Consider the following 72,089-nt stretch of genomic DNA (forward strand, 5'->3'; position numbering starts at 1 on the left):
TTTTTCTGTATGCTGTGCTGAAATATATAACCTTCCTTAGACATATCCGCCGCCATTTTCACAAGGCAGCTGCTCATAAACTGGAGGCTGTGAACAATTTGTAAAAGCTCAGTGAGAACGCCAAGTTCAATTCTATGTTGTTTTGAATGGCTGATGTATTCCATCGAGGCGTTTCCAATGGCCTCCTTGACAGTGTGATTAACTGTGAGTCACTAGCTTTCTGGTCTAAGGATTATGGATTGCTTGATTTTCAAGCCGATTACTTTAATGCGACAGAATATACATTTTTCCAATATAACGTTTCACGACGGTAAGTCAAATGAAAGTTATCGTAAAATACCACGCAATTAATCACAACTGCCACCTACATTTTATTCTAGGTAGATGTGCAGCTTTAGGCTATATGCATTGTGGGCGGCACCGTGGTAGCTGCCAGCAGTGGGATACCATGTCGTTGACTAGCTCTTCTTCTCAAATGTGGCAGTCTGCTGCTTCCGGAAATTCTTTATGATCACCTCAGCCTGATTTCGAAATACCTCTCGGATATCCTCAAGCTCACCTTCAAAGTATCTAAGAAAAATAGTATCCGCGTCCTCGCCACAGTACGACGCTGGCTTCTTGGTTATTCACAACTTATGAATATGTAGCAGAAGCTATATGATTCGTGGATTCTTCATCCATACATAGTGACTCCTTTCGCTGTCTGTTACAAACAATAAATTACACATTGTGTGTTTTACTTCTAGCTGATGCATCAAGGACAGAGCCAATTTTCACAGTTACAGTTTAATTGTGGCTTTCGGAACTTGCCAACATCGTTAAACTTGACGCTGAAATCCATGCCTGTCCAGTTAAGCTCGTCGAGGCTCTTTTGTTACTTGCCCACCCAATTAACATTGTCGGTTATAGCCACAGAATGACCCACTCAAAGATATGGTCATCTTTGGTTCTCACAAAGATAACAGACGGTGATGGTATGCACTTTGGTATGTGTCTGTTGCAAGAAGTGGGCATGGTACAGGAATATGACTCAACCCTAAAACATGGGATTGAAACTAGTTGTGGTGCAGAAAAGGTAGTGCCGTAACTATGTCCAGGGGCCAAAACTAGTGGTATGTCTGCTTGAAGAAACCCCATTTACATATGGAGCGACCAACACGTCAGATTTACTCTGGGTTATCTGCCTTTTCTGAGCAACACGCTTAAATGCATGATAGTAGACATAGTACCATACTTATTTCAAGCATAATACGATCTTTGAAATTTCCAAAGTAGTGCACAAAAACGTGATATGTCCGACATTAATGAATGGAAGTACGAACAACCTAACAATTACAGAGTAATTTCTCTAATAAAATTCACTAAATAAACTATTCAATCTGTTTTATTCAACATTTGTATAGATAGGCAGAAGCAATAATCTAATAGACGAGTCTCCGTAGGTACTTGTGATTATGTACTCAGTTTGCATACAATGGTTCAGAAGTATGTATGTAAATCCGGTGTTAGGGTTTATTGCTTATTTATTGATTTTGCAAAACGTTCCAATCGTGTGGAAGATAATAAACTATGTATTTTCTTGTCCAGAAACGTTTAGATGGAAATATTTTAAAACTTAGAAAAATGTGCTTGAACATCATTTTTTGTGTCTTTTCCCACTGATGATTTATTTCAAAATTTAAGAACGGAGTGAGATAGGGATAGTTTCATCACAGAGAACATATAAATCATTGTGCCTATTGTATGCAGATGATGTGGCTAATTGTGCTGAAGCTGTGCTGGTATTATAACAACACATTAATGCCATGCATGAGTTTTGTATTCCAAGAGGATTGTAAATTAATCTTGCAAAAACAAAAATAATTTCCTTTCGAAATGGTGGTTTTCTGAACAATTATGAGAGCTGGTATAATAGGGGTAAACCTTTTGAAACTGTGTCATTTTATAAATATATTGGGTTGCTTATCACGTTGAGGTTGACCTGGTCTAAGGCTTAAAATATTGGCATCGCAAGCGTTGTAAGTAATATTTAGAATTATTAGGTATCAACAAATATTTGGAGGATTACATGTACGGGATATATTTAAGACATTTGCTATGGTGAAATCAAGCTAATGGTACGGTTCAGCAATATCAGTGTATGCATATTTCAAAAGAAACGGAAGCAAGTCGGAAAAGATTTTGCAAAAGAGTACATATTATATATTCAGTTGTGTAAATCGTTTGTACTTAACTAAAATATTACACATGCGGACAAGTAGATGTCCTTGTCAATAATATTTTATTTTAAAGAAACAGCATGATGCCGGCAAAGGTACATGGGCCAGCAAAGTAACAAATATAAATGGCTAACGGAATAAATGGGTGACATATATACTTTTCTGTCTTATGTTACAACTATGTGGTCTTAAAATAATTAATAAGTCTTTTGTTGGATCTCAGAAAAAAAATATTCTAGTTTTTGAATTCGGTATAATTTCGAAGGAATGTCTTTGTCCACAAATTATCAGAGGACTTACGTATTCCCAGATAAATGAATCTCATGTATTTCAAGAATCTGAAGAAAATATGAAATTTCATCCTAAACTGGTTACGGCATAAAACAACTTGACGTACCAAGTGTTAAGGCACAACTGCTAGAATTCTTATCATAACATCACCTATGAAACTAACTGCAACGCAAAATAGATTCCCGAATGGGGGTCAAGAGTTCAACCTTCTGGAAGAAAAGGAAGTCTGTTACATGATAAATATCATGTTGACCAGCTGTGACTTTGACTTAACTTAATAATTCTTACTCTGAGAATAATAAAAATAAAAAAGTTGTTTACCGAAACTGTCACTAATTGTGAAACAAGGTCAGTAAAAAAATACAATGTATGATTTATTAGTTGTTTACGTTGAAAATGAAAAATAAAAAAAATCAGCCAGCACTTAACTCTATTCTGGATAATATCAAATCGAGTAAACACAATTACATTACAGTAGTATGGAATAAAATTTGTTTAAACTAACAGGCCAACAATTAAATTGAGTATACATAACACAGCATTGAAACAAAATCCATGCTCATTCATTCATTTCACAATGCGACTAGAAATTTATATTTTAAGTAGACCAAAACAACGATTCTTTTTTAAAGTGATATAGAGCTCGAGACTAAGTTTTGTGAGCTGTTTGCACATAAATATAGTTATTGGGTATTGACGAATCGATGGTTTTTTATTTTGAAATAAAACCTAATTCAGTTGCATTATTTTTTTAATGTCTTTTATTATTAAGGTACAGATAAATTAGGACTATTCAAATGTCTAGGCGATTCGTCCCTCGTACAGCTGAAATATTATGAAAGGATGACCGGACATTACCTTAGGACATTCCTTAATAGCAACATTACCTTAGGACATTTCGATAATATCCCCACCTTACTTGAAATTATCAATTATATCTCCTCTCTAATATCCAAATAGTGTAAGGCTATGCCCAAAATAATATTTAAAGTTTATTTTGCATTTCCTAAACAGCCACCTTTCTTACACATCCAAAGTTTTCCCACCCACCACCCCATGTATATACGAAAGACAAGTTGTACTGTAGAATGAGAATCCTTGAATCTGAATGATCCCTTTCTTTGTAAATCCTATAATCAATTGTCCTACGCACGAGTCCATCTTCTGTATTTATCAAGACATTGATTAATTCTATCAACGTGTGTAGAAGGTTATCTTATCGTGCCACGGTGGTTGACTCCGATGCGCATCATTCTGCTTGAGAGCTTGGCACGCTAACCACCCAGCCAACGCGGTTAATAGTCGATTCGTCCATCCATCAATCTATATATGTATTAAGGGAATAGCCGTGACCCAGAATTAAACATGCCCGACTCGCGGCCGTAATGTTATAGGTTAGCATCGTTATAAAACCAGGCTGGGTCGGTTCTATGATGTGTCTCAAGGCAAAGTATATGTACTATACTCCATTTCTCCATTTGGCTCTGCAGGCTATAATCTTTCATATGTTGATTTGCCGTTTAACACAGATCAATCAATCAAGCAATCAATGAATCTCTCTCTCTCTCTCTCTCTCTCTCTCTCTCCGTCCGTCCGTCCGTCCAAAATGCAACAATCCATCTGTCTAACTTTCTGCGTATCAAACAATTGTAATCTATGTATCTAATTGTATGTCCACTCACCCAGTACAAGATTTAAACACCCAAACAACGTCATAAGACCGGAAACATGACATTTTAGTACCGCGACATAAAATTATGATTAGCATCTATTTAATGGAGAAAAAAAAAGAAAGGAAACATCGTCGTTAAATAACAAGTCATCAAATGTCTGATTTAATATTAAAAAGGAAAATATCGGCACTTGTTTCAAATTATAAACACGTTTTTTAAATGTACCTAACGTAGCACATGAAACGTACACTGCAATGGAGTGTTATTGGCTTATAAAACGTCCTTAGCTCTCTCAATACACAGTTAGTATTAAATTGCAAATTTCGTCTTAAATATCTAAACAAGCTAAGTCTGATTCATTGTGTGATTCTCTGTTTATGAAACTTTCAGGTCAATGGCATCATAAATGCTGAAGACCCAGTAGGTTTACCAATTAAATCAAGCATATCTCTATTTAAGCACGAAGATTAAAAATGCTACGAATATTATACGATGTGATCACCACTTTTCTCTTGAGATCCCTGAAAACAATTTGATAAAGGTGAAGATTTTGGTGCTACCTTTTTCTGCCAAATAAAGTTATATCTGATAGAATATAAATTTACATCGCATCTTTTTCATAACATAACCAATTGTGACAAGAAATACCAGCATCGAAATATTAATTTCTTCAAAATTATAGGTGGCTTATAAAGTTTGGTCTACGGAAAGGGGCTAAGGCATTTAAACTCAGTTGTGTTGAGGAGATAAAACAAATTTAACCAAGAGAGGTATATTCATGAATGAAATATTTAGAACGATGCTCTTTTTAACAAAGTTAAGAAAACTTGTTAAGTCATTTAGAATTTTAACACACCATGACTTGCTACATATCACAAATAATAAACTCATTAAATGAATTTAATGTAAAATGGCACCATGCATAAGACCTCTTTGATTATGACTGTTTCCTTCAGTTATAAGTTCGACAATATAATATTTGTTTTTATAATTATATCTATACAGAGAAAACAAAATTCAGTAAATGTTACATTATTACATGTTTTAACATTTCCATGAAGTAGAACAAAAAAAAAAAAACAACTCAAACCTCAAATAGTTTTTGAAATAATATTTATAGCCCGAGGAAAAACCACATACGCTATGACTTACTACAAAAAGTAAACTAGTTCAATAAATTAGATTTAAAACAGTGCTCGTTTAAAGATCTTTTCTTTTTCATTGCTTTTGTTTGCTTCACTTATATAGTTACGTACAAAAGTAAAAGATAAAAATTGAACATTTTGCCATGACTAGAGAGATAGATAGACAGAGTATTAGTTTTATAGACCAAAGGTACCTTAAAAATGATCTTAATTTATACAAAACTAACATTCTCATTATTAATTGCACAAGAATGCTAGTATACAGCGTTTCATTAATTTTCAGTAAATCGGTAAATATTAAGACTTGGCAAATTAATGTCTTAAGCACTCCAAAGGATTCAAACCCCAATCGCCTTTATAAAAGTCTGATCGCACTCGAAATGTTTTGTACCTTACATAGTTGTGAGAATTAAGGGGAGAAAATACTATTTAAAAAAACAACCACATAAATATTATTTTTATTTTTTCTTTATTAACGGTAACTTTGATTTAAAGTATAAGTGCAATACAGACTTAAATTTGTTTGATACTTCGTGCTAGCCAAGTACAGGTCCTTCAAATCGAGTTTCACAGTTGTTACCGGTAAACCCTAAAAAAAGGAGAAATATTTTAATTGTACATATAATCAAATTTTTATTCTTAAGTTGTTTCCAGTAACGCTTTGATAGGAAATATTTATTTATTCAAATTATTAATTAAACTTACAAAGTGCTTATTAACCTTTTGGCGTTACAACACTACTTTGGGATTATTAAAAAACTCATTCAAAAACATTCCTCATTACATCATTCTTGAACAGCAGCACATTCAAAACTGTTGGTAAATCGTGTCATTCAAGACTACTGGTAAGCAGGACGATCAAGACATTTGGAGCATCAGCACATTCAAGACCATTTTCTAGATCAGCACAATCAAGACTATTGGAATTCTTTCGGAACATTCTATACTTTTGTATTTGTGACAAAACATTTAGGATTATTTTGACAATAATTCACAATAATGTAAGTCCTGTTTCAACTGAAATCTTAGATTGTAGAGAAAAAAAAATTATTTTTTTGATTTCACTTAAGTTGTCGGGCTTACATCTTTCTGTTACATAGTTTAAGACCAAAGATTCGTTTTTGTGTGCGTTTATAGATCTTCAAACATATATTGGGCATTTACATATAGGTCATCAGTGAGTTGTGCGTTGGGTGGGAGTAGGAGACCAAATGCTATTTTTATTTATTGACATCACGTGTTTTCACTGGGATTACTTGCCATTTGTATTTAGTGCCATCTTCTTCGGGAGTACATTACAAGTCCACATACATTTTTAAAATTAATATCATCTCATGTTCAGGAGTACGCAAACACTGGAAACGAATTCTGAATGTCTCAATCACCACATTTTTATGAAGTGTACTTAAAACACATTGAAACCATTTAAGTACATCGAGAAATTTCCAGACATTCAAATTATCGCATTATCATGGATATGACTAGGCTCAATATACTTTTGAGAGTTCGAGGCCACTGATATATTATATTATATTATATTATATTATATTATATATATATATATATATATATATATATATATATATATATATATATATATATATATATATATATATATTACAGATGATTTTTTAGACCAACTATGAATTTTTCAGTGTGCATTAAATATATGAATAGTACTGAAGAACCAGACAAACACAAAGCTTTTGCAGAAAGACAAAAAAGACTAGCTATGGAATTTAGACTTAGTATTTCACGTTACACATATATAAATGCTAGCCGCTCAGAGTAAATTCATATATAGGTGTTTTTAAGGAGATTAAAAACATACAAATTAATGAGAAGGTAGATCGTATGTCACTTGTTTAGGCTCGAATAAACAGTAACACAAGAAAGAGTGAAAACAACAGGCTTTGACAAAATACAATAATTTATTATAATGGAAATATTCTGTAAACATGAAAAATATGAACTTACGGTTTTAAGAATCAAATTCAAAAAATCCAAGATCAATCCAAGAATAAAATTTTAGTAGTCCTAATAACAAAATGTTCAACTGATTTCAAGTTTGAATCATGACGAAGAATCCAAGATGGAAGACGATAACGTATGCTGAAATCAGTAGTGTTGATGTCTACAGTTCCTTGTAGAAACAAGAATTATCACTCCGGTTTTGGAAATCAAAATAAATTTCTTATAAGAACTGTCTTTGAGTAAGAATCACACATGAGCACACGTATTTTCCAGAAAAATAACATAATTAATCCTTTTGAATCCAAGTAATTTGAAATAACTCCAAACAGTACAACATACAACTTCCAGTTTAACAGCACAGATTCTACTGAGAATAATTCTCCAGCATATAAGTTATATGTCTTCTAGACGTAACAGGGAGTCATGTGATCATGTCCTGGAAGCTTATAGAAAGTAGGTACTTGTTAAAGATGACGTAATTTTACATAAAACGTGTTAGAATGTTTAACTAACTGAGACAAATAAAGCCAGACAAGATGGATATATTGATCATATACTGTTGCTACCTTGATGAATATATTATTGCGTTTTAATTAGACAATCATCTAGAAACCAGACAAATTTTATCAGGGTTCACAAAACAATATTATAGCGTAGAGAGCTCGATATATTTGATGTCCGAAAAATGACCAATTGTAAAATTTAAACCTATCATCATCAGTTAAAAGTTCCTACAGTAGTGATTATTTATGAATTACTACTTATAAATTTTAAAAAAAAATGTTTTTCATATAGTTAATCTATGATGTATTTGATACAAAACAAAGAATCAAAATTTGATACAAAACAGATCAATTAAATATGTTCAGCCAAATATCGATCTTGAAATGATAGAAAGATACATCACTCTCCAGGAGAACAATTATTGAGGTGGACGTAATTCTAGTCAGTATGAAAAGTAAGAATATTAAATTAAAAACCCGGTTGTTATTAAAGAAGCTGATATGTGGCAGATAGCGGTTGTTGTACTGCAGTTATACAAAAGTAGTGAATGGGGCCACCATAGGGACAATGGGAATTAGCATTACAGACCCCCCTCCCGCGGCCCACTATAGGGACTATGTAAATTTAACATGGAGAAAAACCCTGGGCCACTATAGGGACAATGGAATTTAACATGGGAATAGAGTCTGGGCTTGTTTAGGGACAAGGGGAATTTAACATGGGGAATAGAGTTTGGGCTTGTCTAGGGACAAGGGGAATTGAACATGGGAATAGAGTTTGGGCTTGTCTAGGGACAAGGAGAATTGAACATGTGGAATAGAGTTTGGGCTTGTCTAGGGACAAGGGGAATTTAACATGGGAATAGAGTTTGGGTTTGTCTAGGGACAAGGGGAATGGAACAGGGGACTATAGTGTGGGTCTGTCTAGGGACAAAGGGAATTTAACATGGGGAATATATCGTGGGACTGTCTAGGGACAATGGGAAATTTAACATGGGAATAGATCTTGGGACTGTCTAGGGACAATGGGAAATTTAACATTACGGAAACCCCTGGGGGGATATAGCCTCAAGGGAATTTAACATATGGAAATTGAACATGGTGGATCTGTATAGCGTCAAGGGGAATTGAACATGGTGGGACTGCCTAGGGACAATAATGGTAGAGGGTCAAACACAACAGAGACAGAAACATACATACACTAGTACAAGCGTGAGATTTATATATAAAGCATTACCAAGACCTGAAATCTTGCTGGGGTGTTCAAAAATTTGCATACTTGTAATGATGCTATAAATAGCTATAATCAAGGAAATACTCAACGACAAAATGGATGTGACTAAAAGTAACGTTAAAATGACGAAATTGTCCCAAAATTTAAAGGAAAATAAACATATCCCCGAAAATTAAGTTACAATGGTTTAGACTAAAATGCATACAATTAGTAACTACTTACAATATCAACTTGTGCGACGATCGCGGATAAACACCCATGTATCTATTTATAGCTATAATCAGCTGAAATTCATATGAAATCCCACTATCTATTTATAGCTCCAACTTGTGGGTTATTCCTTTGGAAAATCCCACTGTCTTTTTATAGCCACAGCTTGAGTGACGTTCCAGTTTGCGAACTCTAGTACATATGTATAGCTACAACCTGTGGAAATACCCAAGTCCATATTTATAGTCTTAAAATTTCCAGCGTCACTGACGTCATTGTACTGAACACCAGGGGATAAATGGCAACAGTGTTGTAAGTGGCTGACCTGAATACGCGCTACTGGAGGTAGGTAGGTAGAGTGTATTTGATAGGGATAAAGTGAGTTTTATAGGAACAAACAGAGACCAATACACACACACACACACACACACACACAACGTACGCGCGCAGACATACGCGCGCGCGCGCGCACACACACACACACTATAAAATGGATACAAATAGTAACTACTTACAATATCAACTTGTGTGACGATCGTGGATAGATACCTATGTATCTATAATCAGCTGAAATTCATATGAAATCCCACTATCTTTTTATACCTCCAACTTGTGGGTTATTCCTTTGGAAAATCCCACTATCTTTTTATAGCCTCAGCTTGAGTGACGTTCCTGTTTATGAACTCTAGTACATATGTATAGCTACAACCTACTGAAATCCCCAAGTCCATATTTATAGTCTTGAAATTTCCAGCGTCAGTGACGTCATTGTACTGAACACTAGGGGATAAATGGCAACAGTGTTGCAAGTGGCTGACCTGAATACACGCTACTGTAGGTAGGTAGGTAGAGTGTATCTGATAGGGATAAAGTGAGTTTTATAGGGACAAACAGAGACCAATACACACACACACACACAACGTACGCGCGCAGACATACTCACTCACACACACACACACACACACACACACAGAGGGAAGAGGAAAAATCAAACCCCAAATATACTATCAACACAGAAGGGAGATAATACAAACCCCAAATAAACTATCCACACAAACGTACGCGAACGCATACAAACCCCAAATATACTATCCACACAAACGTACGCAAACTCATACAAACCCCAAAATCTACTATCCATACAAACGTACGCGAACGCATACAAACCCCAAATATACTATCCACACAAACGTACGCGAACGCATACAAATCCCAAATATACTATCCACACAAACGTACGCAAACTCATACAAACCCCAAAATCTACTATCCATACAAACGTACGCGAACGCATACAACCCCCAAATATACTATCCACACAAACGTACGCGAACGCATACAAACCAAAATATACTTTCCATACAAACGTACCCGAACGCATACAATTCCCAAATATACTATCCACACAACGTCGCTAACGCGGACAAACTCCAAATATACGATCTACACTCGGGATGAAGAAGAAAAAAACAACCAATTATACGATCTACACAACGTACGCGAATGCACAAACACACACACAGAGACACACACACACACATACACACACACACACACACACAGGGAAGAGGAAAAAAACAAACCCCAAATATACTATCCACACAGATGGGAGATAATACAAACCCCAAATATACTATCTACACATGGAAGAGGAAGAATACAAATCCCATACCTACTATCCACACGGAGGTGTGATGTAAATAAAATAAACCCCATATCTACAATCTACGCAGAGGGAAGAAATAAATAACCCAATATACACTATCCTCAAAGAGGGAAGAGGAAAAAGCCATAATATACTAACCACACAGAGGGAAGAAGAAAACCATTATACACTATCCACACGGAGTGAAGAAATAACCCTTTATATATACTATCAACATAGAATGAAGAAAATAGCCCATTATATTCCATCAACACAGTGAAGAAGAAAAAGTTTTTTGAAAGCACCTAAGCCCTCACCTGCAATGACCAATTCTGCCAAGCACCTACACCCCACCCCACCCCAACACTACAAAACCCATTTAACCAGTTATTTTATGGCATTAGTGTGTGATTTAGGAAACATCAAGACACAAAATGATCGATGAATAGACTGACTATTGTTTACCGACTTGCATGCCTAAAGAGCATGCGTGAAGGAAAACATTCTTTCATTTCAATTCTAACTAAAATATGTTCCAGAGGGATAGAGATAGGTGAAAGAGCACAATTTCATAAAGTGTGAGTAAAAAACAAATCACGCCATCCTTATTATAGAATGTCAAGACTAAGAGACACTTACGTTTTCTTTCTGGTCTATTCTCTTTTAGAAGGTAGTATGAAATTTCACATCAGGGCCAACGCATCGGCTCACATTGTCAATTTTTCCATTTCCATGTCTTTACTGGCACAAGTTCTTCATCATCTTCAATTTCTTCTTCTTCTGAATCCCTCTTCTCTGTTTCGTTTTGTTTCTGTTTCTTCTCTTTTCTCGTAGGGCACTCTGAATCCCAGTGTCCTTTCTCCCGAAAACGATATTAGGTATCTTGACTTTTGTCTCTCTTTCTTAGACGAAGCAGGTATTCTGGAGACAAATACCCATTTACCTTTGCAGATATAGCAAACTTCATTAGCACTTACACACTTTCGTATGACTCTCATCAAATCAACGACCAAAAGAGTAAGTTTTGTTGCCACTTTCGCATGTGAATTATGCTTTCGTATGACTTTTAGCAAATATTTGACCAGCAGGTCGATCTGTGCTGACTCTTCCATCTTCTTGATCGTTTGAGAGTGGAATGAATACTCTGACGCTAAGACACTCTCCCTATATACAGGGACCTGCTGCGTATGAAACCTAGTCAAATGTAATTTTGCAATAAGATGAAACGATTTCATTGAGAAAGTAAAAGGCAATGATGTACCGTATCGCCTCACACAAAACCTGAAGTGTTAGCTCATATCCGTGTCAGCGATTTCGAAGACGACATAACTGAGCTTTAATCAATGCTCTCCATTTGTGCCACAAAACCACGAGTCCTGATTCAAGCCAAAAGAAATTTCGTTCGGTCCGTAAAAAATAGTATCACATCTGAGAAACGCAAAAACGAACTTCCAGAAAACTGAGAACGACGGCTTACACCTACAACGTGAAACGTATGAGTTCAAGTAGTGCGTAAAACTTAGTCAAATTAAATTTTTATAGTCAAGATGAAACGATTTCTTTTCGAACAAGAAAGAAGACACCAAGCGACAATGGCGATTCGTGTCACACAACACTTTTCAAAATGTATATTATCAGAGGTTTGTTCTAGCGATCTGCACGGTTAAATTAAATGTTGATGTATTTTGCAATAAGACGGACACAATTTCCATGGGATCGCCCATGGTACGATTGTTCGTGCATTAGTTTAATTTTTTAAAATATTTTTTTATATAAATCGCCTATAGGATAGACCCAGTAAAGCATGACCATTCTCGTCACTGTGTGAATAGCTACTCAAGTCAATTCGAAGTGAACGCGGTAAGAAAATAAGTATAGCCAATGAAATGGCTTAGGACTGTGTGGCATAATAATCCCTATGTTCTTGCGTTGTTACCATTACAGTGCAGACAGACTGAAATGTGAACTTACAAGCCCTCTTTGTGTGTGTTGTACCATTTCTTCTTACGACATCAAAATACTGAGCGTCACAGTATTGGTTCGCGTTTTCAAGCTGACCATTTTTTTATATCTCACTTAAACATTTTAACATAAACACTCACACTCACATCGGTAGAGTCAGAACAGACGTGTTACAGTATTGAGGGGCATGTTATCTTTTTTTTTTTTCTTCAAACTAATAAATTTGGGGTTTGTATGAAGTAAAGAACCGAAAGTACAGTGAACCTCAAGGATGATGACCCAATCTGTCGGTCTATTGATCCGTGTATTTACTTAAGAAGAAATATGACCTCTAAAACACAAAGAGATACGGCAAGCATGATTAGAATGAACACAACGATGTTTTCCTTCACGCCCGTGTAATTTAGAGTTTCAATCCTCTTTGAAGACAAAATTGGTTTCCTTTTGTAGGGCTTGAAATAATAAAAAATCTGAAAAATCTTAAGCACTTTGCTATAGATAATTTCATCAAAAGACTAAACAACATAAATACCGTTACAACAACAGAAAATCCTTAAATCTTCTATCAAAAAGAAATGCATAAAAAAAAATAAAGATTAACGATAACTAACCAATGAAACCGAATTTAACAAAGGCAATGACATGTGAAGAAATGCCTCTCACTTTGGAAAGGTAGGCGAATGTACTCTGTCATGCACCATCAACTTGAAAAAAATTATAAACAGAGAGAAACCTGAATTCAAAATTCAGTTGTTTTTTTTCTTCAAAATTGTTTCGTTTCTTTTTTCTTTTTTTTTTGGAACAAATCTAAGCACTAATATAGAGTGGAAAAGGGAAAATGCACATACAAGCTTTGATATTTCTGAAAAAATGAGAGGGATATTCCTAACGTTCATAACCACCCATATATGCTTGGACCTGTCTGTGACTTATCCACAAAACAAGATGTACATATTTCTGGTTAAGCTGCAAGTGTGTGCGTGTTTTTGAAAATGGTAAAAATTGGATATACAATTTTCTCGTGACACTTATAAAGTGAAGAGTCTGTGCAAGTGTCAAAAGCCAAAGTCATATAAGTTTTGTATTTTGTACGGCTTGTAAAGATTTCCACTTTAGAAAATGTGAAGTATCACAAGTTATTATCACAAACAGAAGTGGTATATAGAGGCTTGCAAGAAAGAAAATAACCCAGACAGTTGGTGTCATCAAGAGTGCTAGAGACGGTACCCGAACTTGCTTGCTTGCTTACTTGAATTAAAGTGATTTTCGCTCCAATGGAGCATGTATCACTGGTTTAATAACGCACCACGTGATTTTTAATTACTCTTGGGGAAGGAAAGAGAGCCTCATCCCCCAGGCTTTTATGTACTCACAGACTATTTTTAAATTTAGCCACTGAGGTGTAGGACTAACTAGTCCTTAACAACCTGACTTAAAGGCTTTAAACATGAGTGGGAATTGTCTCACCACACACTCATTTTTCTGTCCGAGCGTGGTAAAGGAGGGAAAAGGTGCTCAGCAAGACAGCCATGGATGTTAAGTACTCACCAAAACGTTAGCCCGTTCTTATTTCAAATCAAGTCCCGTTTTTGCTAATCGACAATAAAAAGTACCAATAATGTGTTAACCACCTGTGCAGTTAGTTCAGATCTAACGATTCTGTTAAATTTCCTACTCCCTAACGTATCTATTTAATATTAGTACTTAGTGTACATAAAAATAGCCATACTGGTCTTATTTAAATTAATATGTCTTAGCGACATATACAAGTTTTGTCACTGTTAGGTTTAAAAAGTTAAATTTTATTGCGGTGTTCTAATGAGTCAAGTTTGTTTCGGGAATAGTTTAGTCAAGGAGGGATACCAAGCCAAATATGGTTCCCTATTTAATAAAAGGCAATCTTTTGGAGCCCTATAAAGGCTGTTTTTTCTGTTAGAAGGTCACACGTCTCTCTTTTATCCTCACGATCTTTCCCGCACTCCTAGTCTCATGATTCTTGATATCAGGAAATGCGTAGCCATGATGGACGGCAATGTAAGCAATGGCTTCTACCAGTTGACTGAGGGGGTATCCAGTGTCGGACTGTCTGTATAATTGGAGGGGGGGGGAGAACTCTGACCCCAAATCCCCATTGAGAAGGTCTTGGTTTAAAGGTGTCTAGAGATTCGTAGGCAACGTATTGTATGGCTCTTATAAACTGCCCTGCTTTTTTGACGTCATACAATGCTTGATCTAGCCCCATTTTGGTGTACTTCTCAACGAGGGTCAGTGTCCCCCTCCTCCTCCTCAACCGCCTCTATTTCCTCTTCTGGTTCTGATACTTATTCTTCAGTTGAGGTAGATAGTTTCAAATCCGCTGCTATGGCGTCTGTCGCTGCTATTGTTGTTGTGGTTGTTCTTTCAGCTGGGATTGCCTGTATTATCGGAGTGAGAAAAGAACGTAGTGCCTCCGATAATTGCATTTGAGTTTGCCATACCGTTTGTCTAACATAATTGACCCTTTTTTCTCCCACCACTCTTTCCGGGGCGGGTTGTTTGTTAGGTATAGTCGGCTGTTGACAAGATGTTATTTGTGTTCTCGAGGTGGGTGGAGTGCTAACTGGCTGGGTCTGCATTTCTTGCTCCCGCTGCTGCTGCGTATATTTCTTCTCTCCACACCGACTTCTGGGCCTAATTCTTTTAATTTCGTTGTACCCGAACTTACATTATCCATATTATCACCAACAACAAAAAACGCACAGACCTAAAAGAAGCACTCACTCACTTTTTACAGAACATCACTATTTTAAAAATTTTGATAAGCGACGGAAACGAAGGACTTAGAGTCACACTTTCTAAGCAAGATAAAGAAATCGTGTGCTTATAGACTCACTTCTGTTTTTTTTCTTCTAAATGATATCATATCATAGACAATGGAATGTTATATCTTTTCGAGAGTATGGGGTAACCTTGAAATTTTTTATTTTTTATTTTTTGGGGAACTTGAAGCTATGGCGATCTCTTAGGTCATAAGATGGCGGCCTCCTCTGACGACAGGCTTTCTCACAGAATAAGGTCTGCTTCTTCGGAATGAGAAGAAGAGCTCTTTGGTGTCGATACGACAGTCGACAAAGCCTCTGTCGGGTTCATACTGCTGATGATGTTGCTGCTCTCTCTGCTGTTTATGAAGTATGTACTTCTCCGTCTATTCTTCTTTCTCCTTCTTGATTTCCTCCTTGAAGAGAACTTCTTTCAGGTCTTCAGTGACTTTCCACATTATAATATTGTCTATCTCTTCAGGTCTCGGTATCAGACTTGTCATGACCCTAAGCAAATTCACATAGGCTTCGTTCAACTTGGCTAATCATGAGCACATCTTCGTAGGAAGATGAGTCGACGATTGATGGGCAGATTGGAGACTACCCCGGTTCTTAAAGTCAAAGAGCGAACGTGAAGATCCCTTCACGGTTTTCGAGTCGGAACGTTTAATGAGTGTCATGAGAGAGATAGTAACAAGTCAAAGAGCATGAATCAGGATACCTATAGTTAAACAAACCACAAAGGCATTTTTTTTCTTCAAAACACAACATTTTTTATTCAAAATCACTTAACACTAACAAACAACAACTCTAACATTTTTTAACAATAATCTAACAATATAACATCAAACACTTTTTTCAAATACCAAACATTTTTTTTTAACTAACACATTATTTTGGACAGGGCTGACAACATTGTGAATGAAATTGTGATTTCCACTGTTGGAAGTCATTAGGCCATTGATGGACACTACGTATCCTTGTTAGAGACAAAAGATAAGCATAATGGTCACAAAAACATCGATCTACTTTCTCATCGTTTCTAAAAGAATGACGATCAAAATAAGTCACTAAATGTTCTAAAGAATAGCCCCGACTACGATGATGCAGAAAATACACACAATATTGTTCACACACCAAGGATTCTGTGCTTTGTAATTTCACATTATTGAATCGGGTGGTCTGAGCATTTCTTCTGATAAAGTCAACGATATCGTCTTCCAAAGGGGGCAATCCATACGAATCGAAATATTCCACACATCCTTCTTGAGGAAAGTAGACGGCTACCCAGTGGGTTCCTGGGAGATGACTGTCGTCCGTGTTGATGACATAAGCTTGATGATTTTGAGGTGTGCGATGAGGGAGTTCATCTTTAGCACAAACGACAGGATTCCAAGAAGCCGTGTACGAACTGTGGTTCGAAAGGTAATAAAGTTCCCAGGTATCCATTGATTTGTGTGTTTTTTTTCTTCTTCTTCTTTACAGGTAATAATAAGTGATCAATTCGATCCTGACTTTCTGCTTGAAAATGTCTGACAAATAACCGTTTCTTCGCTTCGTTTCCCCAGTCTGATTCAGGAGAGCTTCGATACGATGGACCTCTTGAGTGGTTAATGGAGGACAAGAAAATTCACGCAAGCCTTTATACCACTGTTGCAACACGCCTCCAAGCTTCGTCCAGATATTCGTACAATTTTTCTTCTTGACTCAGCATCAGACATGTATCGTGTTGAATTTGACTGGGATGATCGTTATGACATCCATAGCAATCTTTCTTGATCTATTCTTTAATTTGTGTCTGTCAAGACTATAGCATAACAGGAAACTAAACGTGCTTCTTGTTCTGACCATCTAGACTTCATCATGATGACATCTTCGTCTTTGTCTTGGGTTTCTCCTTCCTCCGGATCTTCACATTCCATGTCCAAAGAATCCCTACTATATAAACATTGATAAAAGTCTTCCATGACTTCTAATAGTCTAGAATGACTTCTCTCAAACTGATGCTTTATATCGTATTGTCAAATTCAGCATACAAGATGACGTTCACCGTATTATCTGCGCGTAGATTTTCTGCAAACTGAAGTTCCACACGCATCTGGTCGGATTTTATAGGGAGAAAATGTCCCTCGTCGCTGTCTTGACTTACAATTCGTTAGAGAACCGTTTTCGAAAATGGAGTTTCACTGTAACTTTCCCTTTGGTGAATGGAATATTTTGTCCCAGATCACCTTTTATAGCAATGCTGACAGTGTCTAAATACGACTTACTGACGGGCAAATAGTGAGGATGTACAAATTCACGGTGTACGTGATAGGTGTTTGCACCTTCCTGGTCATTGTTTGTGGTACTATCCACTTTGAAAGGAATAACACGCAGTAACGGCACAGAGGTGTGTCCCACTACGTTGTACTCCACCATATCGGAATACACAAAGATCAAATTAAGTCCTTGGTTCAGTTCTACCGGGTTTCCAAAAGCTCTGTAAAAATCCATATTACTGTTGATCTTGGGGCTCATATTGTTTGCGACCATTTCTGCATGTCCACCCAAAATTTCAAACAAACTACCATTGAACCTGAGGGACAATGTGTCCGTATCTTGAAATTTGATCACAAGACGATGAGCCACTTTATGGTACTCAATCTTTACACTTTTCTTGGCTCTGTTCAGTGCTTTGCCAAAGGCTAAGTTGAACCTGTCCGCAATAGTGTCCACCAAATGTTCACCACTAAAATAATAACCTGAAGGAATTTTTAAGGTGTAGATAATGAAGGCTGGATTGCTGGCTGGTCTTGTGTCCCCTAAAAACCCGATTTTATTGATTTCTTCCTCCAATCGGGCATTCATGATTTCCACCTCGAAAGTGTTTTGCTTTTCGGTGATGTTTTTGATTTGTGTTGGGTGAATGATTTCCACTAAAGCCACTTCCCAATGGGCTTCGTGATCTAACTTGATGGTCTGAGGTAATTTGACCGTGTAACAGCACAAAGTGTTCTTGGGAAACACCTCCATGGAACTGTCACTGGGTAAGGTTAAGTAACATTGGTTGTTATTGCTCATAATTCCAGAGTTTTGTGGCTGTCCGAGGTGTTACTGGAAGTCAGAGGAGTGTCTCCGCCCAAAATGGGGTTGTTGTTGGAGTGGTGACTGGCACTGACACTGGACACAAGGTTCCCGGGGTTCCCGTTCGAGGAGAATTTCAGGGAGGATTAGGAAGCAGGTAACCGATGCAACTGCTCAATACAATGGTCCACAATTGTTTGTCTCCTTGTTGCAAACTCAGATTGGTAATGGCTGCACCGATGACACAATACACCACGAAGGTTTTGGCAGAAAAAGACGATTTGCGTTTTAGGCACACGTTCTCCATACCACACCCACAAGGGTTGTTTTTGAAAATCTTGCAGAGAAGAATTGGGTGAAGGAGTGATCGCAGTAGCTGAATCTGTGTGAAAGGGAATGATGGTCACTTCTATTGTATAGTCGATGACGTGTGAAGCGTCGATCGAAGAATGAAAACTGGGCGGATATCCTTTTCAACGTACTTTGACTTCTTTGACACGTCGTTTGCCCACTTTACGGTTTCTGCGTTTGACAATGCCTTTGATGTCGTACACGGCGTCTTTTTTGGTGACAGGACTTGATTTGAAATAAGTACGGGCTAGCGTTTTGGTGAGTACTTAACATCCATGGCTGTCTTGCTGAGCACCTTTTTCCTCCTTTACCACGCTCGGACAGAAAAATGAGTGTGTGGTGAGACAATTCCCACTCATGTTTAAAGCCTTTCAGTCAGTTTGTTAAGGATTAGTTAGTCCTACACCTCAGTGGCTAAATTTAAAAATAGTCTGTGAGTACATAAAAGCCTGGGGGATGAGGCTCTCTTTCCTTCCCCAAGAGTAATTAAAAATCACGCGGTGCGTGATTAAACCAGTGATACATGCTCCATTGGAGCGAAAATCACTTTAATTCAAGTAAGCAAGCAAGCAAGTTCGGGTACCGTCTCTAGCACTCTTGATGACACCAACTGTCTGGGTTATTTTCTTTCTTGCAAGCCTCTATATACCACTTCTGTTTGTGATAATAACTTGTGATACTTCACATTTTCTAAAGTGGAAATCTTTACAAGCCGTACAAAATACAAAACTTATATGACTTTGGCTTTTGACACTTGCACAGACTCTTCACTTTATAAGTGTCACGAGAAAATTGTATATCCAATTTTTACCATTTTCAAAAACACGCACACACTTGCAGCTTGACCAGAAATATGTACATCTTGTTTTGTGGATAAGTCACAGACAAGTGAAAGCATATATAGGTGTTTATGAACGTTAGGAATATCCCCTCATTTTTTCAGAAATATCAAAGCTTGTATGTGCATTTTCCCTTTTCCACTCTATATTAGTGCTTAGATTTGTTCCAAAAAAAGAAAAAAGAAACGAAACAATTTTGAAGAAAAAAAACAACTGAATTTTGAATTCAGGTTTCTCTCTGTTTATAATTTTTTTCAAGTTGATGGTGCATGACAGAGTACATTCGCCTACCTTTCCAAAGTGAGAGGCATTTCTTCACATGTCATTGCCTTTGTTAAATTCGGTTTCATTGGTTAGTTATCGTTAATCTTTATTTTTTTTGATGCATTTCTTTTTGATAGAAGATTTAAGGATTTCTGTTGTTGTAACGGTATTTATGTTGTTTAGTCTGTTGATGAAATTATCTATAGCAAAGTGCTTAAGATTTTTCAGTTTTTTTATTATTTCAAGCCCTACAAAAGGAAACCAAGTTTGTCTTCAAAGAGGATTGAAACTCTAAATTACACGGGCGTGAAGGAAAACATCGTTGTGTTCATTCTAATCATGCTTGCCGTATCTCTTTGTGTTTTAGAGGTCATATTTCTTCTTAAGTAAATACACGGATCAATAGACCGACAGATTGGGTCATCATCCTTGAGGTTCACTGTACTTTCGGTTCTTTACTTCATACAAACCCCAAATTTATTAGTTTGAAGAAAAAAAAAAAAGATAACATGCCCCTCAATACTGTAACACGTCTGTTCTGACTCTACCGATGTGAGTGTGAGTGTTTATGTTAAAATGTTTAAGTGAGATATAAAAAAATGGTCAGCTTGAAAACGCGAACCAATACTGTGACGCTCAGTATTTTGATGTCGTAAGAAGAAATGGTACAACACACACAAAGAGGGCTTGTAAGTTCACATTTCAGTCTGTCTGCACTGTAATGGTAACAACGCAAGAACATAGGGATTATTATGCCACACAGTCCTAGAACAAAACAATGCATCACCCGTCGTAAGCCATTTCATTGGCTATACTTATTTTCTTACCGCGTTCACTTCGAATTGACTTGAGTAGCTATTCACACAGTGACGAGAATGGTCATGCTTTACTGGGTCTATCCTATAGGCGATTTATATAAAAAAATATTTTAAAAAATTAAACTAATGCACGAACAATCGTACCATGGGCGATCCCATGGAAATTGTGTCCGTCTTATTGCAAAATACATCAACATTTAATTTAACCGTGCAGATCGCTAGAACAAACCTCTGATAATATACATTTTGAAAAGTGTTGTGTGACACGAATCGCCATTGTCGCTTGGTGTCTTCTTTCTTGTTCGAAAAGAAATCGTTTCATCTTGACTATAAAAATTTAATTTGACTAAGTTTTACGCACTACTTGAACTCATACGTTTCACGTTGTAGGTGTAAGCCGTCGTTCTCAGTTTTCTGGAAGTTCGTTTTTGCGTTTCTCAGATGTGATACTATTTTTTACGGACCGAACGAAATTTCTTTTGGCTTGAATCAGGACTCGTGGTTTTGTGGCACAAATGGAGAGCATTGATTAAAGCTCAGTTATGTCGTCTTCGAAATCGCTGACACGGATATGAGCTAACACTTCAGGTTTTGTGTGAGGCGATACGGTACATCATTGCCTTTTACTTTCTCAATGAAATCGTTTCATCTTATTGCAAAATTACATTTGACTAGGTTTCATACGCAGCAGGTCCCTGTATATAGGGAGAGTGTCTTAGCGTCAGAGTATTCATTCCACTCTCAAACGATCAAGAAGATGGAAGAGTCAGCACAGATCGACCTGCTGGTCAAATATTTGCTAAAAGTCATACGAAAGCATAATTCACATGCGAAAGTGGCAACAAAACTTACTCTTTTGGTCGTTGATTTGATGAGAGTCATACGAAAGTGTGTAAGTGCTAATGAAGTTTGCTATATCTGCAAAGGTAAATGGGTATTTGTCTCCAGAATACCTGCTTCGTCTAAGAAAGAGAGACAAAAGTCAAGATCCCTAATATCGTTTTCGGGAGAAAGGACACTGGGATTCAGAGTGCCCTACGAGAAAAGAGAAGAAACAGAAACAAAACGAAACAGAGAAGAGGGATTCAGAAGAAGAAGAAATTGAAGATGATGAAGAACTTGTGCCAGTAAAGACATGGAAATGGAAAAATTGACAATGTGAGCCGATGCGTTGGCCCTGATGTGAAATTTCATACTACCTTCTAAAAGAGAATAGACCAGAAAGAAAACGTAAGTGTCTCTTAGTCTTGACATTCTATAATAAGGATGGCGTGATTTGTTTTTTACTCACACTTTATGAAATTGTGCTCTTTCACCTATCTCTATCCCTCTGGAACATATTTTAGTTAGAATTGAAATGAAAGAATGTTTTCCTTCACGCATGCTCTTTAGGCATGCAAGTCGGTAAACAATAGTCAGTCTATTCATCGATCATTTTGTGTCTTGATGTTTCCTAAATCACATACTGATGCCATAAAATAACTGGTTAAATGGGTTTTGTAGTGTTGGGGGTGGGGTGGGGTGTAGGTGCTTGGCAGAATTGGTCATTGCAGGTGAGGGCTTAGGTGCTTTCAAAAAACGTTTTCTTCTTCACTGTGTTGATGGAATATAATGGGCTATTTTCTTCATTTTATGTTGATAGTATATATAAAGGGTTATTTCTTCACTCCGTGTGGATAGTGTATAATGGTTTTCTTCTTCCCTCTGTGTGGTTAGTATATTATGGCTTTTTCCTCTTCCCTCTTTGAGGATAGTGTATACTGGGTTATTTATTTCTTCCCTCTGCGTAGGTTGTAGATATGGGGTTTATTTTATTTACATCTCACCTCCGTGTGGATAGTAGGTATGGGATTTGTATTCTTCCTCTTCCATGTGTAGATAGTATATTTGGGGTTTGTATTATCTCCCTTCTGTGTGGATAGTATATTTGTGGTTTGTTTTTTTTCTCTTCCCTGTGTGTGTGTGTATGTGTGTGTGTGTGTGTCTCTGTGTGTGTGTGTGTGCATTCGCGTACGTTGTGTAGATCGTATATTTGGTTGTTTTTTTCTTCTTCATCCCGAGTGTAGATCGTATATTTGGGGTTTGTCCGCGTTAGCGACGTTGTGTGGATAGTATATTTCGGAATTGTATGCGTTCGGGTACGTTCGTATGGAAAGTATATTTGGGGTTTGTATGCGTTCGCGTACGTTTGTATGGATTGTATTTTTGGGGTTTGTATGCGTTCGCGTACGTTTGTGTGGATAGTATATTTGGGGTTTGTATGCGTTCGCGTACGTTTGTGTGGATAGTTTATTTGGGGTTTGTATTATCTCCTTTCTGTGTTGATAGTATATTTGGGGTTTGATTTTTCCTCTTCCCTCTGTGTGTGTGTGTGTGTGTGTGTCTGAGTGAGTATGTCTGCGCGCGTACGTTGTGTGTGTGTGTGTGTGTATTGGTCTCTGTTTGTCCCTATAAAACTCACTTTATCCCTATCAGATACACTATACCTACCTACCTACAGTAGCGTGTATTCAGGTCAGCCACTTGCAACACTGTTGACATTTATCCCCTAAAGTTCAGTATAATGACGTCACTGACGCTGGAAATTTCAAGACTATAAATATGGACTTGGGGATTTCAATAGGTTGTAGCTATACATATGTACTAGAGTTCATAAACAGGAACGTCACTCAAGCTGAGGCTATAAAAAGATAGTGGGATTTTGCAAAGGAATAACCCACAAGTTGGAGCTATAAATAGATGGTGGGATTTCATATGAATTTCAGCTGATTATAGATACATAGGTATTTATCCACGATCGTCACACAAGTTGATATTGTAAGTAGTTACTAATTGTATAAATTTTATAGTGTGTGTGTGTGTGCGTGTGTGTGTGTGTATTGTTCTCTGTTTGTTCCTATAAAACTCACTTTATCCCTATCAAATACACTCTACCTACCTACCTCCAGTAGCGCGTATTCAGGTCAGTCACTTGCAACACTGATGCCATTTATCACTAGTGTTCAGTACAATGGCGTCACTGACGCTGGAAATTTTAAGACTATAAATATGGACTTGGGGATTTCCACAGGTTGTAGCTATACATATGTACTAGAGTTCATAAACAGGAACGTCACTCAAGCTGAGGCTATAAAAAGACAGTGAGATTTTCCAAAGGAATAACCCACAAGTTGGAGCTATAAATAGATAGTGGGATTTCATATGAATTTCAGCTGATTATAGCTATAAATAGATACATGGGTGTTTATCCGCGATCGTCGCACAAGTTGATATTGTAAGTAGTTACTAATTGTATCCATTTTAGTCTAAACCATTGTAACTTAATTTTCGGGGATATGTTTATTTTTCTTTAAATTTTGGAACAATTTCGTCATTTTAACGTTATTTTTAGTCACATCCATTTTGTCGTTGAGCATTTCCTTGATTATAGCTATTATAGCATCATTACAATTATGCAAATTTTTGAACACCCCAGCAAGATTTCAGGTCTTGGTAATGCTTTATATATAAATCTCACGCTTGTACTAGTGTATGTATGTTTCTGTCTCTGTTGTGTTTGACCCTCTACCATCATTGTCCCTAGGCAGTCCCACCATGTTCAATTCCCTTTGACGCTATACAGATCCACCATGTTCAATTTCCATATGTTAAATTCCCCTGAGGCTATATCCCCCCAGGGGTTTCCGTAATGTTAAATTTCCCATTGTCCCTAGACAGTCCCAAGATCTATTCCCATGTTAAATTTCCCACTGTCCCTAGACAGTCCCACGATATGTTCCTCATGTTAAATTCCCATTGTCCCTAGACAGACCCACACTATAGTCCCCTGTTCCATTCCCCTTGTCCCTAGACAAACCCAAACTCTATTCCCATGTTAAATTCCCCTTGTCCCTAGACAAGCCCAAACTCTATTCCACATGTTCAATTCTCCTTGTCCCTAGACAAGCCCAAACTCTATTCCCATGTTCAATTCCCCTTGTCCCTAGACAAGCCCAAACTCTATTCCCCATGTTAAATTCCCCTTGTCCCTAAACAAGCCCAGACTCTATTCCCATGTTAAATTCCATTGTCCCTATAGTGGCCCAGGGTTTTTCTCCATGTTAAATTTACATAGTCCCTATAGTGGCCCGGGGGGGGGGGGTCTGTAATGCTAATTCCCATTGTCCCTATGGTGGCCACATTCGCTATTTAAAAAGCAGTTCATTTACAACAACTTTTTTAATTCCGGATTTAACGCAAAAGATCAAATTGGGAATGACCGATACGGACTTTCTGTGCATCGATATAGAAACACAAAGCTTTAACTAAATGAAAGAGGACATACAATTTTGTAATACTGGTAACTGTCTAAGACCACCATGTTTGACAAACCAGAGGGGAATAAGAACGTTCCCGGTCTTTTCAATTATGAGTGAATTGACATGCCTATCAGAACGTAGTTTGAAGCAAACAAAGATTTAAAATAAAATTGCAAAGGCTTAAGTAAATGCGTCACTAAAATGAATTTAGCATTCAACATTAAAAAAGATTGTTTATTCAATAGCAATTACAATTACCAGAAATTGAATCTACAAAGGTCCAACAGTCGTGATATTACACTATCAAAATGGTCATAGCAGGACTAAGGTTTGCTTTGATAAATATTATTTCGTCCATAGCATAAATTATTTATCTTAAGGAAGAGTGAAGTGCATGTCCGTTGCTGCTATGTTCTTGATATCGAAAAAACACAAAAACGTGTGTTATCCCTAACATCTTTAAATACAGAGCCATACTTAATGCACGATGACTCATAATGTTGTTCAAAATATCTACCACCAAAAGCTAGTCTTCAACTGAATTAAGTTTAAATTTAATCATGATTCCCCCAGACATCAGTTAGACACAAAGTATTTTTACTTTTACATTCAACCATTTACCTCTACGGACTCATCTAATGATGTTTCTCTACATATCATGATTACCTATTCATCTTTAAGTAAAACCGTTTGCTGACAAATATTCCATTATAAAATCGAAAATGAAAACGATGCAACAGAAAATATTCGTTGTTTTCAGCCTGTCAGATTCAGAGCAAACAATATTTTCCCATATTGGGCCACTTTACCAATTATCATGTTTTGAGGTTATTGTAGAAATAAATTTCTAAAAGCCTGAAACATAACTGTATTGATCTAATTATTTCGAATATTTACCGTAACGTCAGGCACGGCATATATTTACATTTTTCGGCATCATCATGTATACGTTTCGATGCTGCAAATATTAAGCACATGTTCTTTTTCTGTATCTAATCACTAAGCAAAGCGTTGGAAATGTACCGTTAACGCAATGCAGAAATCAATATCATTAGTTATCATTAGTATAAAAAACATTTCTTAAGTAAGTTATATTCAAGTTGATAACGTCAGAATACTTTCTTCTGTAGCGGGCACTTTTTGCGTGACTTTTTCATTCTTTTCAAGATTTTAATAATCAACAGGAATTGAAACAGTCTTGTTTCATTGTAGTCTTCAACTTAAGTTAATATGTTTTTCTTTCTTCTAACTCGTCATAAATCTTGCATTACCCAGCAACCAAATTTATTTTTCTGCAATGTAATAGATAGGTTGCCATTTTTATTATCGGTTATATTAGTGCTGCCGTCAGTGATTTATACTGACGTCAGTGATTTTCCTTTTAATTTGGCTTTTCTGTAAGTTTGTGCATTATCTTGACACTGTATTTATTTTGCTCCTGTCTGTGTTTTTAACTTTTTTAATCTGTTGTACTCATGGTTGATCAAAGTAAACTCTTCACGGTAAATTGTATTGGTGTCATGTAATCAGTACTGTTCAACTTGGAGGTAAAACTATTTCACTGAGTTATTTTATTGTTGTCACTATTACTGTTCAGCTTGGAGGTATTATTATTTCATCGTGTTATTGTATTGTTACCATGTCATCAATATTGTTCACATTGGAGGTATAGCTATTTCATCTTGTTTTAAATCTTTTTACAAGTGATCTTATGATTCACAGATTTTGAAACAATTGATATCACTGCTGTACTAAATTTGACAAAGGCTTGCAGAACAGGATACAAAATAGTTACTCCCAATGCTCTTTGTCCATGTGCAGAAGGACTCACATGATGAAAATATGCCTATACTTGGATTTAACCAATTAAAAACTTTTCAAGTGACTTGAATAAATAATGATTTTCAAATAGCTAAAGTAAACTGGAATGATCAGTGTCGGTTGTTAATGTTGGTCCGATCGTAAACCTCAATAGTTTTTACAAAATCGTGCTGCTTGTCGCAATAATAGCATAGCTTAATTTTCAACTGTGTTAATGTTTTATTTTTTCCACTGGACATTTTATGATTATTTGACTGAAAAAAGTTAAAAAATTTTGTGTTTCGTTGTATATTTGTTTGTATTAACAATGTTTTCTCGTACAAGTCATTGTGCTCTCAAATAGCTGAATGCATACTGACTATATGAAAATGAATCGAACATATCGTTTTTAAAATCCATTATTGATCATTCATCATATTCATCAGTTTCTTTAAAAAACATGATGTGTATAACTGTGAAGAGCAGATATGACCGTGAGAGCAGATATAACTGTGAGAGCATATATAACTGTGAGAGCATATATAACTGTGAGAGCATGTGAGAGCATATATAACTGTGATAGCATATATAACTGTGATAGCATATATAACTGTGAGAGCATATATAACTGTGATAGCATATATAAGTGCTGCATGGTAAAGAAGTTCCATACGTCATTTGACACGTTTATATTAATTACCGGAAAACGTTAGCCAATGGGTGAGCACAGTTGTGCACTGCATTCATGTCACCTTTCAGTTCATTTCGTACAATTTGCAAATCACTGAAATTACAGTGTAGTTGCAAACTCTAACACTGATATGCGTATTTGAGTAGCTATGGCATTTCAAAGGGTTTTACTTTGTTAATCATTTCTTTTTCTAAATTCATTTCAGTCATGTTTGACAGTTATTTCTTGGCATGATCTTTTTGCAATTGCTATGTTAATTTCACGTTAGAAATATTCCAATTATGAAAAGAATTTGTTATTTTTGCTTTTGTATTCTATAAATCACAATTCCTTTTTACTTGTAATTTACAGATTTCTTCTCTATCTAAATAACTGAAACAAGTGTTTGAGAGTAATGAAGATTTCTGAAGTTAATGAATGGTACAGCCCTAAAAGTTAAGCTAGATATAACTATAAGTATACTCAATCGTTCGAAAATATTGAGATACATTCCAATAAACCCTTTTTACAACATTACTTTTTACAGATCCTCAACAATGTACACTTATCACGGAAAAAAAAATCTTGCCGTTTCTTGCAACTACATCGGTAGTGATGAATCGAGTGACGTTTTATTCTGGCTACCAACAGTTAAGCGATTCTTTTATCCTTTCTATTTCACAAGGTCATACATTTACATTTGAGTTTTTGGTCTGCAGCACGTTTTCAACTTTGTATATATCATCTTGTATGTCCTATATAGACAGCTCTTCTTCGTAACACATGACATTTGTATCCCCTACCTTTAAGTATCCAAGTTTGTAAACAAACGGATCACCTAATGTTATTTACGTGATTTTTAATATTTCTTTAAGAAGATAGGGGATATAGACCTTGGCAAATGTTGTTTAATCCTTTAAAATTCTGTTTCGACAATTTTGAATATAGGAGATTCAAATGCATTGTTGTCAAAATACTGAAAAATTGATTTATATTTTGAAAGTATTTTCTTCTTTCTTTGCCTCGCCGGGAGATATTTGTATTGAAATGTGATGATAATCCTGCATTCCTAGCAGTGAAGTGAAAAAAAATAAAAGGGTGGGAATATAAACACACTATATATGCAAATATACTTATAAAATATCGTCCATAGAGTGAAAGAATAAAAGAAAAAAATAGGAGTACTTACACACATAATCAAAATTAACTTTCTATAGACATTACAAATGATGACGAGAGGAAGAAAAAACACTTAAAGGTCATTGTCCACCTATATTGTACAAACGTATGAAATTATTATAGTCATAAAAACGCATTTGTTATGCATGCACACCATAAAAATGTTTAATTAGACTTTAAAATCCGCTTGCCAAAAACGGATATGACGAACATTTAACCGTTCTATTTAACCTAGCCATTAAAGTGTTTAATTTCCCCACGTAAATATCTATGTGATATATCTTACGATCGTGCTTCTGTACTGCAAATATGGTGCACTGTGCTCCATATGGATGTAACCAAATGAGTCTAAGCGCAACAAAAAAGTGGATTGAAGCTGTGGGATCGAATAGGGTGAGGGATGGGAAATTTGTACCATTTATGCCGGATTATAGTCAATTTGGCCGAAAGACAATTTGTCCCAAGACAATCTGGCCGTAATTCAGCCGAAATTAAGACAATTCGACTAGTCTTGAAAGACAATTCGGCTGTAACAAGATAACCGGGTGGGATTTCGGATTCGCAACAGAACACTTTTGATGGTGATACAAATACAATGTTTAATGCCGAATGACTTGAATGAGAAAAGAATTAATGATATGTGCGTATAATATCCAAATATTAGATCAATTATCATAATCCGCACGAACTAAAAAAATGAAAATACACATAAATGACCGTACACAGTACAAGGACAAGTAGTAAATGATTCAGTGATTTCACAACGAAAGAAAGATGTGTGTTTTACTCATATAGTAAATATGTATTCACTCACGTAGTGAAAATGATGAAAACAAAGGAACGGATGTACAAAATATCTTTACAGTCCCAAAAACAAAGTGTGTTACAAACCTCAAAGATTAGTCCAAGGCTAAATGATTACATGTATGGAGTTACATACTCTGTCACCAGCACACTTGGCTACCAGTCACACTGGTCAATCAAGCAGTCAGTATTCAAGGTTGGTCAATCAAACAGTCAGTGTAAAGCTTTTGACATACGGTGAGGTATTTATACACAGACGATGCCGCAATACATCGTCTGTGCGCTGGAAGTATTTGGTTCTTCCCACCGAAAGCACTTCGAACGTGCGGCATAGGATGAACCGAACTCACTATTTCGAAATCTTTGTACAATATACAGAACAAGTTCTTTTTATTCAAACATGAAGTAAATACTATGCAAGATATATATATATATATATATATATATATATATATATATATATATATATATATATATATATATATATATAATAGTGATAAAAAAACAACACAAACGCCGAAAATTCTGTGCAACTGGTTTCGCATTTAATTTATGCTTCTTCAGACACGAAATGTTTTGAAAGTAACGGATGACGTCTTTTATTTTTTAATACTCCTATAGCACCTCCCAAAATTTCAGTAACCCAAAGAGTCAAAATAAGTAGGAATTTTGTAAATTCAAACAAGAACCAACATGATGAACAACAGCGAAAAAACTTGACTCCCCAGGGCACAACAAAGATTACATACGCAGAAGCCGTAAAACGGGGGAACCAGACACAGTGACCATGAGAAAGACACTGACAAACCTGGTAAAGATTTTACAAGGTCTAATAGAGACGACATCACAAGACAAAATAATAGGAGGTTCCACAGATTCAAAAGTAGAAGAGAGTGGAAAAAAGAAACAAAGCGAAGAAAACAAATTAAGAGAGGTAAAGAAACAGTCTTAAACATCTCATGTATAATATTAATGGATAACTACTATATACTGTTAGGCAAAGGGCTAAAATTTTGTCCCAAACCAAAATGTCACAATAAAATTAAATTAGCTGAAGAAATTTTTAATTTCTCTAGACGCTTAAAATTAAAAGAATTTTTTTTTATGATAAAGCATACAAAAATTCAGAAAGTAAATCAATTTCTTTTCATTCTAAAAAATTGGGTTATTTTAACACAATCAGATCATCTTTTACACCAGCTAGTGGACGTGATTCATATTTAGATTTTATATTGACGCGATCACAAAAGAGATATTAACTGATAATCATAAAAAGCAATATCATAGTAATATTTCTAAGGACGAAATTAAGTCTTTATATAATCTAATGAATGACGACAGTATAGTTATTAAAAAAGGCTGATAAATCAAACACTATTATTATTATGAATCAAGATGATTATGTTAACGAAGTTGAACGTCAAATAAATGATGAAAAATACTACAAACATATTGACAAAAACCCGTCAATAGAAATTAAATAAAATATTTCAACATGCATTAATGAGATTGCTAAAAATAATAATTCCGTATGTGAGGAATTTGATACTTTCCGTCTTAACATACGTACACATCAATTCTACATATTACCCAAAACTCATAAAAATCCTGACCATGATTTACCTTTAAATTATCCAGGACGACCAATTATATCAGGTTATAATTCATATACTGAAAACCTATCCAAATTTATTGATAGTGTTTTACAACCTTTAATGAAATCACTTCCTTCATACATTAAAGATACCACTGATTTCCTTAAAAAGGTGAAGTCTATTCCACAGCTATCTGATAACTCAATCCTTGTATCATTAGATGTAACATCACCATATACCAACATTCCGCATGCAGATTTTATTGAAGCATGTAAATATTTTATTGATAACAATCTTAATAATAGCACACTATCTAGTGAAGATATTGTAAAATAATAAAACTAATCTTGGAAAACAATTATTTTCAATTTAATAATATGATTTACATGCAAATAATGGGTACAGAAATGGTTAGTCCTATGGCTCCTTCACACGCTTCCCTTTTCATTGGTAAATTAGAAAAAGATTTTCTTCAAAACGAAAAGTTTAATCCATCTGTTTGGTTCAGATTTTTAGATGACATATTTATGATCTGGAACCATTCAAATAAAGAACTGAAAAAATTTATTGATCGCCTGAACCATTTTCATCCGACAATTAAATTTACTTATACTGCATCAAGTACGAATGTTTCATTTTTAGATGTAAATGTAATAAAAAATATTGATAACACTACCTCTACAAATATTCATATCAAGGAAATTAATATCCACCAATATGTAGAATATTCTTCATGTCATCCCATGTCATGTAAAAACGGTACACCATATAGCCAGGCCAAAAGATACCGACGCATTATTTCAGATGACTGTCAATTACAAAATTCTTTGAATAAATTACGAACTTATTTCCAAAATAGAAATTATCCTACATATATAATTGATTCTGCACTGAAAAAAGCCCGTAATCTTACTCAACATGAGGCTTTAAACACAGCAGAATGTAAAATAGAGAGAGATGTAATTCCTTTCACAATACAATATAATCCTTCATTACCTAATATAGGTCGTATAATTAATAAATATTTTAGTCTCCTAAATTTATCCAATAAAACTAGCGTCAAATCACTTTTCAAAATTAAACCAATTCTCGCTTATAGAAGACCCAAGAATTTGCAAGATTTTTTAATCAGAAATAAACAGACAGAAAATAAAAAAGACACTTTTCGTCATCTACATGTAACAGACACCGGTGCTCTCAATGTGCAAACATAAGAGAAAGTATTTCTTTCAGTAGTGCTAATACAAGAAAGGTATTTTCTCTACGCGATAACACTAACTGCATATCAACTGATGTGATTTATTTAATAACCTGTAAAAATTGTAGCATGCAATATGTTGGACAAACACTACGACAAGTTTCTAAGAGAATGAATAATCATCGCTTTCATATAAAATTTTATAGAGATCCTCAGTTTTCCTCTAATGTTTCAACACACTTTAACACCAATAATCACACTCTACTTGGTTTTTCTTTCATGCCAATTGATATTGTGCATGGTAACATGAATAGACTCATAAAAGAAACTTATTGGATTCACAAGTTAGATCCTCTGTATCCTAATGGACTTAATGCTAATGCACTATATAAAATTGTATAATTTAAATTGATATATTGTATATACTTTATAACAATATAATTATATGTATGACTGTTTGTCTCTATTTTATTATATATATATATATATATATATATATATATATATATATATATATATATATATATATATAATTTATGAAGAACATAATGTGTTTGACAATTTTTATAAGTAATATAATAAATATAATAGTTTTTAGGGGAAAAAATTGAACAAAGTCAAACAAATTAAACTATCTTGATATTCTTTTTAAAAGAAAATAATCATACTTTGTAATGTACGTATATATGAGAGAAAACACAAGCCGACATATCTTGCTCATTCTAATTTACATATTTATATATATTTATTTTACGCTCAAAAAATACATGGAACTGCACAACCACATTCTCATTTTAAGTCTTTCGGTCAATTTATCAATATTGATTTATAGATCAATAATACTTAACAAATAATATTCTACAGAATAAGTATTCATTTTTCTAAGAATAGCGTACCTGATACATTATTACAAATATATTTAATCTTCAGTTTTTAACACTGCAGCATATAATACACAATCGATTACACATGAGAGAGAGAGAGAGAGAGAGAGAGAGAGAGAATAATGCTGAGCATTTTGTCAGTGTTTCGTTGCTGGAGTGTGAAGTTCTTACTTGTTAAGCTTTATTGTTTGTTTTTATATTTCAAGTAATGTCAGATAACAAAGTGCCAATGAGACGAGAATATCACCCGATTGCTCGAAAGCACCTGCCATTCACGCATGTCAAGTTATAGCGTGCAAAATGAGTAAGATTATATTATATCCAGGTTAACTATACGACGGTATCTCGCAAATAAATAAAATTATTTTAAAATACATTTACGGTGAGTTCAATTGATAATCTTTTCGCTACCATGGGTTACAAACTTATTATTTAATAAAGTTATTGATGTGTATACTATTTATCCTGAAATCATGAATTATAATTACACATGGCGAACAAATAGAAGCCAGAGTGATGAATAAACACAAATTGACAGCGAGCAATAAACTCCTTGCTTAAACTTACCGACAGGATATCAAATACAAAGGTTATTTTATTACAAAGAAAGCCAACCCCAGAAACAGACTTTGGATTCTTTTAAGTGTGCCGATATTTTGTAAGAAGCCGGCCGACATAAGGAAGCCAACACTGGCTCCTTTGGATTCTTTTGAGAGTCCCGATTTCTTGATTTTCTTTTACAAAGTCGGCCGACATAGGGAATTCATCATTGATTCCTTTTTACCTGTATTAACGCACATCGATATAAGTCTGAACAGTAAATTAAGTTTCAATACTTTCATCTAAATGTTCCCTATCCATAGCTTAAAGTGATTTATCTTTCAACAAGAAGCATGTACTTCCTCTTGTGGGGATAAATGTACGTCATTTCTGGTTGGCGTCCTCTATAGGTGGGAAATCGTAGCTAAGGGGAAGTAACAGCGTTGTATACTTATATTTCGAGTAATTAGATTATTTCTTCTTTACACTTGATAATTTGTTTGTTCTTTTAGCGAGAATATAATTAGTTTTAATCATGTAATGCAAATCTGATGTATAAAAAAAGAAAAATTTTGGAGTATGGCCTGACCGTTAAAGGACGTGCATTGGATTACATTTACAGTCCGAGAAGTGTGTTAAAACTTCTAACATTTTCATTAATGTTGTATGGAGTCAAGCGGTGTTTACATTTAGCAATACAGTTTCGCTTTTGTTGTCCTAGATGCAATTCTCTCGCGAAACGGCTAGCTATTGTCGCTTACCCAAGATGCGCCGAAAGCTTCGTTGTAAAATATCCTGTGTAAAACTTCAAGCTAGAAGGACAGATATGCATTGAAATTTTGTTGTGATCCTAATTCAAGAGAACATACCATCATGTTTTCTTCAGCATTGATAAGATACTCATAGACACTTTCATGGACAAAAAGATATTTTCTTAAAAAGTACATATACTTCATGTATGACACACAAAAACAAGTGAACCAAACATGAATATTTTGCAACACACTCTCTACCAATGTCTGTCAAGCGACAATAGGCCAGTGAATATTAAATCTAGAGTAGAAAACAACCATTACATTTATAACAAACTGAAGATCTTGACTTCTTCACTTGACATTGGATATTTTGCAACGAAACTTTCTGCTCAGAGATCCACGCTGAGCCGATGTCTAGTATAGTTCTTCATAATTAATTTTTACCGATAGGTGTCGCTTGTGTTTTCTTTTCACAATTGCCTGGGTTGCAAACCATTGGTATATTTACAGGTTATATGAACGGAATCGAAAATAAAATACAAGCATAACTCAAGTACATTCGACATGAGTGACTATGACGTTTGACCTTTCAGCGAGATATTAATTGGCCGTTGTTCACTCAAATGCATGCCGGTTAAACGAGCTTCATATCAGCCATGCACGGTACCTTAATGCTTCTAAACCTTTATTTGAAGTAACCCATGCCCTCAGGAATATCAAAATAAAAGTAAACTGCTATTACGACAATTACTACTGCTGCTGCTCTTCTACAACTACTACTACGACTAACACTACTACGACGACGAAGACTAACACGACGAGAACAGGAAGAAAAACACATGTTGCTAAAACACAAAATAGAAAGAAAATAATCTACTACAATAAATACGAGTACATTTTAAAAGTAGAATAGACCTCGTCGTCTAACTTACCGTGATCACAACAACTGTAACTACAATCCAATTCACCTTCATAATATGGCTACCAAAGAAGCTGTTCTTGAAGGGAAATACTTCAGGCTTAACATGCATCAAAACATCTTTTTAACTTTAAAATTATAATAACAGATTACGCAAGGCCAAAAGAGCACAAACGATAAGAAGCAGAAATAGCTACTTGCATTGATACAGAACTATCCTCGTATGAGGAACAATATTAAAATGCATGCCGACAGACAAAACCTTTGCCATGATAGATAGCAATCCAGGACAATAGGGATAGCTAAATCGTGCAGTTGAGCCTATGTAAGGATTCGGAGAGTGCAATCATATGAAATATATGATACCGAGGATCTCAAATGGGTAACGATTTAATATTGAATTCATGAAACGAGTTGAATAATGTCCAGCTTTTGCGAGCTTTGGCGAGCAAAAGCTGCATATTATTTAACTCGTTTCACAAATTTAATACTAAATCATTACCCATTTAAAATTCTTTTTATCACATAGTTTATTTCAGTAGCAATTATTGAGATAGTAAGAAGAACGGATAATTTCGTTCATTCTGACAAACGCTGTACCTTTCATTTGTTGTGAGTAAAAAAGAATCCCAAACAAAGTTGAAATAGTAAAAGTATATTATACATTTTTAATAACTATAAATCAAAGAATAAGCATCCATCCAAATAAACAGAACATTTTACTAAAGACAGAACATTAGTCAACACAAAATGTCCAGTGCGTGTGATGTCATTTTATTTGGTACGGTACACAGTATTGGTCTGAGTTGTTCTACTCAACACAGTGACAGAGTTTGAAATTCCACATATAACTTAACATTACATTGTTGCGATATTTTTGTGAAAGGAAGAATACTAGATGCAAAAGTACACATATTTACTGTAATGTATTTTTGACCGGATATTTGCAGTTATTGATTTGGAACATTAGAGTGTACAGAAGACGCAAACAAGTCTCTTTTTGAGTCATACTTGCATCACATATTTACAGCATAAATATGCTATGGTTGGATAAATTTCTGTTAGTTGGGGAGACCAGTTTATGTCTACATTCTTCTGTGAACAAAGGTGAGCTTATTTACTTCTGTAATTTTACATTTAAACCAAGCTTGTATATAGGGTGGGTTCCATGCTACATATATACCGTCCATCCATCACCACCCCCACTCTCATTATCATCTAAGCAATACGTATAGTTTTACTCGTTATTGTTCCTGTCTTAGGGTTTTGCCATTTTTCATGTTATGATTACATGACAAGACAAACCCCTGTAAAATGGCAATGTTGAAACAGACAAGACCATTATTTTCCAATTACCTTTCGCAAGTCGAATAAAAGAAATGGCGGCCAAAAATGTTCAATGACAAATAATTTCAGAAGGCAGGGTTAAAAGAACTTTTCCAAGATCGCAGCCAATCAGTAAAGATAGGACTGCAACATAATTTCATGTGCTTATTTGGACCAATCAGAATCAAATAAAGTGATATTTTCATCTGTATAATATCAAATATATAAAACTGCACACACTGTAGGCAAAGTTTACCAACTGTGTGATAAATAAAAGATCTCAATTTATGTTCATTCCTTTGGACATCAGTGTATACAGTTACGTTTAAGTATCATTATAAATTTGTAGCATTTGTATCTTAAAGTAAGCAGCCATTGATAGGTCAAACAATGGCTGCTTACTTTGTCAAATATTCCAAGTTGTTGAGCAAACTGCATTTTGAATGCGCGACACATAACTTATTAAGGGAGCATTTTTATCCTAAGTTTAATCGTTATACCTTCTCTAGTTTTTAAAATAGAATAAATTCATTCACACTGGTTTAAGATATCCGCGATGGCTGAGGCGTCGATGAGTATCGAGCTCTTATCTCTATGGTGTAAGTTCAAGTTCTATTCCTTAACATTTACACCTTGAAGTAATAATGAAACCAGTTGCAACGTAAATTAAAATCCATACCCATTAAGTAACATTGTTTGTCAAGATATGCCATTAAGAAACTCAAGCAAGCCAGACCTAATGGTTCTTTTGTTTGAAGCTCTTATATCCATACAAGTTTGATCCAACTACTACATCTATAAGCTACCTCTAAAATTGAAACTGCTTCTCTGTATTTTACAGTCATACATAGGAAAACGTTTTTCCACATACTTTAACGATATCACTATCGTCTCAGTATGTGTGCTTTCACTTATGCATTTTCTTGTTTTGTTTGATTTTAGGATAATGACCGAATGCCTAAATATTCGAAACCAGCTTTTTCATTGAATGTTATCTTAATATAATTTTACGTATTTAGTACTAACGACATTCTAATATTATTACGACAGTTTGAAAATTATGAGACAAAGAATGATTGAGACTCCCTAAATTAAATGTGACGATTTAATCTAATAACTATTGAGCATTGGAACGTTTCTCCAAGATGGTGCGGAAAATAAGAGAGACAACCAGCTCAAGCAGCTCATGGTTTTTCTATACTAAAAGTGTGAAGTTCTATGTACCCTCTTTTTCTCCTAAAGCAAAACTTTACCTCACTTTATTCATTTCTTTAATGCATTTTTTTTTACCGAGTTTGTGTCATATATATCTTTGGTGGAAAGAATGAATTTCTTCACGTTGTTGAGTTTCATTTTCTGTATGTGATTTGCTAGTGTTTTATCACTTCAGAACGCAGAGGGGGCGTATACAAAAGTCACCCAGTATCGGATGCTGCTGAAATCTAGACATCTCAGAACGATCAAGCAAATCTGTACGATGAAATGCGCATCTAACTCTGATTTAACAGCAAACTGGAGCATTTTCTGATGGCCCAAAGAACAACAGGATACGGAAATTCCAAGTTTATACCTTGTGAATAGAATATCTTTCTCGGTTGCAGTTCACACGACGCGTTTATGTAAACAAATCATTATTTTAAAATGCTGCAAGACAATTCCGGATGTATCATATGATGACTGAGTAGTGAAATAAATGTTTCTGAATTCACGGCTGATAAATTTTCTCAAGACAAGTATGCGTCCGGTAAGATGATTACTGTTGACTAAGAATTTCTATCAGCAAGATACGATAAAGACTGTATTTAGGTCTGTCTTTGCTGTCAGTGGGTCTGGTACCATATTTCTCGCTCAGCATTGCTGTTGCCATTTTTGTGGAGCTGGCGATAGTCACTTCATTTGCTAGTCCATTAGATAGCGTCGTTGATTTTGTTGTGGACAGTTGCGTTGGTTTGGTAGTTACTTCGGAGGAACTATTCGCCAGGAACTTGGGAGCAAGCGTGTGATTGTTGCTTGGTTGGGTTGTCGTAAACTTTGAAGAAGATTTGACTATTGAATGGATTGCAGAAGTTCCCGTGGTATAAGAAAGATTCGTCGGATTGTGGTATGTCATTGTTGTAGACGTGAGCGAATTTTGTGTTGTTGTAAATGTACTTGGCGATGATCTTGAGGTTGGTGTTGACGGAAATGTAGTGGAAGATAGTGTAGTACCTTTTGATGAAATATTTGTAGATATTGTGGATGTTATTGAGTCTCCAATGGAAGCAATTGTCTTTGTGGTTTGAGCATTAGTTGGTGTTTGTGTAGTAGTTATTGCATCTGTAGTTCTTGCAATAACCATTGTGGACTCAGTCGACGAGCGACTTGCTGTTTTCGTTGAGTCAGAAACATATACTGTTGATTCGATTGTAGATATTGTTGTAGTTGTTGCTTTCAAACTTGTTGACTCAATTGGTGTTGAGGTTGAATTTGTTACAGCTGCAGGAGCAGCAGATGCTAATGTTGACAAAGAAGTTCGAGGAAGACGTGATGTAGTTGACGATGTTAGTGGCACTGTTTGATATGATGTCGATGACTGAGTCGTCGTTGTAACTATCGACGATCTAGAAGACATGATAGAAGATGAAACCGACTTTGATGTTGAAGGGTAAGCTTTTGGAGGTGTTTTCAGGTTCGGTATGGAGGAAGGTCTGGTTGCGCTTTGAGGTTCTGGAGAAGGAGGAGAAGAAGAACTGTAAGATAAAAGTCCTATAGGCTTTCTAACAAACAATTAATTTGACAAAATAGTATATTTACTATAGACTGTTCAAGCAAATGATATCAGGCATTGCCATCATAAAACTTTACTCAATTCCAAAGCATATTCAAACATATTCTGTCCATTTAAAACGTTGTATATTTATATACTTTGATTAAAAGTTTCAATGTCTGGGGTATCATTTATTAATCGAAAAACTGATTAATGTCTGCTGCCGGAGAGGCGCGATTTCTGCAAGTGGATAAATAATGTGAAACTGCATACGTGAATTTTAAAATTGAACCGAACAGAATATAACATGCAGAAATTGTTGTCATAAAATAGTGTACTCGATTTAGAACAATAGTTAATAAAATGATTATTTTAAAAGTGGTAAAAGATAACCATTGTGCGAAAGAAAATGTTTGAGTTTCTACAGCAGCTTGTTAAATATTTTTTCCTTAGACTAACACTATGGTGATTTCAATCTAACATGTTCATGGAAACCAATGTCGAATAATTATGACAGCTGTTCATTGCCAATTATGTTTCATATGAACGTAAACGAGTTCGAATATTAAATGTAAACTCACCATAGCTCACTGCACAATTTACTAATTGTTATTAAAAAAATGTTGTCGTCTAAATCTCTTTCACCTTCCCTCTTCTTTAAACATTTGCTCCATTTTTCAGTGCAGGGATTTATCTTGTGGGTTTTTAAAAAATCAAAACATACTATTTTTATAAGTTTGTGTCCTTATCTTAAATAAAAATATGTTGTTGACAAAAGATGTAAGAAACAGAGGCAAAGTACCCTGCATTCATGTTGTGATATATTCATTTACTGATGTTTCGCAGTTGGTTCCGCTGTATCCTGAAATAACCGAATATCAGTTATGTATCGTACTTTAAACTGAAGCAATAACCGTTGTCATACATCCATTAAATCTAAAAGATGTTCTTATTGAATGAATGTAGTAACCAGCTGGATTATATACACGGAAACAGAACATATTTATCATAATTTATATTCTCCTCCTTGTGATGTGATGAGAGTTAGTATATTTGATATTTTGAAACAAACTGTCAGATAAAAGCATTAAAATATTCCACTAATACACAAAATCAACAAAACTTCCCACACATGGACCGGCAGTCTTCTCATATGTTGGGGTAAAAGTCGTAGGGTTTTAAGTCCCATTCGTTTCAAAAAGTCATAAATTTCGGCACTCTTTTTGTGTACATGTTACATCTAGCTTGATCAAGATCCAATATTACAGCTATTAGTCATGTCTCGTATAGTCTTTAATTTGTACCGGATGTGCAGCCTAGAGAACAACAATAGATAGAGGTCATAAACAAATAAATAAAAACTACATACATACATACATACATACATACATACATACAAGGCTGAATTAATAACTAAATGAATGCTTCGTACCATGATCTCTTGTGATGAATCGAAAGAGAAGGATTGAAGTTTTAAGCCAAATAATAATTTTATCTCCCCTTATTTGACTTAATTTATCTTCACATTGAATACATAAGAAGATAAATATCAAATAAAATGTTTCTACATTCACCTTTGTCTCTTAAAAAATTGCAGATAAATTTTAGCTAACCTTCCTTGCAGCAGCAATAATGCTGTTCCTTATTTTGGCCTAATCTTATACAAGTTCCGCGGAAATTACAGCCTCCAAAGAAGACTAAAAAAGAATTAGAGGCTTGAAAAAAAATTAAATTAAAACACATTAATATCTGTTAACAGTAACAAAAACCAACGTAAAAAAGAAATCGAATGATTTAGTAACACCTTATATTAGGAATTCATTCATAAAAACATTTTTCACGTGATTTATGTAAAATTCTTGCATCACACAGCTGAATACGTGCGAAATGTATCTTTAAATAAATTCACTTGCACTGTACGGTATGAAGTCGGGATTTCCCTTCCACCCTACAAAAATGATAATTAAGCAAATTACTCGATTCTTTATTTCAACTCAAATGAAAGTCGCAATATCAATATTTGGGAATACTTCAAAAATTCAGAAACAATTGATTCAACGCATTTTAAAAGATCCTAGCTTTTCTCAGACAAATTTTGTAGTTTCACAAACCGGCCACTTTTTAGAGGAATCACGTTTGAGTTCAGTATACCTCTACTAAACTGGTCTAAACTTTCAAGGTATTGAATATTACCAATATATTTTGCGACAAAGTTAATAAACGAAGGTATGCGATGCAGCTTGTGATCTCATATCCAATCTGATGATCGAAAATTTTTGTCCAATTAATAGATGGACATACTGATGATCCGTTTATCAAAGGCACTGCTCAACTGACCTATCGCTAAATCCGGCTTATCCATTTATAGAAAATTATGTTCTAACTAAATCTCTGTTGTATGCCACAAACTCCATGTTGCGACATAAGCAGCGGAAAACAAATGTCCTATTCTTAAAAAGTAACTTGTTAATTATTGTTGATCTACTTTTATTTAACGACCTAAATACATTTTTGCACTTTCTGCATTTTTAAAAAATCTATTCGTTTTTTATTTAGATATCTTTTGTTATTTAATTTTTTATTTTAAAAAGCAGAAATTCGAAGTTTTTTTATTTATCGAATAGATTTCTCTGGCAAATTACTCTAAAATAAGTAACAATCAAATAAAGGTAAGCTAAACGGTTTTTGCCTCGAACAAACATCCTATCCGTCAAACCATCCTTTGAAAATAAGATCCTAAGACGTGAAGTCGACTTACCTTGGGTACGTGTGAGCGTTATCTCACATGTATGAGTTGTCTCCCCTGTGACAATCATAGATCCTTTCATCAGCACGTGTTTGTGCACCGTTAGGTCGAGCTCGATTCTGGAAAGGTTACCGATGAAATCCTGCCAAGAGGTCTGAACTGTCAGAAAATGCACAGTGCTGGCGTAGGTTCCTTTCATAGGATACGTGGTTCCATTAAAAAAAAAATCACCTACAACTTCAATTCTCGTTTCCGATTTTGTGACATTCAGCACGGTTGAAGAACTCGGTTGTGATGGGCAGTGGTAGGTTCCGACCCATTTACTTGGAACGAACTCATTTTGACCTTTGATATAAAATTCTATATATTTTATTTTTGTCGCATGAAACAATTATTTAACAAAGAGAGTTCTGAAAGATTTTTGCATTAATGCTTGACTCAGAAGTCATATTACTTTCCGCCTACCTTCTCATCCAGTTCTCCACCATGTAAAAGGTATGACTCATTTGAGACAAAACTGGCATAAAAGTTTTTTTAATTAAAAAGTGGTTTTCTTTTTCTTTTTCTTTCTTACATTAATTGATATTTGTGATAGCAAATATCAAGCCCAAAACTACCTTGATTTATATGCAAATAAGAACTTCTACAAATTCATTTTTAGGCGTGTTGCACCTCAAAATGTATATATGGAGGGAAAGTTTTTAAAAAGAATATAATTATTGATAGTTTAATCTAGTGTGCCACGCATCTTTCCAGGAGATAAGCCTACAGAAACACTAGTACCATGACACTGTAGACAGGATATGAGTCAGACACAACATATGAGAGAGAGAGAGAGAGAGAGAGAGAGAGAGAGAGAGAGAGAGAGAGAGAGAGAGGCTACATTTTCGTACCGTGATAGACACTGCAGTCCGCCTCAGCCCCGGGAATCTGTTCTGTGCAGTTTTCACCCGTCCATCCGAAGCTACATGACTTGTAACCGTTCTGGTCACACGTGTAATGCCCCTCACATCCGCTCTGCCCGATACATTTCATATAACAGTCCTTGCCATAATAATGTTGGTCGCATTATACCGAGATCCCCATGTACAATCTGATAGTTCAGAATGATCTACGATTAACATTGAAACGAATTTATTAAACATTATACAAAAATGTCAATTGATACGACTTCATGTCGAAACAGCCACACTAGTTGTAATTAAGGTGGATTTGTGCGTGTTGAAAGAGATGTGACCATGTTCATGATTGTTTTACATTCATGATCAACATCATTATTTTGAAGTAACATTTCTGAAAAGAACAAATAAACTTAGCTGAAGATTGCAAAGTTATACATTCTTCACTAATTGTTTATTATAGATAGATGTGCCCAGAATTTGTATATATATATATATATATATATATATATATATATATATATATATATATATATATATATATATATATATATATATATATATATATATATGAGAGAGAGAGAGAGAGATATGCAGCGAGTAGCAGCAATTGGTCTGTTTCCAGAGATTTCTAGTTTTCCAATCGTTGTTTCCCTTCCGTTATTTCCCACATTTGTGGTGCTATAGTTGTAAGCGAATGTGTCCACCAACTGATAACCGTGACTGTCAACATCTGTCACGTTGATAAGAAGCTGCATATTGCCCTATAAGTTAAATTCATAACTAAAATTAATACATTAGAAAAGAAGAACTGAAGGATGGAAACACGAAACAGAAGATAAGAACAGAGCATCCAAGAAGAGCCTAATAATAATATTCAAAGCATGCTTGTGTTTTTGGACGTATGCTTTTTTCCCCACTCGGGAAATTTCAAGCCAGCACATCGGGGGACTACACAGAAATGAGGTGGGGATTCTTTTTAATGGGATAATCGTGCAAATTACGAATGTTCAACATGCATTACTGCATAGTGAACAAGTACAGTTCGCGCTTTAACGTTACATTTGTTTTCTGTGGTAAACATGAAAGAAATTGAAGTTTATCGTAAATCAAGGTGTGCTTAAGACAAGTCGGATTTTACTTACAGGCCACGTAATAAACTTGAACAAAGTCCGGACCTCGGCTCCCTCAAAGGTTGCTGTGTTCTGGTTATCCTTGGCCGTGATGCCATTTAAATCACGTGTACAGTTATACTTTCTGAAGAAACGAATATATATATATATATATATATATATATATATATATATATATATATATATATATATATATATATATATATATATATATATATATATATATATATTTATATATATACATATACATATCTATATATACACACACACACACATACATATATATATATATATATATATATATATATTAATAAATAGAGATAAACAGTTTTAGTAACATTTATATTATGTATAATGCACACTTATTAGAGGTATAGAAAATAAATAAATAGAAAAGAGAAAGTAAAGAAGAAGAAAATAAAGAAAAAACATTAATAAATAAAAATAAAATTAGATAAATACATAAAATATATGTACTAATATAATTTGTTCAGCTATTAAGTCGGTTATTAGAACCCTATTTATATAATAAAAAATATGTATAAAAAATATGGTGTTCACAACGCTTGCTATGAAGTATTTTATAAATAATTAATTTTATTTTATGCTAAGCAGTGAATTACTTGATTTTCTAGTTAAAATATTATTGATATTTCACTGCAGTGAAAAAATAACAATATTTTTTGAGGTCAGAACATACTTACCTCCCTTTGATTTTGCACCTTAGCAAATTAATAGTTAATAATTAGCAGATTAATAATCCCTGTCTGTTATCCTTGAAACTTGTAGTTTGTTATTCTGGAAATATCAGTTAATTTTCATCAATCTGATGTGGAACTAATTTTGTGCGCATGTACACATAGCACAGCAGAACATGTACGGTAAACAGCTGACATTACCGTAAGAAATTTTCTCATTCACTGTGTCACAAACTTTAGGTAGCCAACGTATGTGAGCATAAAATAAAAAGAATATTTGCTTGAAACGAGTAAATAACGGATACATTTCATCTCGTGGGTGAAAACTCTAGCATTTTCACTCGTGGCTACGCCACTCGTGAAAATACTGAGTTTTTCACCCGCTCGATGAAATATATCCGTTATTCACTCGTTTCAAGCAAATATCCTCTATTTATTTTATGCCAAGCAGTGAATTACTTGATTTTCTCATTAAAATAATATTGATATTTCACTGCAGTGAAAAAATAACAATATTTTTTCACTACAGGAACTACTTTTTGAGGTCAGAACATACTTACCTCCCTTTGATTTTGCACCGTAGCAAATTAATAATTATTAATTAGCAGATTAATAATAAAAGGCTGTTATCCTTGAAACTTGTAGTTTGTTTTTCTGGAAATATCAGTTAATTTTTATCAAACTTTTTTTTAAACTTTCTCTTTTCTATTTATTTATTTTCTATGCCTCTAATAAGTATGCATTATACATAATATAAATGTTACTAAAACTGTTTATCTCTATTTATTAATAAATTTTTATATAGTTATCAGCAGAGATATGTGTATCTTTAAGATCCAGTTTTATATATTTTTATGTATTAAGATATCATTAATCTTTGCTGTATATGCACATCTCCATGTAAATTATTCGTTAAAGTATAAGATGATTACGTTAAAAATGTAAGCTATGACGTCATCTTGTTTATGTCATATTGTTTATTTCATTCATCACTTAGAAACAACATATTCAATGACGTAAGCAAGATATTGAATTCAGTTTGAATTCAGTCTTTTGAAGCATTAAAGCGAAACCGGTCACACATTCTACGTGTTGGTGTTGTTTATTTTATAATTTATATATATATTTTATAATTTATATATATATATATATATATATATATATATATATATATATATATATATATATATATATATATATACATACATATATATACATATATACATACATATAATTTATAATTTATATATATATTTTATAATTTATATATATATATACACATATATATATACATATATACATACATATATATATATATATATATATATATATATATATATATATATATATATATATATATACATATACATACATATATGTATATACATAATATATATATATATATATATATATATATATATATATATATATATATATATATATATATATATATATATATATCTGCGCTGTATGTGTGTGAGACAGGAAGATAGACAGAGTCAATATTCCGATCAAATTTAGTTCGGTTCCGTTTGGTTACTATTCATACCTGACCGGAAATAGGTTGTACGTGAAATGACGTGTTTGAGCCGTCGTTTGAAGTATAAAAAAAATCCTATTAAAATGAGTCTAATGCATCAGAGAGACTGGCGATATCTTTTGCATAGTAGGTTCCTTTTTCCTCTATGTTACAATAACTGTATCCTTGTCAGTTGTAGACATCAATTGTCACAAAGTGTACCAAACACTTTCAACGTCTTGGTTATTTGCGAGAAGTGCTCTTCTTCAGTGAAGGGAATGGGAAATCTCTGAGGAAACCATCAACTTTGGTTTGGGTCTTGTACATGCGAACACCTAAGATCGAATCCGGACCAGAGGTGGAGCAAAGCTAACGCATCACCGCGTGGCTTTTTTGTATATGCAAGAGAAATGTTGCAAATCTACATATTTTATGCCGTGTGATGAAATGTGCAATTGTAGAGAATTCGTCTATATATTTCGACGTAGTGTCTACTTCGGAGGCAATGCTCTCTTGTGGCCTGAGTGTGTGTATGTATGTAGTACTGAGGGTGTGAAAAAATAACTTCTTATTTTAAAAAGATCCATACCTTTTTTGTCTACAGACTTTGATGCAATGTATCGAATACGTATGTACTGCAAATGAAACGCCACTGACACTCTTGTATGAGTGATGAGAAGTGGGTTTCGAGTAACACTTGGAGAAACTGAATATGCGATGTTTTTTGGCACAGTTGTTTGCAACTAAAATGGACAACACTGATAGTAGTTCCTAAAAAGGCACGAAGGCCTGTATTGGCCATGAACAGCAGTTTATGAAGAAGACACAGTTATCCGTGTATTTTGGTATTAATAATAATAATGACATAACTTTAATTCAAAACATTGTATTTCCCAAAATAAAGATATATATATATATATATATATATATATATATATATATATATATATATATATATATATATATATACATATATATATATTCTGCTCACATGTCCTTATGTATATGCTAAACCATCTATTGTACCACACCTAGTATGTCAGTTTTCTAAAATTCTTTAATTAACGCATCTCGAGTTTAAATCTCTGACTTCTATGTATCATAATAATGGGTTCGAGGAAAGCTGAACACAACCTAAGACTTTGGTCTAATATTGTAGCTTTATATGGACCACCAGTTACAATGATCGGCCCCCTTGTGTCCTGTATTCAAATGCCCCAATAACTTTGTAAATAACTACACTGTACAACAATAAAAACTAATTTATCCAATCTTCAAATGTCTTACACAAAACAAAATAAAATAGCTAAATATCACAAATATAGAAACGTGTCACTAAATCACCATAAACATGTACATAACTAACTGTATACATAAGTATAAACTCTTTCGTTTTACTGGCCTATACGACACACCGTACAATCCAAAGTTGGAACTCGCATGGATTTATTAATGGATATATAAATGAATACAGGCATAATGACCGCAATTGAACACACACGATTAATGACAGTCATGACATCCGCTAGAACGACGAAGTACCATCTTGTAAAATGTGCAACTGCTCATATATCTTACCTGATCGGTTTCTAATTTTGTTAAAAATTGTATTGTTATTGATTTGATTCACACTCATTTTGGCGGGAAGTACCTTTTCACACACTAGCCGAAGCGCATACCACAAAAAGAATAGTTCTTATACGTGCAATCAAATTCACTATACATCCCATTTACGCATACATATAAGGTATATTTAGGATAAGTAGCTAATAACATGTACTTTTAATTATCTTAAGAACGAAAGACTAATGAAGCCTGAAGATATACGAGGTGACAGCGTAGACGAAAGGAAGTAACATGTAAGCAAGTAAATAAGATATTTCACAGTATGTGGTTCAGGAATATTCTGTAATTCTCTTAGATATAGTCAGTACCGACCATAACTGTACATTCAGTATGGAAAGTCTGACAGCCATCGGGTTACATGTATGCGTCTAATATGACCGTGAGTCAAGCGACAAGGTTTCCTGGTAGAAGACCAATATGGCATTACCTGTCATCCACGTGCATTTTATCCACGTGCATTTTACGCAAGACCCAATCTATATGAAAAATTAACACTCGTTACAAAAATGTAACACTCTTATAAAAATGTAATACTCGTTGCTTAGACCTCAATGCAATAGTTCAATACTATCTCAATACTGTTCAATACTATCTCAATACTTTTTCAACTCTTGATCTATTTCGAATAAAATTCAATATTAAATTGCATGTTGTAGCTCATATAAATACATTTTCCTTAAAAAAAGATTGACCCCGAGCATTTAGATGACATTTTTGTAAGTTAATCAGATATAACTTTGAATTCTTTATCTGCTATATATAATATTTGATTCTACCGCACCCATCCACCCGTTAAGCCAGTTCGTAGTACCAATATTCCTTAAGCCATATTCTTAGTATCAACATTTAACGGGACAATTCTCTGAAGAATCTCTGATACTGATGTGACTCAATGACAATTTAGAAATGGTGATCGTGCATCTTGTGAACATTTAACAGGTCATTTGGTCAGTTGTACAATTCTCTTTGGGGCCCATTCGGCAGGCTTCCTCGGACTAGGATGCGGGTTTGAAACTTGGTCGAGTCATACCAAAGATTTATAAAAACGGTATTGCAGTTACCTCGCTTTGCGCTCAGCATTAAGAATTTAGTGCTAGGACTGGTCGGTTCGGTGTCAGGATGATGTGACTGAGTGGGTCGTGATGCTACGCGTCTGTGGCATGACGCCCTAGTGCTAGACATCACTATAAACTTCCACACTGTAGACATCGTAGCGATATGACTCAACAATTGTTAAAGCTACGTTGAAAATACAAATCACACACACACACACACACACACACACACACGCACACACACACACACACACACACATCGTTGTAAAACCTTCAAAACGGGGACATATGATTTTTACCATCAAAACGGGGACATTTTTATTTTAACAAATTATGGGCGATAAAGATATATTTATATCTATTTACTTGATATATGCATGTCATTTGTAATTGATTTGTGGTTGATGTCCAAGAAACACTGTTTCTCAATCTTTACCATCAGAACGGGGACACACATATATACAGTGTTAGAGATTATGCAATCAAATTGGGAACATTCAATAAGTTTGAATTTTGATTCTAAATAAAAATCAATTTAATCTAAATACTGCAGTAATCTCACCTCATGCACATAGCTCCCATCCATATTAACAAACTAAATTAAAATTGAATTTTGTATTATGTTTGTTGCATATGTAAGCAAAAATGTACGTCCAGGAGTTAAAGAACTCTAATCGTTGTTGTTGTTGTTGGGTTTAACGCCATTTTACAGCAAAACGATAGCCTATGTATGACGGCCAGTATTAATGGTGGAGGAAGAACCCGGGAAAAACCCTGGAAGAACCACCGACCCACGAGAAGCTACTGGCAAGCTTTCTCACATGCCCTCATCGGCCGAATCCTAGACTCGAACCCACGCAGACAGAGGTGAGATGGCAGTGATCCGTAACGGAGAGCGCTTTAGACCACTCGGCCACTCGGGGCCCGAACGTCGAATTGTCAGAGGTATGTGAAAATACAGAGAATGTGTCCCTTTCTCAAAAATGAAATAATCCAAGATCTGCATGACAATCTTCAGTTAAAATAATTTTATTGGCAAGATTGCGGTTTAAAATTTAAAATGACACCCGCCACCCCACCCCATCCCCAAAACACCGAACACATTTTTAACTTTGGTGTACACAAATTTGTCACTTTAGTGCAACCCCCTTCATTAATGCATGATAAGATCTGTTCGATATGACATACACCAAAAATTGTTGGGTTTTTTTTATGATTGCATGGTTTAGTTTTATTGAGCTCAGGTCAGAGCCGCAAAAGTATCTCTTGAGCCAATTAGTCCCCATTAAAATCGAATTGTGTTGATTGATTTTGTGATTCCATGTGCTGTATTTATGATAGAGATTGGTAAATCGTACAATGGAATTATTGAGAATGGACTGCCCCGTTATCTGGAAACGTCTTTTATTCTTGATATGATGGTAAAAATGATGTAGAGTTACAGTCGAAATGAGGCTTAACATCATGATTTGACTGTCTTAAGGTAGCGTAGGAAAAATATTTCCTGATATTTGGTGTTTGAGTTGTGACTTGTATTTTATGGTAGTTAAGTACCGGCGCTACGTTACGGAAATGTAATAAGGAGAAACCATGCAGTTGTGAGCTAGGCAGGCAAGTGTGAAGTTACGATGTGAATGTGTATTTGTGATAGTGATGGTCATGCATTAATTAGAGGAAAATTAGTATAGTTTGTTTCGTTCGATCACTAAAGAGACCACTTGCATGAAACAGTATTAATGTTTTGCCTTTCGCTTAGTGTAGAAGCCAGTTGTCAATTTAATGTTGCGTATTTGTGGTCATTGATTGATTAGAGAAAAATTAACGACTGTTATCATCGGGTCCTTGGAATTAGGGGAAACCAAGGGATTTACAGCCAGAAAGAAATCAAGCTAGCAAGAAGGAAGAAAGACAGACAGAAAGAATAGAGAATATGAGAAGGCACTGACCAAACGAGGAATAAATGAAAAATATTTTATAAATTACCTCTCTGAGTCAAACAAAAGTTATATGATTGTTTTGTTTCACATTATGTATACGTCAGTAAGTATACACATTAAAGATACATCGAGCTTAACTTGTCGGATATATATCGAGTCCGAATTATTGGAGGAAAGATATTGTATTATGTTTTGGTTACCATGTACACTGTTCATTGTTATGCTTCTAACCACACTTGAATGAACTAAAATTGATGTTGATCTTTTCCGGTGTATTCTTTATCCAAATGTGCATGGCTCAGAGTTAAAAAGGAGAAAAAATATACAAGCACAGATGAATCGCTAGAATCTCTTGCTCATCTTAAAAGCCGTGCATAATATCTGCATGAAACCTTTTATTCAGTTTTCTTGTGTTCCTGATCTAATTTGGCGAAATGTGTAATGAACGTTGGACTACCCATTAATAAACATGTATATCTATATTGCTCTCTGTGTTAAAAAACAAAATACATCATATATATTTATCTATGTTTATATAAATGATTTAAATCCAGTTAACTCTTCTTGATGCCATCATCGGTGCTTAATTCGGAAGCAAAGTGCGCAGGCTGACAGCAAAACAGTTTCGCGCCTTTCACACATACACGCGCGCGCACACACGAGCGCACACACACACTAGCGCCAGAATAATATGCAAGCAGAACAAATTTAATGAAATACTGCCTCCATATTGGTCTGCTGAAAATCAGATTATCAGTAGATACAGTGCGCCATTTTCAGTCGACCAATAATAGAGTAGTATTCATTTCAGCTAGCTGCACTTATATACTAAACGAGTACGATCATGACCATGTTTCCCGGTAGAGTGGAAAATGGACTGGGATTCCTTAAAGATGTGGTAGTAAACCATGCATTATGTAGGCATAAGAGTTGAATGCATCAGCGAAACATCGGTACCAAATTTGTAACTCTATGCTACATTTAGCATAAAACAACAGCGTTGATCCCTAAATTGGTAACTGAGTAGGCAGAGAAGTGTCCTCCGTTATTTTTACATGCATAATGTATTTGTTACAGTACTGAACCTTCCTTTCTGAAAGTAATTATTGTCATTTTTTCTGCTTTGGATGGTGAAAAGATTTCTGTTTTCATTCTACTTGACTCAACTTCTGCAATTGACACAGTAGACTATGCTGTATTACTTCACCGTCATCAGCATGCATTTGGTACCTTTCTATGGTTCGAGTCATACTCAGCCGAAAGGTCAATACAACGAAGATGGGTCACATTTCAGTCCTGTTCGTCTTTGTTTTAGATGTCCACATGGTTATGTTCTCAGACTTGCTCTGCTCATCCTGTACATTCAGCACCTTTCAAATGTTAAAAGTTCTCATCCACTGTCTAACAAACTGAATACTGACGACACCCAAATCATAGTCACCCAACGGAAGTCAATGCTACCATCCGAGGTGTAGAGAAGTGCATTTCAGATGTGAAGTCGTGGATATCATGTAACAAGTTGCATATGAATGATACTACAACTGATGACATTCTGGTAACCTCGAAAAATCGTTTCTCGTTTTATCATTTACCTCACACAATGTTTCTCAGCAACATCAATATTAAATTCAAAGAGATAATACAAAACCTAGGTGTCACTCTTGACAGTTTTCGTTGCAGCAACGTGTCATGAACTGTATATCTGAGGTGAGTCGCATCATCTCCATTCAGAACTTTCTACTCATTCCGTTAAAACATTTGATTGTTCCTTAGTACTTTGAAGACTTGTCTATTCTAATTCTCTTCTATCTAGTTTGTTTCAATACCTGCTACAGAAACTTCAAATAGTCTGATACACCGCTGCTCGGAGCGTCATAAGAGTACCGAGAATTGAGCACTCATTACCCCTGCTAGTCCTCTCCACTTGCTACACATCCGATCTAGAATCAAACATAACCTCTCTTCTCTCTGCTACAGTTTGTTAACCTATTTGACCTCAGCAACTTTTACACCCCCTTTAGAAACGTAAGATCTTCCTCTGACACTCATATTTTCGTTATTCCCATCATATAAATATTTCCTATTGACAAAGTTCGTTCTCACATCTAGGCCCAGCTATCTAGAACTAAACGAATTTTTTGTACTTAGAAACAATTGCACCATGATCTGATTCAAGAGCGGTCTAAACACACCTTAAAAAGACTCCACAATGTTTTTTCTTTCTTCATTATTTTCATTATGCTTTGTTTGCAATTCCACCGTGCCAGATATATATATATATATATATATATATATATATATATATATATATATATATACACACACACACACACACACACACACATACATACACACACCTAGATAGCAGGACTTCACAAATGATAATTAGCATTTGTTTGCATTAGGCATTGCTAATCATTACCTGCAAAGTTTAAATCACCTTGCTAATCATGTGCTCGCTATACATGAGACACCTGCTAAATAAAAAAATAAATAAAAAAATAAATAAATAAATAGATAAATAAATAAATTCATTGCATTTCGAGTTAACCTGGTCTAACTTTATTTTACCTCTATTGCTTTGAATTCTGCTTTTAATAAACAACTTTAAAATCTGCTTCAGTCAATTCTCTCTGACTGATTAGTAGTTGTTTCAAAGCATGGGTGTTATATCCAGAATAAGAAAAATTTGAGCATACTCGTCAATTGGTTGCACGGAATTCGTTGTGAAGCCTGTATGCTGATGACGGTAACACTAGGTTGTAATACTCAAACAAAGAAAAACATTATCGATTTAGTTTAGTGAAATGGGTTGAGATTGAAAACATACCATTCTTGTATCATGTATAGAGCAATGTACCATACATTTCCATGCTGAAAGGTTTATAAAGATTATACACCTATGTAAATTGTAGTTGGAAATTTAGGGGAAATTGGACAATATTCACCACAAGTTGCTTGAACGTTTTCTGAATGTACTTTTCTTTAAATAGTAGCATCAATGGTAATTTACTAATATATTTTTATTCCTATATGGCGTTATTAGGCTGTATCATAAGTTACTTAACTCATTTTTGAATTCAGTGTTTGCTGCAAGACTTTAAAAACTTCAAAATTATTAAGGTGACAGATTATGCATCAAAATATCCAACAACAAAAACATACCCCACGAACCGGTATGTGTTTTCTTGAGCATTGAAATTAATAAGTCAAACAATTGTTTGAATGTGTCCATGAATTCGAGGTTTTGTATGTATGTATGTACGTACGTACGTACGTATGTATGTATGTATGTATGTATGTATGTATGTATGTATGTATGTGTGTGTGTATGTGTGTGTATGCATGTATGTATGTATGCATGTATGTATGTATGCTTATGTATGTATGTGTGCGTATGTATATATGTATGTACATATCTTTGTGTGTGTATGTATGTATGTATCTATGTATGACTGACTGACTGACTGACTTTATTTCCTCTTCAAAAGACATTACATCAGATTAAACATGCATGTATGCATGTATGTATGCGTGCTTATGTATGTATGTGTGCGTATGTATATATATGTATGTACATATCTTTGTGTGTGTATATATGTATGTATGTGTGTATGTGTGTATGTATGTATGTATGTATGTATGTGTGTGTATGTATGTGTATATGTATGTACATCTCTTTGTATGTATGTATGTATGTATGTATGTGTGTGTATGTATGTATGTATGTATGTGATGTGTTTGTATATATGTATGTATATATGTATGTGTATATGTTTGTATGTATGTATGTATGTGTGTGTGCGTGCGTGCGTATGTACGTACGTATGTATGTATGTATGTATGACGGCTTGTGCATACTGTGGGTACGAATGAGGACAGGCAGAATCGTGGTAAGTAGGTAAAACGTTAGCTGGATAGCTAGTTAGGTGTGTACTTTGATATGCATATGAGTTTGAAGTTGAAGTTTATACAGTTAGGTAGGCGTAATCATGGTGTCTGCCTATTTTTCTGGTGTATGTATGTATATATTATGTTTGTTAGGTAAGTACGTACGAAACACAGAGGCATATCAACACGTAGATATGCAAGTTGTATTCGTCAATGGTTTGAGGGAAGAATACGCATTTATTAATTTAAAAAACACATAAAACGATTTAAAAATTTCATATCTTTTATTTGTCAGTATTTCCCCGGATAAGACCTTGTTATCATGTCCTGTCCGCCGTGGTCAATCATACACGCCTGGTCACATGACAGAGGAAGGGTTTTACCAGAGATCGAAGTTTCGTCACAGAGGAAATGTTGCTTACTTCGCATTCTCTGTTCGAAAAGTGTTTTCTCTGCATTCCATTTCTTCTTGGAGCATAACACATGATTCCCAGTTCTGGAACAATGTTTTGTCAAGGTACGTCTTTCAGACAATACGATATAGACATTATATTGCTAGTAATGGCTAATCAGAAAATGATAACTTCGTAGATGAAACAGTTAGAAGGAGATAGTATAAATAGGTTGCCTCCCTTTGTCGCTGCTAACGATATATCGTGAGTAAATATGAACTCTTTAGATAATAATAATGTCTTAAACAAACTACATCGTTTCCTTTAATAAACAAAATCATGTTTTTTTCTTCTTTATTCTTTTATATACAAATAAAAATTGTTTCATCAATTAATTCTTTCCAAATAATTTTAAGGTGAAAACACTGCTCTTTCAGCTAGATACTGGATAGTTTAACATTTATCAGAAGGCAACCTATTCAATGTAAACTTAGTATTTGGGTTGAGGGCGTAGACATATAAATCCATTCAATAGAATATAGATCATGAATGAAATATACAAACAGCTGAATAGTGCTGACTAAGTGGATAGAATATCAAAGAAAACGATTTAAATGAAATTGAAAATAAATACATACAGAAATTTAAAAATTAAACAACCCAAGTAGAAAGTAGACGAAATTAAGAGAATACGTTCGATAGGTGTTTGGTGCGGTGGGGACATGAAGAAACGAAGCTATATTTCTGACGGTGGCACTATTGCGAAAACATGAAGAATACATGAGATCAAACAATAACCCGTGCGTTTGGAACGGCCCATCAGATAAAGTATCTACATGTAAATGTTAGAGTGTGATTTAAAAAATGAAAACAATTAAAGAAATAAGGAAAAATTCTCTATATACATTCAGAGATAAAGATAAAGAAAATTATCATTCAAATAAGGTCTGGTTTTCAGAAGAAGTAAGCATAATTAATTATATTGTTCTAAAATTGAAAATAAAATGTGAATTTTTTACAAGAAAACGTACTGGCTGCATACTGAAAGCACTGACGGATGAAACATGTTACTTTACTACTTGAGATCGATACTGTAATAAAACTGGTCACATGCATATTTAATTCTCAGTATAGTATTTGTTTTTGCAAAATAAAGTATCCAGAAGTGTAACTGGACTCCGTTGACATGCTCAAACGTTTACTAATTTTACCGTGCTTCAAGTTATTTTAGATTTTATATATGTAAAGTTCAGTGAACAAACCAAAACAGTATATCTGTGTGGCATTTTACAGGTAAATATGTTTGTTAGTCTTTAGTTCATTCGAACTGCTTTATGAGATTATTCAATATGGACAAATTCTAACAGATAAATGGGTAAAAATAATAATTAATCTAATATAATTTAGTCACATGGTTAGCTTTTGTTACACTATGATAAGAAAATTTCCTTCTACCTCTAAATTCGTTGCCTGCTGACAAAATAATGCAAACACGTGAATGTTACCTTGATCTACGTAAGAGCAGCCATGCATAAAAACACGGCTAATATACATGATCGATTAAAAGAACCCACTCATATAGTTAAAGGATATTGCAGGGGTTGTTTAAATGAACAGATAATATATATTTACATTAACAGTCTTTTGACATATGCTTGAATGGGGGAAGTAGAGTTAATTGTGGAAAATAAGGGTAGAGCCAGGTTAGAGTGACAGAAAGAATGACATAAAAGCGTAGAAAAATCTCGGATTTAGAGAAATGAGCCGTAAAGTGTAAATCAAATGTCCTTATGAGAGAAATGTGGTAGAAAATAAAACAGAATTTATCACCAGAAAAAAGAAATGTTGATCGGAAATAGTTACACAGACGAAAACATTGGTAGATCTGAAACGAAATCACTCAATATACAGCAAAGTATGACGTTGTCTTAAGATCAGAATATTAAGTAACACGTAAGAACTGTGCCTTGAGATCAGGAGAAGTAAGCAAAATATAGGAACTGTTGTCGCTAAGAAACGTGTCGAAACTTATAAAGACAGCTTCAGATAAAATGAAAATAATTCAAAATGGAGAAGAGGTTCAACTGCAATGATAAAATACTCACAGTAAATTCTTGACGTTGTGCTGCTTTATCCCAGGGACCTGACACTCCCACCTACTGCGTCTTTCTGAGATTCATGTAATGGCTGAGCCACGACAAAAAGACTGCAGGGGTGGAGGCTGAGGTCCCGGGGCGTCGCACCCACCCCTTCGCACCTAGCGGTGACTGCGGGGTTGCTTTGGGAACGAGCCCTGGAACCGGGAATCAGGGGTTCTCAGAACACGAACATCCTGAGAGGCTGCGAAGTAAGCAACTTTGTTCCGTGAGGGAAATTTTGGTGCTTTGATAAAATCCGCTTCCAGTCCGTCATGTTTCCACGCCGAACCTTCTGCGGGTAGGCCGCGATCGTATCAGCCTAAACTAGTTCCGAAGTACACCAGTGACTACGGACGCTTATATACCTATGTGGGGCGTGTTAGTGTGATATCATATACTATTTATAAACTACTGAGCTCATAATCGATATCAACTTATGCTGACAAGGCATGCGCCATAGAACCATTTTCTAACTAATGACGAGTGAACTAGAAAGCATTCTTTCGCTCGATAAACCAGTTTAAACTGCAAGTTTGAATGGGTCACACATAATGAATTATGTTGCTGTGGTGAAATTTTATTAAAGTACGATCTATGAGAATTCACTCCTTCCTAGAAAAACACCGCCACCACTACTACTACCAGGCCCAGAGGGAGACCATATGCCCGGGTCTCAACCCCTAAGGGGCCTTGAAAAGCGATATTTTCTAAATAAACAATTCTGAAAATAATAAATATATTACGTTTTGTACTTAGTTGTCTTTGAAATCTTTTTATATATTAAAGTATTGGGGCTTATTTTGGTATTCCACATTTCAATATATCCAGGGCGTAGGGGCCTCGAACTCTCCAAGTGACCCGGGCCTCTCTCAACCTCTGAAAGGGCCTCGTGACTACTACTATTATTTCAGATAGTAATGTATTATGGGTTGTAGCAAGAGAAGTAGAAGCAACATTAATTTTATAGTACACACATTAATGTGTGTGTGTATGTTTGTGTGTGTGTGTGTGTGTGTGTGTGTGATTTGGGTTTTTAACGTAGTTTTAAACAAAATTCAGTCATATCGCTAAGATGTCTGCAGTGTGACAGTTTATAGTGATGTCTTGCTCTGGGGCATCATGCCGCAGACATGTAGCTTGATGTCCCACCCAGTCACATTATCCTGACACTAGGCTGACCAGTCCTAGAGCTAACATCTTAATCCTGAGGGCCAAGCGAGGTAGCTGCAAGTATCATTTTGTTAAAATAAGTCACTGTTATGACTCGGTCTGGGTTCGAACCAGCGACCTCCTGCATCCGAGGCGGAAGCTCATACCACTGGTACACCGGAACTAACATTAGTAGTAGTAGTAGTAGCAGCAGTAGTAGTTATGGTAGTAATATAAATAATAATAATGATAATAATAATAAAGATCATAATGGCAAATATAAAAGAAAATCACAAAAATTAAACCTACAGTGATATTGAAGTATTGCTAGTGTAAGCTAGTATTATAAGTAATGTCGGTAGAACTTACAACAGGGATGACTACGTATACATCGAATCAATACTAGCAACGCATAGGCAGCAGGGGATTGTTTCGTAAATTATCTCATGTCAAATTCATTTGTTATCGTTAGAGTTTTCCCGCGATTATCTTTTGTATTATTTAAGGCATCGCTATGTTTGTAAAAACAGATTTTTTTATTATTCTTGAAATTGATGGGAATTATGTATTCCCTCCCCAAGTTACACCACAGTAGTCTAGACACTGAAATACTAACATTTTGTTAGTGTTTGCAAGCATGGCTAGCCACTCTTGCAGTAGATACGATGGGTTTATGAAAAATAGATTATTTATTTAAAAAAATATAATCTCTTCCTATATGTCAGTTCTTTTTATTTGCAATAAACTGTTTTGTACACTGTTGTTTTCAAAATTTGTATAGAGGGAAAGGGTTTTCATTTGCACTGTGAGCATCACATTCTGTTTTATATGACATTCAAAACGTTTTTTTAATAAAAAAAATTGCATGTGTGAAATTTGTGGTTGAAGTGCAAAAGCTTCTTTTGCTACGAGCTTCTAGTGCTTTGTCAGGTAAAAAAAAATGATATTCTTATATTTAGATTTATTTACCTTTACCTTTACCTTTATTTACCTTTTGACGTCAGTTACGTACTGTTTTTTTTTTATGAATTTAATGTTAGGATGACTGAGAATCGCATTTGTAAATAAAATCTGTCCTTCCTTTGTCCCTTATAGTGTTACTTGTTCGGAAGGTTACGTTAATATTTTTTATTGCCTAGTGATGCGGCAATGAAGATTGGTTGAATTTGTTATACAACAACCATTTAACCATGTCATCATATACATGCAGTCAGGGAATAAATGATAATGTTAAAGCCGATGTGGTAAAGAAAATACTATGAACATTTGATGAGCAGTCTGTAGCAATTCGTTAAAAAAAGAAACAACGCAATAAATGAAGCGAAACTGTGTTAAAGTTACGTACACAAGAATGACGAAAATGGTCTTGTAACCACTAAGGTACAACCTATAACAGAAACAGACATACTTTAAAATGCACAAAGACACGGACGAAATAAGCAATCATGTTTAATTATGTTGATGGTTGCATGAGCTGGTGTAACTTACTTTATGAAATAGGTTATTCCTTTTGTCCTTTTTAACTTTTCGTTCGTGATGTTTATTATTGCAAAAATATATCTGTAACGTTGTCTCCTAGGGTATTTTTGCTAATATCGTAGGAGGACGTACAAATTAAAAATTTTAAATATATGGATATATACAGCTCTGAGCTCCCAGTCAGCAATGCCGACGGTCTAGGTTGATAATATAAAAAAATAAAATCTGCGGAATAACAATTTAATAACAGATCTAAATATTCAAATAACACAAGTAAATTTCCACAATTTCTCCACTCTGTCAATCTATTTAATCTGAAAATTTCATCATCTGATGTGCAACTTGAAAGTGATTCCACCTACTTTACTCATCGGTATTATTTCCTTTTCCTTGACTGGTTCTACAGTACCTCTTCCGTCCCTCGACTGAGTCCTTCACCATTCCACTTTATCCACTTCCGTTCGCCGGTCTGCCTTCAAACTTCTGTCTCCGTTATTCTAACCGGACCTCTATAACCACTTATCTCTACTTCGTCACCTTTAGGTGGCACTCGGTCTAACCCGAACAACTCCAAACAGCACCGAAAGCTTATCTGCAAATAATAAGGGACCTATAGTCTAGTCCTTCCCTTTCTCACACCCTCACACAGCCTTCCATCAGCATTCTGGTATCAACATCAACAACTTCCGTGACATGAGTCAAATTTTTAATTCTCGATATAGTAACTACTTAACATCACACAATCAGAGGCGGCTCAAAAAGCTCTTGAGACATTAATTTTTGATAATGTTGGCCGTCGTCAAGCAGCTCAACCACCACCTGAAGCCTGAAGTTCAACCACAACCTCTGCCAAGAGTCAGAATTAACATTGCAGAAAAATTTACGCCTGAAGGTATTGTCGCTATCAAAGACCCACACCAAGTAATTAATATTGCCGCGTATAGATATCGTGATAGAAATCTGTACATGAAACCCGAATATGTTAATACACTAAAAGCTGTTGATTTGGCTCAGGGATAAATATCGCATCGCTACTGATACTCCGCAAATCAGATCTGAGCAAGATATTAATAGTTTTGACCTCTTCAACAATAAAGTATATGAGTATAATGAACTAGCAAACCAAGAAAAGAGACTAAAAGAAGAAAAAAATGAAGCAACAACTTGAAAAATCAAAAGCAAAAAGGAAATCATCCTTAAGAGCATGGAAGAAAAAGCAGGTAAAACAACAAGTGGAAGTGGTCTTATTACTCCATACCCCAATAATGTCCTTGCCGATGTTGAACGAATAGACAATCTGATTGGCAGCTAATATGTGTTAACGATTATATACAGCGGTATCATGGACATTAATATTTATCGTCCCTCATCGATGAAATCGTTGATGATTACCGCATTGATTGAGGGTGTGCAATTAAATAATAATAATAATAATAATAATAATAATAATAATAATAATTAATAATGAGGACTTTGTATAGCGCCTAATCTTTAGAAGCTCTAAGCGCTTTACAACATTAGACAATACTATCACTAAAATAAGATGATTATACATAATGCTCAACGTGGACCGATCATGGTCAGGGTGATAAATTCACGATTACCAATAATAAAAAAGCGACCTACGGAGACGGACTAGGGGATCTTGTTCAGGATTTTGTTTTAGAAGGATAGCCCCAAAATCAATACCGATTACAAAGCATTAGGGAATGAAAGCTATTGACGTTTTTCGTGAACAAGGTATTGGTGCTGTTGGTGGTGTTGTTAGTAAAGCATCATCGGCAATCATGGATGGACTAGCACGATTAATACGACGAAAACCGTAATCAGTAAAATTATCCAGTGCCGATGTTATGCCTTCAAATGTCAGTAAAATAATAAATCAAACTGCAAATCAAAAACTAGCAGAGTTGGCTGGTGTACCATTACTATCAAAAAAATTAATTATAACTGCTAGTCTGGTAGCAGGAAGTGGTCTCCGTGTTAGACGATAGCAATTATAATACAATGTTCAAACGTATATCTGATCCAGCATTTGACATGGATGCGCCAGTTCTCAAAGCTGAGTCTGTGTGTGATTATCAGTATTATTCTTATGACGCACGAAAGCCAAATCAGCGTGGACGAATCGAACTTAAAGATCAGGATACAAGCATATAATTCTTACCCGCTGAGGCATTCATTTAAGTAGAAGGTACATTTACTAGTAAATGGTACAGGAATCAGAATTGGTAATCAATCTAGTTTTGTTAACAATGGTATTATAGCGTTATTTAAAAGTGCCATATACATGATTGACAGAAGGCCCATTGAATCATGCCTGGCGAACGTAGATATTGCCACGACGATACTTGACCTTGCAAGATACAGCGATGATTACTCAAGATCAGCTGGTCCGTCAATGATGGTTGATAAAAGATACAATGCCGACAACGCTAACGCTGATGTGTGGCCGGTGGTTCTGGATGCTAATCAACAAACCGACTTGCGATCAATGTTGAAGAAGAATTTTCATGTGTGATTACACTATCACATATACTTGGATTTTGTAGACATGTCAGAAAGGCTACTTTAGGAGCCAAGCATACGGTTGTAATATGTGGAAAAGAAAACGACAATGATGCAACCTGGCAACCCGACGAGGTTTGTGCGTGTATAGTAAGACTAATGAATCTTTCGTTGTGGATTCCAGTAATGACTCCAACAATATCTGAAGAAGAACGTCTACTCTCTTTGATGAGTCAAGGTGGTAAATCAACATTGTCATGGTTGACGATGACAACCGACATTATTTCAAGTGAAGTTTATTTACATGGCAAATAGCATCACAGCAGGGTGTTTCAGCACCGCGACATATGTTTATCGCATTTCAGCAAAATGCACGAGAAAACACACATACACGAAATCCAGTGGTATTTGACACATTTGGAGTTTCCGAGGTTTCTTTAAGGATCAATGGGCATCAATAACCATTCGAAGATGTATTGCTGAGTTTTGATCATAACCATGTAGCACGTGCTCATCATCGGTTGATGACATTTATGGGACGTGATCAGAATGTTGATTCTGGTTTGCTGATATCTCAGCGTGATTTTACAACGCCGTATCCAATCTATTACTTTTCGTTGGTACGTGTTGACGTAGTTAGGCAATCTGTCGTTGATATACACTTCCGAGCTCGCGTAGCACGATCACCACCAAGAACACCTGTTAGACCAGTTATTACTGGTGGTTAAAGAGCAAAACAATGTTGCTTGAAGGTGCTGTTTGAGAGTCATTGATGCCCCAGTAGAAAACATGTAATGTTTTCCAAATATGTGATTAAATCGCTCATGATATTATAATGTCATATCATCACGCTCGTGTCAGTCTGACTCCTGGTCAGACTAAAACACTTAAATCGAAATCAGCAAATAAATGCGTAACAAAATTAGCACTAAACAAGATCAGATCGCAGATGGTTCATATAAACTATCACTGGCAGAACGTCAACTCAGGCATTTCAATGAAGTCAAACAATCACAAACCGGTGTTAGACGTAATCTTACTGCGGGTGCCACTAAGGACGCAATCAAGACGGGTGGTATATTTCCACTTATTGAAGCTATACCAACGTTAATAGCCGCTGAAGCCCCAGCTGTTGGAAAAGCAGCTGCACTTGGTGCTGTTGGAACTGCTGCTGGGATGGCACTAAAGAGAGCAGCAGGTCACTGAATAAAAACTTCCAAAACGAATGAAAAGTGTCTAAAACTACTAGGACTCCCCACTCGTGGCACGGAAAAGGTCTGAGGCTTGCCGGGACACCTTGTTAGACGCAAAGCGCGTACTTCCTATGTCCAAATTTGAAGTACTTGATGCTGATAAAAATTAAACAACAAACATTTCAGAGGTGTTTTATGCGTGATCAATTACCAATACAACCAAACCGTGTTGACACCGATATCATTAATCTCGATGGAAGTTCTGGAAAAGGTACTCATTGGGTTGCAAACGCGACTGATCCACGTGGAATTATTTATTATGATTCGTATGGGTCGGCGCCACCAAAAGAATTTTTAAAATATGTCGGAGGACTTCAAAACACTCCAATCTGGTATTTAACATTACCAACAGAGACTATAACTGATCCTCCAACATGTGGTTTTGAAGCAATTGTTGTACTCGACGCCGTGTCATGATAAACGACACCACCTCATAAAGTCTGCACGATTATACCAATAGACGGTATAGCATTCCACCGTCGTTTTAAACAGATGTTAAAGTAAAATGGTAGATATTTACGGAAGATCTACTCTGAGTAAGAATCAGGGTAAACCTCAAGGCGGCTTATCTAAATATGCAACCCTTGTCGAGGTCAAGGATGAACTCGCTAATCTTTTGAGTCTCGCAAATGTGGACCGAAATGAATTCGTTGTTTTTCAGTATAAACAATGACGATTAAAGACGAGCAATAACACGTGGACAGATATTATTCCGCGGGTTCCAGATGCAACCGAAGATAACTAAGTGGTGTTTGCTAAAAACGGTAAAATAAAAAAATCGGAGTAATCATCTTAACACTCATGGGAAACATTTCTGGACGCATCAGAAGAATTGGACATAGTATGTATTTCGATCTCAATATGAATACAAATACAATTATTAATGTGAGAGAACCAAAAATCAGACGATGATGTGGTAACAAAAAGATACATAGACAGCAACAATAGCATAACCCGAACTGAGATATATTGCTAATGCCGGTGATACAATGACTGGCAATCTCAATATGGCTAGTAATACCATTGCTTATTTGAGAGAACCATAAATAGATGATGGAGCTGCATCAAAGAAATACATCGACAATAGCAACATCCCGATGATGACATAGCTAATGACAATCAGTGAAAGATTGACCACATTTATATCTCAATATTCTAATCATGTGCGATCGTTTACAAATTTTCGCAAAAATATAAACGGAATTGTTGATGATTTCTTTGGAAAGAAAACATTTATTGGTATTAAACTTTCTGACATCAAAAAGATCACCGACATTGTATTTATACAGTATCGTCTTAGATCGACGGACGGCCTAACCGTTATGTGAACTCCTCGATTGCCAAACGACATTTAAGCAAGTCCAGCGGGTACAAATGTATGATATATACAATCTTAGTTCTAAGAACGGCACAAAACCCATGTGAAATCCTAGATTTCCAAACGACATTCTAGCAGGTTCAGAGGATACATATATAATCTTAATTATATGGACAGCACACCATACAATCTTATCTAACTTAATTATATGGATACCACAACACTAACTTATTATATAACTTAATTCTAAAGACGGCTCAATACATATACGGGGCTTTATCTACGTTCAACAGATTTCTGCACAACCTCGCCCATAATCAAGCGCGGGGTGTATAAAAGTGGGAGGGTGTGCTTGTGTGTTGAAGTTGAGCAAATGGGGAGAACCCCCATGATAAAATGGGTCCGATACTATGTAAGCTAATCAAAGCCCAAACGTAGCCCACGCAATGGACCTGGCTTATTCGCTGTTTGTATTTTTATTTATTTTTTTAATTATTATCGCTTATAAACTCTAATGGAAGCAAGAAACCTGACAGATTCAGAAAAATAAGGATAATGTTTCTAAAAAACACACCAAAAACCATTATTCATCAGTAAATATTTTTTTTTAATGAGATATAGGCTCTGCCTTTATCCGACAGAGTTATATTCCTTGATTTAGTCCAATCACAAAGTCATCGACGTTGAATTTCTCTGTCTTGCAATAAAGTCATTGAGGTCGAATTTCTGTCTTTCAATAGACTTATATTCTGAAGTAAGATACCTTTGTTTGAACTTCTTTGAAACTACCGATTTGCTTATATTAATGAGTCAAAAAACAGAAATAATAATTTATTTATAAGCGAATACTATTGTAAAATAAAGGCGAGATAACATTTGATCGCTCTATCTCTTATCCAACAGAGTTATCTCCCTTCATCCCGAGTGTTTACATCTAACAATAGGAGATACTGAAATATTTTTCGTTTATATTTCTTCGAAAATGTTGATCTGGTAATATTATCTGCTACGCGTTGAACCGAAGGTATGTAAATATCAAAATATTTGCCAGCTGTAGTCATTGATTGAAATATCATTTCTTCACCAGTCTCCACATTCACAGATTTAATAACCCTCCTTGCAATAATTTTCTGCACATCAGTTTCACTAACTTTGCAATTTTGACTTTGTGTAGTAGCTCATAAATTCCTCCAGGAATTATCTTTCGGATCTGAATTAATGTGATCAATCAAAATACCCTTTTTTAAAATTAAATCATGAAAACACTCGTATAATGTTTCTTATCCAATAGTAAACCTGAGATTACCAGCATTAGTGACAAAACCGACTGCTTTTTTTTAGTCGACATTTCCAGATGATACCATCATGAGATCCTCCATAATTCGTGATGAATGGAATTCTTACAAATTCATTTGGCTCCATTTTGTATAAAATATTATTTGTCTAAATAGTTATTTGGAAATCTGACGAGATAGTCTTCATAGTTTTATATGACCTTGTCACTGCCGGCGTTATATTTTTATCATAATATCGTTTCAGCTCTCTCTATTTTTTACCATCACATTGCACACATAACTGAGTATCTCCTCTAACCCCAACACCACGTTTCAAACACGGTTTTCGTCCTAGACTCCATTTTCGTACGCTTTGTAGGTGAAGTCCACATAATTCGTTTACGCAAGCTACGCTAAAGGGAGATGTAGAACCTATCATTAGCCATGTACAGTTATTCTTTGTTTGAATCCTTATATATAATTATATTTTAATATATATATATATATATATATATATATATATATATATATATATATATATATATATATATATATATATATATATATATATATATATATATATATATATATGTGTGTGTGTGTGTGTGTGTGTGTGTGTGTGTGTGTGTGTCTTAATTATAATATGGACGAGTTTCATAGATTATCTACTATAAAACCTTCTAAAGCTAGATTCAGTCTTGACAGAAGAACCCTTGACTTGGCGAGGCTAGCTCTGGTTGATCGGACCAATAAAGCTCTAAATAAAAAATGTATTCATGACCTAAAGAAAGAAATTCGCGATGATGGTGCAGATCATTTGTGGTTGACAATCAGAATTATGCATGTGACGTCGACAGGTATTGTTGATACTACAGTGAATGGCCAACAAGCAGCGACGATTATTAATTATCTCGAGAATCAACGATATTTTATTAGAGTAAAATTTATTGCGAAAGTAGACGATACTTGGATTATCCGAGACAAATGTGACTCGGTTTGTCTTCACTCTGGAAATATTGTTACGTTAAATAAAAATTCCAAACCATGAATGTTGACTGGTATTGACAAACCGTATTATGAACGAGCGTATCCTGTGACTGCAGTTATTTATGCAATATATCCGCTGAATAATAAACCTAGCGTCCATGATCTGAAAGCAACGAAATGTTCGCAAATAAATTGTGTCGTCTAACGAGTTAGAAAACACTTCACAAACGCGATACGTGGAAATGGTTTAACGGGTATAATACGTAACAAAATACATGAGTGGGCATAAACAGTTAAAGATGCCGGAAAAAAGTATCTATCAAAGTAAATTTTCTAATAATAGTAAAATCAATAACCAAAGAGCTCTTGTACGAATCGAAGTATAAATCTAAAAAAGCTTTGTAAATATTATTGATCATAATGCGCATGCGTGGACTTTGGCTATAACACTATTTCTACGAAATCGAACTGCTAAGTTCGATAACGGTGATATGTTTAATTTTATCAGAAATATCAGTATAACGATCCTGTATCTATGAGGCTGTTTCAAAGTTCCGATTATGAAAACTATGACCAATTTGTACGGCCTAATGGAGATATTTAGCGTACAGAAGCTCTCCACGATAAAATCTCAAAAGTTCTTGGCAGAAAAATAATTGGTAAATTTACGCAAGGAAGATCATATGATCATAAACGACAGGTAGGTACAATTGTGAGTTACACTGATGGCGAGTCTTAGTTTACTCATTTAAGATCTTCAATGCTCGCGTACGTTTCGATAAATTTATTTTCGATGATAAATAGATTTCCTGATGCCGCTGTTAGAGTTGCCACTGATTCATTTCATATCAATAATTTAAAAAAAAGATTCATATAACAACTACAGATTGGCACTGACGCATCATGGGGCGAATGGAGAATACAACAAGAACAGATAATCAGTTATTCTGAATCTGCCGATGTTGAAATCAAAGATATCTATTAAAAAAATAATCAGATATTAAAATTGTTGTTGTTGTTGTGGGGTTTAAAGCCATTTTTCAGAACACGATAGGCTATACATGGCGGTCAGTATTAATGGTGGAGGAAGAACCCGGGAACACCCCGGAATGAACCGCCGACCCATGAAACGCTACTGGCAAGCTTTCTCTCATACCAACATTGGCCGAATCCAGGACTCGAACCCAAGCAGACAGAGGTGAGATGGCAGTGATCTGTAACGGAGAGCGCTTTAGACTACTCTGCCACTCGGGGCCCCATCAAAATTGTCTTCAACACCATCGGTATATGATCTTGTGAGCATAAAAAGACTGTTTTATCTTAGTGGACAGAGGGGCTCTGGTAAAACAACACGTGTGGTCGAATTATTTCGTGGACTTGATTTAATTGTGTTAATCTCTACACATAGACTCACCAGAGAAATGAACGAACGAGGAGTTAAATTGAATACTTTTCACAGCTTTTTCCGATGGAAGGGAGATTCATGGACTCCTGAAATAATGGGTGAAAAATATATTCGAAAGATTATTATCTGGGACGAAATAAGTACAGTGTTGCTGGAGATATTAAAGTTATTTCTTGATTGGATGCTGACAAAAAACACTGCTGTGAGAATGTGTGGTGATCATGGTCAACCGCCACCTTTTGTTGGATTGTATCCGCATGAATGGCTGCAAAAAATTCGTTGATTATTATGAGGAAATAACGGATGATCATAGAGCGCATAATCCAGAATTAAGAGAGTTTACGAAATTAAGCTGACTACAACCAAATAACAGTCAGTGGGAAATAATGTGTGAAGTAATTTCCGAAACTCATATGAATGATTTTCTGCAGGTGTTGAGACCAGATGATCTGATAGTTGCAAGCAGAAAGATAGTTCTTGATACACTTCAACAACAATTATTTCTGTTACATAATGAAAAATGTTCTAATTCACCTGTGCCAATGCAAAATATCGACGTTGAAATTCCAAGTTGCGGTAGTAAACAAAATGTGTTTAATGATATTGTTTTAGTTCCTGTCATTGTTGTTGAGAGCACGTTAGCAATGGACAAAACTCCGTTGACGCTAGGATATGCTATATAGATTCACAAGGAACAATTCTTTCGGATATTAATATTTGGATTGTTGATGATCGTATTGAATGGTCAAATTTAGTTTATCTCGTCGTTTCTCGAGTCAGAAGAATATCTCAACTGCGGAGATTTATCATAACTTCGCATAAAATAATAATCAAACTCAGGAGATCAACGAAAATAAACGTGACTTTGATCTTGATATTGAAAAACAAAAGAATAATCATTGTGCGAGCTGTGACACAGTAATGGTGTGGCAGTATTCAAATAATAATCCGAGACAATTTACCGTAGATAGACTTAATAGTAGTCTGGATCACAGACGCTAAAATGTAATGCTGACCTGTCTTGAATGTAATCGACGTAGAGGCCCTAGTTCACAAAAGTGAAGGCGGTGGTAATTGTGTGTCTTCAGGAATTACTTGTAATTGTTCACGTACAAATCCACGCTGAGGAGCAGTTGAATTTAGTCTATAGATTGCAGGTCTATCCGTGGATCTTATCACGCTGAATATGTTATATGTCGTCACACTCCAAATGGGATCAGTAGCTCTTATTTACAACCTTCAAGTTCACCAGGTTCATTAAAATACCTCACAGTCACATTAACTAGTACTTCTTGGTTTGAAAAGCCATGTCGTTGTATTGGTAAATGTTTTTTTGTGATCGCATTGGTAGGTTTCATAGAAATCGCACGAGTAATTTCATTATTTAACGCACCTATCACACTTAGTAATCGTGCAACCCATTCATGACATCTCTTGTCTTTCTGAATTATTTCCTTTGCATATTGATATCCAAACAATCTCTCAGCAAGTGTTCGATTAAATCGTTCAACAATTGCCTGATTGCGATGAACTACGGTATGTCCTCGTCTGATTTTGACGTTATGATTTGTCATCAGAGATGATACTGCTCCAAGAAATTCTTTGCCAGGATCAACCTGTAGCAACTGTGTCCATCGTAGACCACCTTGAGGTCCGGATCTCCGTTGATAAATTCGTTCAAACGCAGATGCAACTTCAGCTGCTGTTTTATTTGATAGTGGTTTTGCTCCTTTTATCTACTTGCACCGTCAACGACAGTCAACGCGTGCGCGATTGACGTCTACCAATTTTAATAGTATCGTGTGGTAAAAACAAAATATCTGCTTGATGAACTTTATTTGGTGCGCTGACATCAAATGTACGTACTGAATTCGTTTAGGTGGTGGTAGTTAATTTGCCATATTGCCTGTCATGCTAACCAATTTTCAGCAACAGAACGTGTGATATTTGCTGCATAAGCAAAATTACTAATTGCTGCTCTGCCCCTCAAATATCCTCTTGGGCTACAATAAGTCGATTCCATTATTATAATAGTAATTGGTTGATTAATTATCGACCCCTAAAACTAGTTTAATTTTCATCGCGGATTTTACTAGGAAGCTAGCAAGTTTTTCTCTGAGAGATTTATTTTTTATGGAATTTAACGAGTGAATCAACTTCACATCTGCAATATGTCGTTGTTGTGAATTGAAAGCTTCTTCTAATGGACGAATTGACTCATTTAAGCTAGTATTTATTTGTAAAATTCACTCTCTAGTTCGTTTGTTACAGGCAAAATCTCTTCCCTCCCCATCTTCTCGGGGATCTGAGTTGGCCGTCCGATCGTAACTGTTCCTCTAACGGCTGTTTGTGCTGTCTTTCTTCAAAGTAAAGAGCAATCTACTTATCCCCATCTCCGCCAGCGTTAACTAGTATTTGTACTCTGAGGATTAGATTTTCTAAACCTTCTTTAGTTATGTCATTTACGAAAACGAAAACCTCCACGTTGACATTGTATTGGGCTGATTTTTAGACAGAAAAAAAGCTTTTCTCCCCCCCCCCCCCCCCGTGTAATACGTATATTTTGTTAGTATGGTTCTTCCATCTGACATAATATCAATATTACAATCTTTTCCTTTGTATGCATCTTAAACATATCTCTTGATAAATTCTTCACTAATATTATAATTGTTGTCTATGCTAGATATTTGTAATGTCATCCCTAATCATATGTTGTCGTATCATGAGTTTATTCCTCGTGCATATTTTAGTCATGGTTAGAATTATCAAATTTTTGCCATCTTTACAACAACTTGAGAAAGAACTGGGTTTCTCAGACGATATATCTAACAGTGACAGAAGCGACGAGGAGAAGGATTTAACTTTGAATTGACAAATGAACAAATTACAGGTACATTATGCGATGAAATATAACGCTATGCGCTGTTAACACTTCTTGGAAGAGTGTGGGCCTACACCTGTGGCCTTCTACCTTCA

At 35.2% G+C, this 72,089-nt stretch overlaps 1 protein-coding gene and 1 long non-coding RNA gene across 3 annotated transcripts; both read right to left on the minus strand.

The window, feature by feature from the left end:
* Positions 1-36,273: 36,273 nt before the first annotated feature.
* Positions 36,274-43,858, minus strand: LOC149807499 (uncharacterized). Of its 2 annotated transcripts, XM_089967275.1 has the most exons (4): positions 43,346-43,858; positions 42,465-42,797; positions 41,320-41,403; positions 36,274-39,666 (listed from the first exon to the last, which is right to left on the minus strand). In XM_089967275.1, exons 1-4 carry the CDS (start codon positions 43,485-43,487, stop codon positions 38,714-38,716), a joined length of 1,512 nt encoding a protein of 503 aa, XP_089823401.1. In that variant the 5' UTR covers positions 43,488-43,858; the 3' UTR covers positions 36,274-38,713. The 2 variants fall into 2 exon arrangements, 1 of the variants encoding a protein (XP_089823401.1); XR_016422761.1 differs by lacking the exons at positions 41,320-41,403; positions 42,465-42,797; positions 43,346-43,858 and adding an exon at positions 40,509-41,302.
* Positions 43,859-55,475: 11,617 nt separating this feature from the next.
* On the minus strand, positions 55,476-58,052 carry LOC149807500 (uncharacterized). Its single transcript, XR_016422756.1, has 2 exons — positions 57,708-58,052; positions 55,476-55,706 (listed from the first exon to the last, which is right to left on the minus strand). It is a non-coding gene; the product is annotated as an uncharacterized LOC149807500 (long non-coding RNA).
* Positions 58,053-72,089: the final 14,037 nt, after the last annotated feature.

The sequence above is a fragment of the Sinohyriopsis cumingii genome, chromosome 1, assembly GCF_028554795.1.
Source record: "Sinohyriopsis cumingii isolate HCF-2022 chromosome 1, ASM2855479v2, whole genome shotgun sequence".
NCBI classification, from domain to species: Eukaryota; Metazoa; Mollusca; class Bivalvia; order Unionida; family Unionidae; genus Sinohyriopsis; species Sinohyriopsis cumingii.

Excerpts from the sequence above, each read along its gene's own strand:
- LOC149807499 (XM_089967275.1), bottom strand. The coding sequence starts at position 43,487 with ATGAAATGTATCGGGCAGAGCGGATGTGAGGGGCATTACACGTGTGAC. Across the intron at positions 41,404-42,464 it reads AACGCTCACACGTACCCAAG|TCTTCTTTGGAGGCTGTAAT; the intron begins GTAAGTCGACTT and ends ATTCTTTTTTAG. Across the intron at positions 39,667-41,319 it reads TTATTGCTGCTGCAAGGAAG|AACCTCAAAGCGCAACCAGA; the intron begins GTTAGCTAAAAT and ends CTCCTTCTCCAG.